This window comes from Cajanus cajan, chromosome 5, assembly GCF_000230855.2.
Source record: "Cajanus cajan strain Asha chromosome 5, NIPB_CcT2T_4, whole genome shotgun sequence".
NCBI classification, from domain to species: domain Eukaryota; kingdom Viridiplantae; phylum Streptophyta; class Magnoliopsida; order Fabales; family Fabaceae; genus Cajanus; species Cajanus cajan.
The window spans coordinates 626,440-698,089 of record NC_138521.1 but is presented as its reverse complement, the minus strand read 5'-3'; the positions used below and the strand labels follow the sequence as shown (position 1 = coordinate 698,089).

Here is a 71,650-nt window from a genome sequence, read left to right as displayed (position 1 = left end):
GTCCAAGAGTAGAGGATGGAAATGAAGAGAGAGAAGATTTTGTTGTAAAATATTAAATGCGAAGAAAGAAAGCAAGAAAGAAAGAAATAAAGCATTTTTGGGGAGAAGGAGCAGACCAAGAATTGGAGGTTGTGGGTTGATCTGCAGAAGCACCGTCGCAAGAGAAAAGGGTTGGGATAAGGTGACGATAACTGAAGAAGTGAAGAAGAAGAGGATGAAAAAAATGCAGAGAGAGAGAGAGTAACGGGCAAAATGTAACGCCAGAGAGAGAGAGAGAGAGAGAGAGAGAGAGAGTTAAAATGGGTCGGTAACGAAAGGCGATGAGGGAATGAGATCAGGGTCAGGTCAGGGAGACATGAGACAGTGCCTTGTTCCAATTCCAAGTCAATATTTTTTTCACAAATCCAAAAAATATTTCATCATTGCGTGCAATGTCACCACATGTTTTTTTTTTTTTTTCACCGTCACATTTACTAACTAAAAATAGTTTTTTATTCGAATTAAAGTGATTAATTATTTATGTTTTTTTATAAATTTTTTTAGCCAAAGTAATTAAAAAATAATTTTAAAAAAATTAAATAACTAATTATGATTTTTTTTTTGTCGATATGTACACCAATGTCTCGCAATCGCAACACACCACTATGAATGATGTCACCAGTAAAACAAGAAAAACAAAGAAGATATTAGCAAGTGTGACATTTTTTTTATTATTAGTACGAGATATTTATTAATTTTATAAATGATTAATACATGTCAAATAATCTAATTTATTATTTTTTTTAGTGAACTCTTCTCTTTTAATTTTTTTTATTGACAAAATTCAAACATAAGATTTTGTTTAAAATGAAAAGTTTAATACTACTCAAACGATTTATTTATAATAAATAAAAAATTATTTTATTGTTTTATAATAAATGTATATTTTAAAAAATAAGTCTCAAAATAAGTATAATATTAATTTTTTAATATAATATTATTTATTTATTTATTTATATCATTTATAATATTTTTTAGAAAGTGATTATTGTGCTGCATCATTCCTAGTAAAGAAAATTAGTCATGAGATTAATTTTGTAAGATTATTAACCTCTTTTATCTATTCATTAGTTTTTCTTAAAGCATCTCTAATGGTGTATCTAATAAGATACACATGTTGGTATCTTATCTTATTTTAAGTGGGTTCTACAATGTCACTTAATACTTAAGCAATTTTTAAGCAATCTGTATACATTTTACTCATGTTTCTTATAAGCAACTCTTGAACAACTTTTATAATGATATGTTATAAACATTATATTATGTGAAATCACTATTAGTAACAAAAAATAATCTATTAAAATTATAAAAGTTTAACTAATGGATATATGGACATACACATGATATGGATATAAAATGCAACTATTGTACCAATATTACTCATATACATGTATATACACTAATCCCCAAGTAAATTATATAACTTAATGTTGATCGAGCACATTTGTACAAGTTACACCAAAGGTAACACCAACACCCAACAAAAAGGGGTCCACCAACTCACCACCATTGATCCTCCAACCAAGCTTTGAACTACTCTTACACAACGTATAATCATCGCAATTCAAATCACATGAAAACAAAAAGGTAAGTCAAAGTTCGAAAATATGTAATTATAGAAAATATTTCTATATCATACAACGATACCAAAAACATATATGAAAGTTAAACACTCTAAAGCTAGCATATATCTCATCCAAACCACATTAACAAAGACATCCAATAATGCATATGAACACATCACAACATGCATTATATGCATACACCCTAAACAATGTGTCGTCACACATTCATTTATGAAGATCTCTTAACAACTGAGTAGTTTAAGTGACTCGATTCTACCAAATCAACCAAATCATCTCTAGATTAGATAAATCCATCAACATGATCATCCCTATAATAGATAGACCCATCAACTAGATTGAATCACCAATCCCAATAACTTAATTTCTCGAATTTTGTCACTTATACCGGAATAGTCCAATTCCACCGTTAGGAGTGGTACAAAGTAGGTATATGTGCACCATGACCTTAGCATGCATTATCAAGTCACATGTGAAGTTAGCTCACTAGCTATTCTCAAGGAACCATGCAACATTTCAAAGTATTTGGTTAAGGGTTGTAACCCTCAATCTCTTACTTTATTCAGTCACTAACTAAAGACCTAGAAGAGACATCAATGCACCTCAAAATCCACTCCAAGAGACACACTCAAGGAGGATTTTCCAATAATGGCCTACTCAGGCACCATCCCAAGATTCCTTATGTGGGATCTTTAGTTTTCAAAAACCATTTCCTTTTCTCAAGTCCTAAGTTAGTCAACATGCCTTAATGTCATATCACATTCTCAACATCCACACCTTATGCATACATCATCCATACATATATATATATATATATATATATATATATATATATATATATATATATATATATACGTGTGTGTGTGTGCAGGATACATATTTTCATCATCATCCAACACCATACAAACATCTACATATGTTATATCCAATCAACATACATCTACAATTTTCATAGTTCATATGACATGCAATAAAACTCATACATCTACTCCTGTTCATAATACAACATTCCAAAAACACACTATCCATCCAAGCATCTTGTGCCTAGGCCAACATACCTCTTGTCCGATGCCATCGAGGTAGGGAACTCTACCTCACTCACATCCGACACCATCCAAACCATGTTTTACATGATTAAGGTGGAGACCCCTTGGGATGTCATGCTTGGCGTGACAAAACCAAAAACCTTCAAGATGCAACATTATGTATGATTGATCACTAAAATTTAGCTCAATACTCAAAACACCAAAAACCCTTTTCTTTCACCATTCAATCTAATTTTAGTCACATACATGCTCACATTTGATGAAAACAACAACACAATTCATCAAATCAACCAAACAATTTGTCATAACTTCCTTTACCTCAAATCTCAAGCACAAAAAATGAATAAATAAGGAAGAGGAAGAAAAGAAGGAATTTAAGCTCTCCAAAGAACCCAACACAACTTTAAATAAAATCGGGTAAATTCAAGTTGTTGAACCTGAATTAAAACACATAAGAAGAGACAAGACGCCTCAGAGAAAAGATTCACCAATCAAGAGAAGATTTAGAGAAAAAGAAAGACTCGAAGAACCAAAGCTCCTTTTTCTAAATTATCTCTAAAATTCTTTATAGCTAAATTTATAGAATTCAATTATTAAAAAAAACTTAATATATGAGTTTTCTCCGAGATCAGCTGAACTTATGGTTAAAGAATCTTACAATTCACCGGGTTCAACCTAGGTACACAATGTTATGACTTATTTTTATATATTTTTTTTATTTATATTTAATTTTAAGCCAAATTAAATTAATTTAATTCAATTTTAAGTAAAATTAAAATTATTAATTCAATCACAGTACAACACGATAAACGATAATATATCTTTTACGATAGTATATTTTAAAAAAATATTTCAATTTTTAAATTAATATTTATTACCTACTATTACTTTAACTTTTTGAGTTTTTAACCTTTTTGCTTTTTATCTTTTACTGTGTTCCCAATTTCTTTCTCTCAAAAGCTTTCTTTAACTTTCGTTTATCTACTACGGCTTTTTGACCAAAGTAGGGTTCTTTTAAAACTTTATTACGTAAATGGGGCTGTTTTTGAAGTATTTATACCTTTGGGGTTGTTTATAACGATGTCGCTATAGCCCATAGCGACACCGGTGACACGTGGCATTTTTTTCACTTCAGGGAAGCCATGAAAGCCATATAGATAAAGTCGCTACAGGCCATAGTGCCACTAAACGGCTTAAATAAAGTCGTTATAGCCCATAGTGCCACCAAACGGCTTAAAAATAAATAAATTCAAATGTAAAAAACAAATTAAGTTAATAATTTAAATAAAAAAAATTAGTGGCGCTATGGCCTATAGCGACACAGTGTCGCTATAGGCCATAACGCTACTTTTATAAATATTTAAATAGATAAAAAAGAAAAAAAATATGTATAAAATAAAGAAATTATAGAAATAATAAATTTATAAATATATATTTATATGAAATTGATAATATAAATTAAAATTTGAAAAAAAGAAATTAAGTTAATAATTTACTGGAATTAAATAAATTTTTGTAAAATAATTTACTAGAATGTTGAGTATATAATAATTTTTAACAGATATATTTTATTTAAAAATTGTGTATAGTGTATAATAAAAAATGAAAAAAAATAATTTTTTTCTAGGGACATAATTTATTTATATAAATGGAAATAATAAAAAATACAAAAAAAATGAATTACAAAATAATTTTTAGAAAAAAAAAACTAGTACAATAAATCTGGAGAAAAAAAAAAACCCAATAACCCAAAAAAATGAAACTTAAAAAAAAAAAAGGCTAGTGTCGCTATGGGTCATAGCGACATTGTGTCGCTATAACCCATAGCGACACTAGCCTTTTTTTATATTTTAAAAATTCGTTTTTTTTTGCTACTTAAAGTCGTTATGTAGTGACCAGTTTTTTTTTTTTTTTTTTAGTTTTTCATTTTTTTTACCTCAGTTTTTTTTTTAAAATTTTTGTTTTTTTTGGTTATTGGGTCATTTTTTTCTCCAGATTTATTCTACCAGTTTTTTTAAAAAATTTATTTTGTAATTTATTTTTTTGTGTTTTTCTACATTTTTTCCCTTCTTATTTTTTGCCCAGTTTTTTTTTTAAATTTACATATAAAACAATTATTAATACACTTAAATAATAAATTTTCTTTAAACTACACAATTAATTATTTTTAATTAAATTTATTAACAAATTACTGAAAATATATTTTTAATTATATTAAACAAAATACTTAAAATATAAATTTAATTAAATTTGTTTATTTCTGTACTTATTTAATTAAAAATATAAAAATTAAGTTTTTAAAATGAAATGTTAATATTTAAAAAATAAATAATTTTCCCCAGTTTTTTAAAAATTAACATATTTATAAAATAATTTTCGTTTTTATTTTTTTACTTATTTTTTCCACAATTTTTTTTAAAATTTAACATATTATAATATACTTTTATTTTAATTATTTAGTTTCTGTACTTTTAATTATAAATATAAAAATGCAAAATTAAAAATAAAATGTCATTATTGCAAAAAAAAAATACAAAATGTGTGGCGCTATGGCCCATAGCGACACCATGTCGCTATGGCCCATAGCGACAACATGTCGCTATGGCCCATAGCGCCTCTCTTAAAAAATACATATAATTTAATTTAAAATTACATTTTTATAAAACTTAATTTTCTTTTTATAAATATATAATAAATACTTCAGTTTATTATTTTTATTTTACATTTCTATTATTTTTGTTTTTTTTTCTTTATAGAGTGTCGCTATGGGCTACGTTATTTTTCTTAGTCCATCAACTGTGGTGGTCCAGCCTATAGCGATACTCATGTGGCTCATTCCAGCCAACCAAGACAAAAAAAAAAAAAATGTCACGTGTCACCGGTGTCGCTATGGGCCATAGCGACACCGTTATAAACAACCCCAAAGACGTAAATAGTTTCAAAACAACATCATTTGCGTAATAAACTTTTAAAACAACCCCACTTTAGTCAAAAAGCCATCTACTACATTTCTTCTTCTGGTGGTTTATGGAAGTTCTGTTCGGAGTTATGGTGATGAGGAGCTTCTCCGCAGTTTGGGTCTGATTGCCGCAGAGGTTCACTGCGATCTGGTTGTTTTTGTATGTGAGCAAGTTCGCGCTGTAGGTTTAATTTACTCTTACATTTTGCTTTATTAACTCTTCTTTGAAATTTGTTGCTGGAACCATTAAATTATTTTTTTTCTAAAATATTTTAATAACGTTCGTAATAAATAATGTTCTTATTTATTATGGTAAGATTATTTTTGAATTAAAAATGTTAAATAAAATTAATTTGATTAAAGTTTATTTATATTTTGATTAAAAAAAATTAAATATTTTTTCTTATATATAAATTCAGATATTTATATAACAATAATTTAAAATAATACTTATTATGAGATAAAATAAATATTATAAAGGAAATACATTTTTTTTATATTACGGATAATTTTAAACACAATGCAAAACATGTGAATAATACAATAATTCGAGTTTCTTGTATTAAAGTAAAATTATCATCAAAATCTTAGCGAAGTTGATTATTATGATAAATAATAAATTGAAGAAGAATATCAGGAAACTTAATTTCTTTTAACATTCTACGTCATTAGTCGAATTTTATTAAAAATAAAAACATTTAGTAAATTTTATCACTAAATGAAAAAAGAGATTCTATAACTTTATTGTAACATTTTAATGAGATAATCTACTTTTATCTTTTTTATATCTTTTTTATATGTGAAAATCAACTTAAGTAATAAATAGTCTTCCTCAAACAATTAAGTTATATTATTGAGTAATGAGATACTTTACTTGTAATTATTATTGTATTTTTTCACATTGAAAAATATCAATTAAATAAAATACTAAGAAATTAATTTTCAAATTATTACATTTCCCTCTTTAAAGGACATTAAATAATAACAGTGTTTCTTCTTATCACCACGTTAACTACTATATCCGAATTTTTTACTCAAATAATACTATTTTAAAAAATATTTACTCAAATAGCAACTGTGTAAATTTATTTCCCAGACTAGCTGATATGGACATAAAAGCCCAAACTCAAGAGGCCCATGATCAGAAGGCCCAAGTCAACGACGAAGAGGACAAAGATCAAGATCCAATTCAAATCTTAGGTGGGTCTATGACTAGAGGGATGCTTAAAAAAACCCAGGAGGCATTGCAGCACAAAGTGGCCCATTTGCTAGAGACCCAACAATCGACTCAACACATGGAGGAGGCTAGACTTATTACATGCATAGCTTGCTTGGGGAGCTAGGAGGCCAACTGGAAGATTTAGTTTTTATTTTATTATTATTATCTTTTTATGTCTTAAGTTTTAAAGTTGTGTTAGTTTTGTTTTGTAAAAGGCAGTATTAAAAATAAAAATAATAAATTACTACATTTCAATATTTGAACCCAAGACCTTAAGCTTATAATGCCTTCATCAAACCACTTGGGCATATTAGCTTCTATTGAGATATTAGTATTTTAATTTTCTTTATTTACTTCCAAATGAGGCAAACTCAAACTAAAGTTGTATTAAACATTTTGGGAATTGAGAAAAGGGACAGACTATTCAAATTATATTTTTTGTGAGTTTTAGCTCTGCTAGGGTTCTTCCTTGCATCAACTGATCTTATCAAGAATTCTCCAATTCTTGTGGCGATCTTTCTTGGCTTATCAAATAATCGTATTTGTGGCGCCTTCCTTCTAATCGATTGATTCACATCATTTGGTATTCAGAGCCAGGTTCTGGGGGACTATTCACGTGCGCTGTTCACGCACACTGTTCATTGTACTGTTCACAGTACTGTTTTCACGCGACTGTTCATTGGTACTATTCAAATTTCGATTTTAATCTTTTTTCCTGTTTCATTCCTTCTTGTTATTGTGTATCCACATATTTCTTTCGGTGATTATCTTTCATTTTGAAACATAAATTATGCTATAAAAAAAATCTGCAGCAAAAAAAAAAATCTGCAGCAAAAGAAAAAAAATCTGCAACAAAATATATATATATATATATATATATATATATATATAAATATATAACAGTTGTTCTTCCTTAAATTCCGTGCACATTACCTGTTTGATAAAATTCCTAAGTGTCAAGTGTCTTCCTTGTTCTTTGCTATTTGTCCTTTGTGGGTACTACAATTCTGTTTTATTCCTTATGATTGCTATCCTTGAAGGTGATTCTTAAATTATAGATTATTTGATTCTTGTAAGAACCTTAAGTCAGAGAATGAGCGGAAAAAGGCAAGGGTGAATATTTACAAAAAAAAAGCCAAGTTGAGAATAAACACGAGTGGTACATCTTTGAGTGCAAACACGTGAGTAGAGTGGTAAGGTCCTATTACTTCATATTCTTTTGTTTTCTATTTTTTTTAGTTGAACTATGGCAGGAGCAGGTGGTGGTGGTCCTCATTTAGAAGGAGCTCAAAGATTGTTACTTGAAGCTATGACTGCACAAATGCAAAGATTGATGACACAAAATAATCAAGAGCTCTATGAGAGGATTGAAGGAATTGAAAATCAACTAAATCAAGATGTCGGAGGTCCTAACAGAAATAGGGGAAGTAGAGGCGGTAATGGAGGTCCTAGACAAAACTGACTTGAAGGAGTGAAGTTGAATGTTCCCCCATTCAAAGGTAGGAGTGATCCAGATGCCTATCTAGAATGGGAGATGAAGATTGAACATGTGTTTTCATGCAATGACTATACTGAAGCACAAAAGGTCAAATTGGCAGCAGCTGAATTCTCAGACTATGCCCTCATTTGGTGGAACAAATATCAAAAGGAAATGCAAAGAGATGAGGAACGGGAAATAGATACATGGGCTGAAATGAGGAGAGTCATGAGGAAGAGATACGTGCCAACCAGTTATAGTAGAACTTTGCGTTTAAAACTTCAAAAATTAACTCAAGGTAGCATGACTGTTGAAGAATACTATAAGGAGATGGAGATAGCATTGATGAGAGCCTGTATAGAGGAAGAAAATGAAGCAACAATGGTTCGTTTTCTGAATGGCCTGAACATTGATATTAGGGATGTTGTGGAATTGCAGGAATATGTGGAGATGGAAGATTTCTTGCACAAGGCTGTACAGGTTGAACAACAGCTCAAGAGGAAAGGTATAGCAAGGAAGAATTCTTCCAGTTCTTATAATCCAAACTGGAGGGATAGATTTAAGAAGGAAGGAGGAAATTTATCTAGTTCAGCAGTGACTCCTCCACAAGGGAAATCACCAACAAAGCCAAATGCATATGCTTTTCCCACTGGAACTAGAAACATCAAATGCTTCAAATGCTTGGGAAGAGGACATATTGCTTCTGAATGCCTAACCAGGAGGATTATGATCATGAAGGAGGATGGGCAAATCACTAGTGAATCTGAACCTGATGAAGAAGAAGTGGAGAAAGAAGAGGAAGCATTACAGGGTGATATACTAATGGTAAGGAGGTTGTTGGGAAGTCAGATACAACCACTTGAGCAAACCCAAAGAGAAAATATTTTCCACACTAGATGTTCCATCAAAGGTAAATTATGCTCTTTAATAGTTGATGGTGGAAGTTGTACTAATGTGGCTAGTTTCAGATTAGTATCTAAATTAAATTTGGGAACCAAACCACATCCTAGGCCATACAAACTTCAATGGCTTAGTGAAGATGGAGAGATGAAAGTAACTCAGCAGGTTGAGGTCTGCTTCTCAATTGGAAGGTATAATGATAAGGTGTTGTGTGATGTGGTTCCAATGGAGGCAACTCATCTCCTCCTAGGGAGGCCATGGCAGTATGACACAAAAGCACTACATGATGGATTCACCAAAAAGATTTCTTTCATGCACAATGACCAGAAAATTATTCTCAAACCATTATCTCCTAGAGATGTGTGTGAGGATCAAATAAAAATGAGAGAAAAAATAATGCAAGAGAAAAGAGAGAAGAGTGAAACACCTATCAAAAGTAGAAAGAAGAAGAGTGAAACACTTGAGGGAAAAAGTGAAACACTTGAGGGAAAGAGTGAAACACTTGAGAGAAAAATGAGTTGTTTAGCAAAAGAAAGTGAGGTGAAAATGATGTTTCTTGCTCACAAACCACTTTACTTGATGTACTGCAAAAATAATATTTTTGTTGCTGACAATTCAAATAAAATTGCTATTCCTCCTAGTGTTGAATTTATTTTGTAGGAATATAAAGATGTGTTTCCGAAGGAGTTACCAAAGGGACTGCCACCTTTGAGGGGAATTGAACACCATATTGATCTCATTCCAGGAGTGTCATTGCCCAACCGACCAGCATATAGAAGTAATCCCCAAGAGACCAAAGAGATCCAAAGGCAAGTCGAAGAATTGATGAGCAAAGGATGGGTACAAGAGAGCATGAGCCCATGTGCAGTTCCAGTCATTTTAGTCCCTAAGAAGGATGGAACATGGAGGATATGCACTGATTGTAGAGCCATCAACAACATCACAGTTAAGTATAGGCATCATATTCCTAGGTTAGATGACTTATTGGATGAATTGCATGGTGCCTGTATTTTTTCAAAAATTGACTTGAAAAGTGGGTACCATCAAATTAGGATTAGGGAAGGGGATGAATGGAAAACTACCTTTAAAACTAAGTATGGTTTGTATGAGTGGCTAGTGATGCCCTTTGGGTTAACTAATGCCCCAAGCACTTTTATGAGATTGATGAACCATGTCTTAAAGGAATTTTTAGGCAAATGTGTTGTGGTGTACTTTGATGATATTTTGATATATAGCACTAACTTTGATTTGCATGTTGAACATTTAAGTGTTGTCATGAATGTGCTTAGAGAGGAAAAATTGTTTGCTAATATTGAAAAATGTACCTTTTGCACTGATCATGTTGTGTTTTTGGGATTTGTTGTGAGTTCTAAAGGGGTACAAGTTGATGAGGAAAAGATTAGAGCTATCCAAGAGTGGCCTACCCCTAAGAATGTGAGTGAAGTGAGAAGTTTTCATGGGTTAGCTAGTTTCTATAGGAGGTTTGTTAAGGATTTTAGTACTTTGGCTGCACCTCTTAATGAAATAGTTAAAAAGCATGTTGGGTTCAAATGGGGTGAAAAACAAGAAAAGACATTTTCTGAACTTAAGCACAAACTAACTAATGCCCCCATTCTTGCATTACCAAATTTTGCAAAATCTTTTGAAATTGAATGTGATGCATCTAATGTGGGTATTGGGGCTGTTTTGATGCAAGAAGGTCATCCAATTGCTTATTTTAGTGAGAAGCTGAATGGGGCTGCCCTAAACTATCCCACTTATGATAAGGAATTGTATGCCTTGGTGAGAGCTTTAAAGACTTGGCAGCATTACCTTTTGCCCAAAGAGTTTGTCATCCATAGTGATCATGAGTCCTTAAAGTACTTAAAAGGACAAGGTAAACTTAATAAGAGGCATGCTAAGTGGGTAGAGTTTCTAGAGCAATTTCCATATGTCATCAAGCATAAGAAAGGAAAAGGGAATGTAGTGGCTGATGCTTTGTCTAGGAGACATGCATTGCTTTCTGTGCTTGAAACTAAACTTTTTGGTCTTGAATCTTTGAAAGACATGTATATGCATGATGTGGACTTTGCTGAAATTTTTGCTACATGTGAAATTTTTTTTGAAAATGGTTACTATAGGCATAATGGATTCTTGTTTAAAGCAAATAGATTGTGTGTGCCTAAGTGTTCCATTAGAGAGCTTCTTGTGAGTGAATCACATGAGGGGGGTTGATGGGTCATTTTGGGGTTCAAAAGACTTTGGAAATTTTGCAAGAACATTTCTATTGGCCCCATATGAAGCATGGTGTACATAAATTTTGTGATCATTGTATTATTTGTAAAAAGGCTAAATCTAAATTTAAGCCTCATGGATTGTATACCCCTTTGCCTGTTCCTAATTTTCCTTGGATTGATATATATATGGACTTTGTTTTGGGGTTGCCTAGAACAAAGAATGGAAAAGATTCTATTTTTGTTGTTGTTGACAGGTTTTCAAAAATGGCACATTTTATACCATGTAAAAAGGTTAATGATGCTTGCCATGTAGCTGACTTATTTTTTAGGGAAGTTGTACGACTCCATGGGATACCTAGGAGCATTGTAAGTGATAGGGACACCAAGTTCCTAAGTCATTTTTGGAGAACGTTGTGGGGTAAGTTGGGTACCAAATTACTTTTCTCTACTACTTGTCACCCACAAACCGATGGACAAACTGAGGTAATGAATAGAACTTTAGGCACTTTGCTTAGGAATGTTTTAAAGAAAAATATTAAATTTTGGGAAGAACATTTGCCTCATGTAGAGTTTGCATATAATAGGGTTGTCCATAGCACAACTAAATGTTCACCATTTGAAATTGTGTATGGATTTAATCCTCTAACACCACTTGACTTGTTACCTATGCCTAACATTTCTGAATTTAAGCATAAAGATGCACAGGCTAAGGCTGAATATGTGAAGAAGTTGCATGAGCAAGTGAAAGCTCAAATTGAAAAGAAAATTGAGAGTTATGCCAAGCAAGCCAACAAGGGCAGAAAGAAAGTTATTTTTGAACCTGGTGATTGGGTTTGGGTACATATGAGAAAAGAGAGGTTCCCTGAACAAAGGAAGTCCAAACTTCAACCTAGAGGAGATGGACCTTTCCAAGTCCTAGAAAAGATCAATGATAATGCTTACAAGATTGATCTACCAGGTGAGTATGGTGTAAGTTCTTCTTTTAATGTTGCTGATTTGACTCATTTTGATGCAGGAGATGAATTCATAACTTTGAGGACAAATGCTGCCCAAGAAGGAGAGAATGATATGGACATAAAAGCCCAAACTCAAGAGGCCCATGATCAGAAGGCCCAAGTCCACGACGAAGAGGACAAAGATCAAGATCCAATTCAAATCTTAGGTGGGCTTATGACTAAAGGGATGCTTAAAAAAACCCAAGAGGCATTGCAGCACAAAGTGGCCCATTTGCTAGAGACCCAACAATCGACTCAACACATGGAGGAGGCTAGACTTATTACATGCATAGCTTGCTTGGGGAGCTCGGAGGCCAACTGGAAGATTTAGTTTTTATTTTATTATTATTATCTTTTTATGTCTTAAGTTTTAAAGCTGTGTTAGTTTTGTTTTGTAAAAGGCAGTATTAAAAATAAAAATAATAAACTACTACATTTCAGGATTTAAACCCAAGACCTTAAGCTTATAATGCCTTCATCAAACCACTTGGGCATATTAGCTTCTGTTGGGATATTAGTATTTTAATTTTCTTTATTTACTTCCAAATGAGGCAAACTCAAACTAAAGTTGTATTAAACATTTTGGGAATTGAGAAAAGGGACAGACTATTCAGATTATATTTTTTGTGAGTTTTAGCTCTACTAGGGTTCTTCCTTGCATCAACTGATCTTATCAAGAATTCTCCAATTCTTGTGGCGATCTTTCTTGGCTTATCAAATAATCGTATTTGTGGCGCCTTCCTTCTAATCGATTGATTCACATCACTAGCACTATTTACTAGTTACATTCCAGAACGGGCCGTTCTAATTTCAGAACGGGCCGTTCCAGATTAAAAAATAACACATGACGAATGGATCCCGTTCCGGATTCAAAAAATGCACATAAAAAGTGGAACCAGAACAGGCCGTTCTGAATCCGGAATGGGTCGTTCTGGCCTACAGATTCAGGTTTTTTTCTCCCATTTTCACTTATCAATTACCGAAACTCAAAGACTACCATCAAGTGATTAAATTTATTGAATATTAACATTATAAATATAACTAAATAAATTTATTAAAATTCATTACAACAATAAAGATCAACGGTGGCGTGACCAGGAGTGTGACAATAGGAACAATTTTTTACACGATTATGTTGTTCTCTAATGTCCATCTCTGTTCTAATCCTGCTGGACTTTGGCCGACTCTTGAAAGTTCTTTTGCGTTCTAGATTTGGCCACAAAGTTAGAAGAAACACAATATCCGAGAGAAGTTTGACCCACTGAGAAATTTACAATAAGGCTAAATGAAATGTGGTATGATTTCAGCAAGTTTCAGAAAGTTCATATCCCTTGCTCGCATGACCCGCTGTGAGATTTACAGTAAGGTGTAACCAGGAGTGTGACAATAGGAACAATTTTTACATGATTATATTGTTCTCTAATGTCCATCTCTGTTCTAATCCTGCTGGATTTTGGCTGACCCTTGAAAGTTCTTTTGCGTTCTAAATTTGGTCACAAAGTTGGAAGAAATGCAATATCCGAGAGAAGTTTGACCCGCTGAGAAATTTACAATAAGGCTAAATGAAATACGGTATGATTGCAGCAAGTTTCAGAAAGTTCATATCCCTTGCTCGCATGACTCACTGGGAGATTTATAGTAAGACTAAATGTAACGTGGTGTGATTGCAGCAAGTTCCAAAAAGTTCACATCCCTTGCTCGCATGTACTTGCTTCATGCTTATATGCACATCACGACTATCAAACTTACATATCTCTCATATATACCTTACAATAAGTTGCAAAAGTATACGAATGATAGTTTGGAGAGCTCCGACATGAAGATTATTGGCCTACTTACACTGGTCCAACTTTGTAGCAAAATCCAGAATTCAAGAGAACTTTTAAGGGTGGCCAAAGTCCAGTATGATTAAAACAGATATGGACATTACAAAACAACATAATCAGTTTCTGCCACCATTTATCTTTATTGTTGTATTGAATTTTAATAAATTTATTTAGTTATATTTATAATGTTAATATTCAATATATTTAATCACTTGATGGTAGTGTCTGAGTTTTGGTAATTGATAAGTGAAAATCAGGAAAAAAAAAACCTGAATCTGTAGGCCAGAACAGCCCGTTCCGGATTCATAACGGTCCGTTCTGGTTCCACTTTTTATGTGCATTTTTTGAATCCGGAACAACTCGTTCTGATCCATTCATCATGTGTTCTTTTTAAATTTGGAACGACCATTCTGGAATTAGAACGGGCCGTTCTAGAACGTGAACAGTAAAAAACGCTAGTTGGGAGAAATAAATTTACACGGTTGCTATTTGGGTAAATATTTTTAAAATAATATTATTTGAGTAAAAAACTCACTATATCCATCCTTATATATAAATTTAATTATCTAATTTAATAATATTAAAAAAAATAATTAATTTAGTTGATAACAATAAATTTATCTAATGTATATATTTTTTTAAAACTACTCTTACATTATTTTTCTTTCTTAATTAATATTCACATATCTTCTAATTAATTAGAGTATACATCATATATTATTTTTCTCTCTTAATTAATACTCATATTTCTTATAACTAATTAGAGTATATATTATTTTAAAAAAAAATTATAATTAATATATTTTATCAAATTAGAAAAATACACTTTAATTAAGAGTATATGAGCCTAAAAATAATTAATATATAAAATATTATAAGTTGATATTTTAATTTTTGCATAGATAAAAAAACGTTGGAGAATTAGAAGTTGCTCCAATTTTGAAAGTTCTTTGATCTCCGAGATAAAAAATAAAATAAAAAACTCATAAAAATGAAAGTAAAATTTGAATTTATAACTTTATGTATTTTCTTGACGTACTTGATAAAATAAATAAAAATTAAGAAAATGTTAAAAATATATTCTTTATGACTAATTATAATTTGTTATAAATCGTATCTTTTTGTCACTGCCAATTAGAGAGTCTTCATCTTAATTTTATAATTTCCAATAAAACATGACTAACGATGGAGTGGACATCTTCAACTATTTTAGTGTAAATTGCTCTTTTCTCCCCTCATTTATTTGTTAAAATTATACACTGCTTTATGTTTAAAATATGCTTGCATAGTTTTATCAGTGAAAATGACACACTCTTTTTCTAAGCGATGAAATGTATTATATGTAGTAAATTAGTAAATATGGATCTTTCATGTAAAGGCAGTGCTATTTTTAAATTAGTAAGATTGTATACAGTCTCTACTCTTTAGATTAGACTACATTGCACACGTGTTCAGTCCCACTCACACGTATTAATAATGTGTTTCCTACTCTTTTTGGCACAACTATTTATTTCCAAAATAAAACTGGCCTGTGTTAGGGACACAAAAATTAGCTAGTTCTTAATTCCATTTAATGCAAATTTGTTGTCTCATAAAAATAATTCGTTAAAAAATATTTTGATCAGTAACCCAAAAATAAAAAAAAGTTTAAAGTATATTTAGATAGAAATTTATAGGAGTTTAATTAGTTGAATAATGTACTTGAATTGTTGTGATATTTAATATTTCAATCACTTAAAATTAACTATTATTTTTAATATGATAGAATTATTTATTGTTTTTTTTTTGTTTTTAATTAATATCTTAAGGCATTTATTTGTACAACTTTAAATTAAATATATAAAGAAAAAAATATACTTCAATTTTTTAAAGCACTTTTTAACATTTGTATCATTAATATCATATAAGATATATTTGATACAATATACTCTTATATTTTTTTTATATAAAACATAATTTATTAAAAAATGTTGATATTTTTTAGAAGACACTTTTATAATTTTTTTATGAAATAATAATTTTATTTTTCATCTTTTATCTCTATTAAAATTTATAAAAATATGTGTTTTTTTATTGTTGAATAATGAGAAAAGAATTTGATAAGTGAATATTTTCTCTACATATCTTAAACTCTTCAATTATCATTTATCAATTTTTATTGAAGTTAATGCATAAGTTTTAAATATGGAGTATTATTTTTACATCTTTCATGAAAATTTAATGATAAGTAAGAAGTATAAAGTTAGTACATCATGAATTTTTGTTTTATAAATTTAAAAAATCAAATAACTTGACTATTTATATTGATCTATGTGATTTATTTTAAAGAACTTTATAATCGAAAGGATCACGGGAGTAGTTAATATCATCAATTTTTAAGAGTTTTTAAAAAATATTTGTTATAAAAATTAATAAACTTATTTCACACACATATATATAATCATGTTATTAGTGTGAAATATCAACTTATTTTTTAGTAATTAATTTTTGTTAAATCATTTTATTGATCATCTTTATTGAAAATCTCTTATCTTAACCATCTTTATTAGAGTATCCTATTCTAACTACAATATAAATATAAATGTAATAATATGCGATTAGATAATATTATAAAAACACTTTAATTGGTGCATGATATATAATTTTTTAAAATTTAATTATTTGAAAATATTAAAATAATATATTTTAATATTAAAATAAGTTAACCATTAACTGTGTAAAAATATAATCAATTAATCATAACAAACTATCATATACCATAAGTTTATAACTTTCTTGATTTTTAGAATATTTTAAAAATTATATTAATAATGATTTTTATTGACACTTGTTGGCGTGAAGGGACATGACATGACAATTAAATTAATGTAATAACTACTTTTTTTAATCTTTATTTCACATTTATTAGTTTATTTAAAGAGTATATGATTTTTGTAGCATCTTATAAATTTTTTTTTAAAAATAAATAGATTGAAAGATTTTTAGTTTATAGTTTTTCTTCGGATAATAAGATGATTTTGGTAACTACCACCAATAAAAAGAGCGTTGTACGATTTTTTATGCGCTGAATTTTCTTTGTTTAATAATAATGAATTTGAAGGAATTGACTTGAATTGAGCAAACGGGACCCATGCCGTGGAGAGTTGAAGTCTCCGCTCCGTCTGCACTTGGGTTCGGTGTTTTCCATTTCATCTTCATCTTCTTCTTAGTCATAGCCATGGAAATAGCTTTCACAGCATAATTTTAACGCGTTATTACTTATTGACCAAAAGGAAAAAGAATCTTATAAACCCTCAAACCTCTACCACATTCCGACAAACAAAAACAAATTCGTAGATTTCAAGGAAACGACCGTCCGTTTTGTTTCTCAACAATTGGTTTGGTCTGCGGCAGAAGAGGACAACGTTGGTCGTTGGTCTGCGCAGTGTGAGCCTTAGATCTTTGTGTTAGGAATGGCGAGAGGGAGCAGATCAGTGACGAGCAGCCAGTGGAGGTACTGCCACCCTTCCTATTACCTCAAGCGTCCCAAGCGTCTTGCTCTGCTCTTCATCGTTTTCGTTTGCGTCTCTTTCGTTGTTTGGGACCGTCAAACTCTGGTCAGAGAGCACCAGGTACTTCTCGATTTGGATCTGATTGTGGGTGTTTGTGTCTTTAATTTCTTATGATATGGATGATTTTGTTGGCTAGCGCTTGGGTGGAGATTTTGTGTAGTTGTGTCTGGAGATCGTGATTGTGTTCATTGCTTGTGATGACTGAGTTGAGTTTTTTTTTTTTAATCCATCATAATTCCGATGACTGCACGAAAGTTCGAATCTAGGACTTGTGTATACTACTCCAACTTCAACCACTTGGCGTACCTAGTGGTTGATTGTGTTGAATTGGATGTATATTATCGAGAAATGTGGTGAACTAGTTTTTTTTTTAGGGGTAGAGGTTGTATTTCTAAGATTGAATGGGTAAGGGTGTGATATAAATCAGAACCCAGATGAGAAAATAAGATTTGTCCCATTTTACATAACGTGGAATGCTAGCAACACTCTAGACTATTGGCCGAAACCTATTGGAAATTATAATTTTTAGTGATCTCATTTCTTATTTAGTGAGTTTCTTTTGATTTTGTAGTTTAAAAAAAAAATCCACGTGTGTTAGAAATAATATGTTAGGGGGTAGGTTACTAGCGCTGCTGTCATATTTAATTCCTGCCAAGCTACAGAATTGGAATTACTGTTAGTTTTTTTATAGCATACTGTAATGCTAGATGGTGATTATTTGGCATAATCCGGATGTGTTGCTGACTTTTAAATTACAACTTTATTTTCATTTTTCAGTATGACTTTATGTAAAAAGGGAGGGTGAATATGTTTTTTGGATTTTCGGTGTATAACTTATCTGCTAAATACAGGTTGAAATTTCTGAGCTGCAGAAAGAAGTATCTGATTTACAGAATTTGGTAAGAAACTATCAAATGCTTAATTTTTTGTATTTCTGCCACACTTGGTCCAGTCTTTTGTTCCCAAGAAATGTTTGATTTTATTTTGCAAACAATAAACACAAGCAATGAGATAGGCTGTTTGTATCTTGCATTTCCAACATGAATCCTGCTTCAAACAAATTGAAATCTGATAACAACTTTGGGAAAACTTTACCACAAAAGCGCTTGCTGTTGTAGTTGGAGTTGGAGAGCCCAAGGCTGTATGAACCCTACACTAGAATCCCATACATCCAATGTGGTACTCTAGTCCCTTTCCTTGTAATTAGATCCTGACAAAATCCTTCAGTGTGAATTCTTATTCTACATTCAATCTTGCATAAAGCTAAACACTCACCTCTGGCTGTTAGCTAGTAAATCGTTTCCTTGTATCTGTTTTACAGCCAAGGGTTCTTATTTGATGAATGGAATATTGTTTTATCGTCATTAAGCTTCTTGAGGGCTAAGTGATTAGACTTGTTTCAGTTGGATGAGTTAAAAAACAAGCAAGGTGGTAATGCCGGGAAGATTGACTTCAGGTCCAAACAAGATGTCATAGATAATCCCATTGATATCGACAGGAGGGAAAAAGTAAAAGAAGCAATGCTTCATGCTTGGGGATCTTATGAGAAGTATGCATGGGGCCAAGATGAACTTCAGGTATGGTGAATCTCTATTATGAACGATCAACCTTTTACTTTTTATTTAGTGATAGTTATAGGTATTCTGTTGTGGGCACATTCTGTATGTCTAAATTTTCTGTTGTAAAGCTACAAGTTCCAGCTTCTTTCCCTATATGTAAATCCTGTGGAGATCTTGCCAGATCAGGATATGGTTCATTTATATTTTTGCTCCAACACTATAACAAGCAACAGTGCTGGGACTGATGTGAAAAAAATAAGGATTTAGCATTTATGCCTTGAAGCCATTGCCCTTAGTTAATGAGTGGATGATGCACTTTTGCTTTCATTACATATCCATCCAAAATAGTGATGTGGTTATAAAGTTGATACAAATGTGTTCTTGTACTAAATGTGTGTTGTTGTGTTCTTAAATAATACATGATAAATATTAGTTTTTCCTAAAAATAATCATTTTACTTGTTCTTTAAATTTACATATTTTTGAAATTAATTGTTATTTTTTTGGTGTTGCCAGCCACAGTCAAAGAAAGGTATCAATAGCTTTGGAGGTCTTGGAGCAACTTTAATAGATTCTCTTGATACACTATATATTATGGGTCTCAATGAACAGTTTCAGAGAGCACGAGAGTAAGTGTAACTTTTGACTCAATAATATGAACACAACATGTGATCTTTTTCTTTTTTTTCTTCAATCATATCTCTATATAATGTTTGGAATCAATAGTTGCAAGGTTGTTTATAAAATTCTATTTGGCAATTCACTTTATATTGTTTTCTACTTTTCTCCTTCAATTTTAATGCTCTACTGGGGGCACACTTCATAATAAGAATTTGCTCTGGCAGATGGGTCGCAAACTCTTTGGATTTTAACAAGGATTATGACGCAAGCGTTTTTGAGACGACCATAAGGTTACTTTATAAGGTTTACTTTGTAGTTGAAGTCCCTTCCCCATTTGCAAAATTATATTTTTGAGTTCATGTGCTAGACAACTAATATTGTTTTTATAAATCTTTTTCTCTTTTCAACACCAAAATCCAGAGTAGTAGGTGGTCTTCTTAGTGCATATGATCTTTCAGGGGACAAAGTTTTCCTCAACAAGGCTAGAGAAATAGCTGACAGATTACTTCCTGCATGGAATACACCTACAGGAATTCCTTACAACATCATCAATTTGTCACATGGAAGGGCACACAACCCTGGTTGGACTGGGGTAAATTATAGCATTCTGTTTATGGCTTTATGAATTTCAGTCTTACTGAACACTAGCAGATTTTGGATATTACTTTGTTGGGTTTAGTTCTTGATCTTAACTAACAGGCATTGTTTTTACATTTTTATTACTCTTAGTCGGAGATATGTCTTTAAAGGGTTTATATAATCCTAGGTCTTACTTTCTAAGCTTCAATATTGTAGTCATAAGTTATTTTTTATGTTCCATAAGCATAATTTACTGCTAGATCAATGAAAATTCTTGTATGTGCTTTTATAATCCCTTTGTGTTTGAGCAGCCTCTCCTCTCAAAATTAGCTTTAGGTAGGTCTTTTTCTAAGAAACATGAGAGTTTATATATATAGAAAAGACACAATTTTAGGACCTTTTTGGCTGAATATTGACTCATGAAATTACTATTTTCTTATTTTATTGTATAAACGTGGTGTTTCATCTTAGGATTTTGTATTAAAGGCATGGAGTTGGCTAGTTGATGTTGCAAATATCATTCACATGCCTAATAAAATTTAAAGGCTTTCTTTGTTAGTTCTGCTGGGTTTTTTATCGATTGATTTTTATTTGTTCATTAGTTTTGGATTCCCAACTCTGACTGTAAGGGTCACAATCATTAAATAGTCTCTAATTCCTTTTTGTCTTTATTTTGTTAAGGGTGAGAGTATCTTGGCAGATTCTGGCACTGAACAACTGGAATTCATTGTTCTATCTCAAAGGACTGGAGACCCAAAGTATCAACAGAAGGTTTTTAACTTTGATTCTATATGCTCTATTTTTTAGGGATTTGGGGGGTGGGTTACATTTATGTTGATCAAAATCAGATATAAATACATATAATTACAGGCAGACATTGTGTTGCTGGTGCCCTTTAAATGTTAAAATATGCTTAATTGATGACAGACTGCTTGTACGACTACTACTAGTCTACTAGGCTTATTTGTTCTTTATTTTAAGCATGTATTGTTAACTGTTAAGGGCATCAATTAATTGCTTGTGCCTTTATTTTGGATATTGCATGTGCAGGCAACTTTTCCAGCAATGCACTGATTAGTTTGCACCATGCTATTTCAGGTGGAAAATGTAATAGCCCAGCTTAATAAAACATTTCCTGATGATGGATTACTTCCCATCTACATTAATCCTCATAGTGGAACTTCAGGCTACTCTCCCATCACATTTGGTGCCATGGGTGACAGGTATTAACCCGATTTAGCAACTATCTTTTACATGATAAAATCATAGCAAACCTCGGCATTTGTTTGTTAATATGATCTGGATATCGTTATTTTCTAATCATTTTACCATGTATTTGTTAATTTGTTCTGGTGATGATCAACACAATGCTGTTGCAGTTTTTATGAGTACTTGCTCAAAGTTTGGATACAAGGGAACAAGACTTCAGCTGTAAAACATTATAGGTGAGAATCATGCACCTAATTGATCACATTTTCTTCCCTTTGGTCTGATTTGTTAAATGAGGAGTTCATAATGCAATCCATGTCATTGTGGTAGATGGTAGTAGCTAAAATCTAATTTACTTCCTTGGATTAATGAGAGAATTTGTATGTTGGTCATTAAAATTTTATGGCTAAAGGCATTTCATTTTTTCATTTCACATAAATATTGTATAAGTGCAAGTGTTCTTTAACTTTTTTTTTAATCCATTTCTTTCTGGAATCTTAAAAACAGAGATATGTGGGAGAAATCAATGAAAGGTCTGTTAAGCTTGATTAAGAGGTCAACACCATCTTCTTTTGCTTATATATGTGAGAAGAATGGAGGATCTCTCTCAGATAAAGTATAATATTGCATTACAATAGTCAATACTGGTATTGTCATATTTAGTATTTAACATATGATGTTCCGGGTGTTGGTATAATTTTTTCATTCAACTGAGTACCTGCAGATGGATGAACTAGCATGCTTTGCTCCAGGGATGATTGCTTTGGGATCATTTGGTTACGGTTCTGATGATTCGCAGAAGTTCCTGTCACTTGCAGAAGAGGTATATTTTAATTGCCAATTTAATGAACCCTTAAGTGCTTGTTCTGTTGACTGACCGAGTTTTGGTCTTGATCTGTCAATTTACATATGGTTTTCACATCAATATAAATTCAATAAAAAAATTCTGATTAGGAATTGTTAAGCTGCTTGGATTCAAATCATGATGATGTCAATTTCATTTATATATTATGCTGTTGGGTAAAATAGCATGCATTTCAAGTGTTGAGAGGGGTGGATGTTGCTATCTATGTTTCCTTTCAGGAAAACTGTTTCCCCTTTCTTTTTGCAAGAAATTTATCATTAGTTTAAAACAGAGAATGTGTTTAGCTATAATTAGGAATTTCGTTGTCATTCAAATAATTATCCAATGTGAGTGGAATTAGTGACTATGTGTGTTGTTTTGATATGTCATATGTGAGACAACCTACCGGGTATTGCACTTCATATTTCTTCTCCAGGGCATGTGGATATTTTATTTTACAATGATTGATATTGTGGGGTGTTCACTGAAGATATGTACCTTTCTTTGCAGCTTGCATGGACATGTTATAACTTCTACCAATCAACTCCAACAAAATTGGCTGGAGAGAACTATTTCTTTCATTCTGGGCAGGTTGGTTATTGGTTTATTTGTTACATCACTTGCATGCAATATGAAAATTATGTGATCCGAAATTTATTTTTGAATTTTAAGGACATGAGTGTGGGCACATCATGGAACATACTGAGGCCAGAGACAGTTGAGTCCCTCTTTTACCTTTGGCGTCTAACTGGCAACAAAACATACCAAGAATGGGGTTGGAATATATTTCAAGCTTTTGAGAAGAACTCCCGCATAGAATCAGGCTATGTTGGACTGAGGGATGTAAGCAGACCTCAATTTCACATTTCATAATGTGTTTTTTTTTTTTTTTTTTTTGCATTATTATTGTTTCTGTATCTAATACATCCTATCAAAAGTTAGAATTATTTGTTCTGGTTCTTTAGAGAAAGCCTTTATTGAATTAAGCACTTTGATAGGTTATAAAGGCATTTTATATGTGCCTTTTCTCAATTGAATGATTTACTTATTTTCATAGGCATTAGGTGTTGAAAATTATGTTTTTAGGTTTTGCAGTTATCGTCTAGTCTGAGAATTTGGAGGTTTTCGAATATCATACTTGTCAGCTGGGGACTGTTGACTTTTACTATTCATAGACAATCTACTTGGTCGTGCCTATTTTTGTTTGATGAACATTTAGCTGTGTATTGTTTGATCAATGGAATTGTTGGCACGGCCGTAGCTTCTTACTCCAATGATTTCTGCCAATTTTTTTCCTTGCTTCCTTTGATGTTTGTCTAATGCTGAACAACCATTTAATATCCTTAGCAACTATTCTGCTTCCTACTCATGTATTTTGTTTTTATCACTTGTTCAAATTTCTCAGGTTAATAGTGGAGCCAAAGACGACATGATGCAAAGCTTCTTTCTTGCGGAGACCCTCAAGTATTTTTATCTTCTCTTTTCACCTTCTTCAGTCATTCCATTAGATGAGTGGGTATTCAACACGGAAGCCCACCCTCTGAGGATTGTGACCAGACAAGAAGAGAGACTTGTTGAGAATAATGAGAAGCAAAAACCTTTTCCTAGATTAGGTGGCAGGAAGGAAGGAAAGTCAGGTTAGTTTCCATTCTTCTCTTCCTTCCATTGCTGATTGATCCCCTTTTACCAAAATTAAAGAAAAAGCAGTTTGTTCCATAATGGAGCTTGTAAGATGTCAACATATCCTCATTGGGAGGGGTAAGGGGTTCGTTCATTCTGTCTCAGATGGTGTCTAATATAGGAAATAGTTCTTCATTGAAGTTCTTAGAATGGGTTTATTCAACGTGACCTGACCTTTTGTTGATGAATGACCCTTTTGCACGGCTAAGAGATTGTTGTCCTTTATTTTTATTTTTTCCGGAACCAAATTTTCAGAGCATTATATAACTGAGGCATATATCTCCGCATTGAATAGAAGATAATCCTTGCCTATTAACATTTTTCTTTATAGTGCTTTTACTTTATTACGTAATTTTATGGAGCGAAACCCGAGAGGTAGTGTTATACACTTATTTTGTTTCTTTAAAGAAATTTGGTATGGTACTATAAGTGGATCTCTGTATTCAGCCATTCTCCAACTTTATTTATTATTTTTTCTAAATAAATAAGAAAGAAAGCCTTCAATTTTTGTTGTCTTTTGTTGGATCAGTTTTTGATGGAACTCATGACTCGTCTATGGATATGCACCTTAGTTGTATCCAATCGAGGAAAAAACATTGGAAGATGATTTAAATGATTAACGGGGATGTTAGAAGCACTTTTTTTAGAAAAATAAAATTAAACAAACCGGCGAATATCACTTTGAAATCATGTTTCTCCCACTAATACTAATATTTGGAATAATTAACTATACAACTATTACATGTGGATCACTGTTGCCAAGAAAATAAAATAAAGGAACAAAAATCTATTACAAGAGTCCATCACAGACATAGAAAATCATTTATTTTCTTTTGGAGCTGTGTCTGTCCAATGAAAACATAGATAGATGGTCAAATTTCCTGAAGAATTAAGGAAACCTTTAGATGAATTAGAACGGGGGCAGATAACACATTTATCTATAAAAGAATTAAAAGTAAATTACACTTTTGAATCATGAATCAAGCTTAAATGTTAATTATTTTAAGAATTATATTCTACTCTCTCCTTAAATATTAATACGTGCCTTATTTTAATGCAAACAATTTTTTTTTTTTGTCTTTCTCTTTATTATTCTATTAAAATATTCATTAACAAGTTTGGGATTTCTAGTATAAAATGATTTTGGGGTTTAATTTTTCTAAAGTAGATGTATAAAGTGAAAATTTAATGACACAAATATCCTTGATGTAAAGTGAGATAAGTTTTTTAGGTGTTTTAATTCAAATCAGAGTTGGATGTATCATTACTTTCTCACTTTACAAATTTTCTTATTTTAGAAAAGTCTAATCTAAGAATTTGAGGTACTTTTTTTTTTGGTCTTGCTATGGATATATTAGCTCATTAGATGGGTCAGAGACAAATCTTGCTTATAATATTGTAATTGTCGCTAATTTAAAGGGTTTTCGCACATCATAAAAATCGAACACATGATTTTTCACTAAATAGATATTAAATATGAAACTTAATTTCTTGAGAAAAACCCTTTAATATATATACACAATAGATATATCTTAACAGAATTTGATAAATACACAATAGATATATCTCAATAAGGTCATTTTTACAATAAATGAGTTAAGATATCTAATCATTATGTACCTTGGCCATGTTTAATAATATTATCAAATAAAATAAACAAAAACTAAAAGATTGATTGAAAGTTGAAAATTAAAAACTAAAAATTGATAAGTTGACTTATTGAATTAAAAATATTTGGTAAATCTAGTTATTAAATTAGTTGATAGGAGTAAAAGGGCATATATATTTACTTTTTGATTTTAAAAAAAAAGGCACATTATTTTTAAGCGATTTATTATTTTCAAAATTTGTATAAGAAACTAAAAAAAGACATTTTTTTACTTTATTTTTTGGACATCGTTCTTTTGTATACAAATTTTTAACAATAAAAAATAAAGTGAAAAATAAGATGACAAATTTAATTAAAAAAACTCCCAAACTAAATGACCCCTTTATTACTTAATTTCTGAAATTTGGTTATCATGTAACTTTTAAACATTGACTAACTTTCATGTTTTAATTTATTTAAAATAATTATAAACTTAAAAATTAGAATAATAAATTCATTTGGTAAAATATATTTATTAAATAAAATTGTGATTACATAAATGAATTTATAATCCAATTTTAATAATTTCATGTTATGAAGAAGTAATATTTGATGAGACCGAAAGAAAGAAAGAGTGACACAGAATAATAAAAGTTTCCAAACATAACAAGGCAAAAGTAGAATTATATTAAGTCAGTAAAGGTAAAATAATAATAATAATAATAATAAAAGAAGTTTACAAAAAAATTCTTTAAAAAAAAACCTATGAGCTAACAAAACAAACTAGCATTGGCAACTGGAGCAAGGGATGAGGAAGTTATGTTTCCCGATTAAAATTACTATGCAGATATTTTGTACTATTAACGAATAATTTTTTTTTATTAAACAAGTTTATGAAGCATTTAAATAAGTTAAAAAGGACTAAAATAATTTTCCAAATCTCATAAAATCAATTATACCAATCATAAAGTTAACTATCTCCTACCAAAAAAAAGCATTCAAGTAAATTGCTAACATCCTAAATTCGTTAATAAAATAAAAAATAAAATAAAAAAAAAAAAGAAAAGGAGGCACAGTAATATAAGAAGCAATTTGTTTAGTTATATGCAAATGTTTCCCCCAAAAAGGAAAAAAAAAGAAAAAAGAAGTTGTGTTTCTTTCCACTGTTTCACAGTTTCAGTGTGAGTGCTGATTGTTGGAGAAACAGAAGAGGATTCGATTGGCGGAATATTCCATGAACGATTTTGGTTCCCTCCCTCTCACCTTCACACTCAACAACAATGAATTCCACAGCTTAAAACCCTAATTTCACTTCGACACTCGTCGCTGCCACTGACGCTGGGTTCCATCAACCACTTTGAATTAATGCGAACATCCTATCATCTTCTTCGCTCTCGCTTTCGCCGCTGTCACACGCACGCGTATCGTTCTCTCTCCGTCGTTGTATTCGCGAAGCCGGAGCACCATCCGCCGCATACGGTTGCCTCCTATTCACCTCGCTCAACGCAGATCCTTCTTCTCGGCTTCAATGCTCATCGCTTCCCCTATCATCGCAGTGCGTAACGCGTATTCGCCTCTTTTTGCTTCTCTTATGCTTGCATTTGTATTCTCTATATTCATTCACCTCTTTCTCTTGTGTTTTCTAGGTTTCTTTACGAGAGCTAAGCCAGCGAAGAATATCGAATTCAACGATCGCCACAGGTCTCTTTTATTTATTTACTTGAATTGAATTGAATGTGTGATGTTAATTCTTTACTCTGTCCGTTATTGTAGTCAGCGAGCTGTTACGACTGCATTGTGGTGTAATTTTCTTGTTTTTTCGCTCAAGTTTGGAGTATGGTTAGCTTCCTCTAGTCATGTTATGTTTGCTGAAGTCGTGCATTCAGTTGCTGATTTTGCCAACCAGGTAACAATTAGACAGTTCACTGATTTTGTAGAGTGTGATTTGTTCGTTAATGTGTGCTGCGTAACTTATTTTGTAGGCGCTACTTGCTTATGGTCTAACGAGCTCAAGGCGTGCACCAGATGCCATTCATCCGTGAGTTAAACTGTGTTAATTACGTTCATTGAGCATCTCATTGAGTTACAATTTGTTAATTATTTTCAAAGGTGCATTGATTAGGAAGTGATCAATGGTTGAGATTTGCTTAATTAGTATAAATAGTAATATCTTTGTAATCATTCAGTATCTTTTAGATCAATACAACGAGATATTTTGATGTTAGTCCTGTCTTGTACTTTGAGCTTTGGCCTCATCAACTTCAGATCACTTGCATTTCCTCTCAATTATCTGACAACATTTGTTGCCTCTGGTCCCAATTATTTGTTAAGTACTCAGCATGGAGCTGATTTCAGATATTGAACGTGTTGCCATTCACATGCTGTATGATTCAAGAACTATTTTGCATGTAATGGATGAAATATGAAAGTTATGGTTGGCTTTAGAATATAATTTCTGTCAATAGTGTTCCAATCACTAATTATGCTAAATTTAACTAGACTCATTATATGATAGTAATTTGTTATGACATCTTTTCTGTGAAATGAGATATGGCTTTTGTCTTTGTATGAATTTGGAATTTAACGGGTGTGTTAAAATGGCAATGTGTCTTCAATTCCTACAGTTATGGCTATTCCAAGGAAAGATTTGTTTGGTCCTTGATATCTGCTGTTGGGATATTTTGTCTTGGTTCTGGTGCTACCGTTGTTAATGGGGTTCAAAATTTGTGGACTGCTCAGGTATTTAACTAAATTGAATCCTTGAATCAAAACATTTGACTTCTTTCATATGTTATTATCAGTTTTCTTATTCTAATTATTCATCTATGATTTTGTCTTATCCAAGTCATTGACTTTTGAGGCTTTCCTTTCAGCCCCCTGAGAATATGCATTATGCAGCTTTGGTGATATGTGGTTCATTTGTCATTGAAGGTACTGCATTTTAATCTGGTGCAGTCTATTTCCTTTTATCTATTTCAGTTTTTTCCTTTTTTCAATGGGTATTGTTTGTTAGGGGCCTCTCTTATTGTTGCCGTACAAGCTGTCAAGAAAGGTGCAGCCACAGAGGGAATGAAATTAAGAGACTATATTTGGCGTGGCCATGATCCTACATCTGTTGCTGTAATGACAGAGGTTGTAACTTGTTGCACTTTCTCATCTCTAGTTCCCAAAACATGTTACAGCTTATTTGGCATGAACAATAATTGCTGATGCATCGTGGGAGTGGTGGGTAGGAGAAGAGGATCATTTAGAAATAAGAGTTTTGGATAGACTTAGAGTCTGTTTAGATATAAGTTTAGAAATGTTTTTGAGAGTATATCTGCTAGAAAATACTCTTTAATCTATATTTTCGGCAGAGAAACTCTAAAAAATACTTCTAACTTGTATCCAAACAAACTCTTAATTACTTATCTAGCATTCTTACATCTTTGGCTGTATTTTTCCTTAGAAACAGTCTAGTAATGCTATGTACAACAAAAATTGTACATCACTTTTATGTATATCTCTTTTCATTATTAATAAATATCTTTTTCCATAATAAATGAAGTGATAGAGAGAGATAGATACAGAAGTAGTGTTGTAAAAGTTGTTGTACAATTTTTGTTGTGCATGTAGCATTACTCATTTATAACTAGGCATGTTCTTGTAGTTGATTAACTAGATGGAACTTCAACTTATAGTTATATGCTCCCCATGGGCAATGGTAAAGAAAATGTAAATTTTGTTGTCATTTTGCATCAGAAAAAGGAACAGGGATGAGTGACTTAAAACTTGTTGTGCTGAGAGGAATTGCTTATTTGTCTCTTTAATGGAGTATGCAGCATGAATTTATTTGTTTATTTAGTTTTTAAACACCTTTATTTAGTGATGAATTAAGAAGTCGTGGTTGTTTGTTCTCATATATGATAGCAAAATATGCAGGATGGTGCTGCCGTCACTGGCCTTATGATTGCTGGGGCATCATTGGTTGCAGTCAATGTTACTGGAAATCCCATTTATGATCCCATAGGTTCAATTGTAGTTGGCAACTTACTTGGAATGGTAAAGAGTGTTCAGAAGGAAGCAGAAATTCTTCAAGAATTTGAAGTTAGCATAGAATCAGAATCTATATAATTTTAATTCCAAGCTGAATTAACCATGCAGGTAGCCATATTTCTTATCCAGAGAAACCGACATGCTTTGATTGGTAGAGCTATGGATGACCATGATATGGAGAAAGTACTTCAATTTTTGAAAAATGACCCGGTACAAGCTTGTGCTGATTTCTATTGAAATCACATCATTACCTTATTATCATTCATTTGACTAAGGTGACTTTTATCTTTAGGTTGTAGATTCCCTCTATGATTGCAAAAGTGAAGTTATTGGGCCTGGATTCTTCAGATTTAAAGCTGAAATAGGTTACCTTTCTCATTATTGTTATTATTTTCTATGTAGCTTATTTGTGGGTACAATTCTGAAATTTGCCTTTCTTTAGAATTTAGAATATGTTGTTCTCTTTTTAAAAAAAGAAAAAGCCCTTTTTTAATTCAAATATATGTTAAAAAAATCATAATAATTAGGTCATTTTTTAGAAGAAAAAAATTATCATGCTTAGTCTTGACAGTTATTGCCATGAATTGTCTGTCTTTATTTCAATAATCTTCCGGATCCTGTTATATATTAAATCCTACGATCATTATGGTTTGCTATATTTTTCATCACCATTTTTTGGCTATATGAAACATGCTACTTTTGTACTCTTAAAAGTTTCTATTGTTACTATCTAATAGAATTAGTACTCAGAACAGTATAATAAATGGTTCATTAAATTTTGATGGGAAAAAAAGCTTTTATAGGATAGCTTTTCTCAAGAAGATACTCTTCCTAATTTGTAATAAAAGCATTAAAACTCTGTTTTCGAGAATTTTTTCTTTACCCCCAAAACATGTCTATCATAGTTTTTTAATTAAAAAAATGTTTTATTACTTTTTAAATAAATAGCACAGAAGCAAACTTGAAGCTGAAGTTCTCTATATAATAAATTCAAATTTCATTGTCTACGCCCATAAACATGTCAAGTTCAGATAATGGTAACATTTAAGCATGATGATGTTAATATGGTGTTTTTTAATGGAACAGATTTTAATGGAGTGATGGTAGTGCAAAATTATCTTAAAAGGACTGGACGTGAAGAGTGGGCCGAACAGGTAGATACACTTTCATAATGTTCAATTAAAATTATGTTATGTTCCACTGTTGGTTTTAGCATTATTCACTTGCTGCTGCTTTTGATTACATGCCTGTAAAACAGGAATACATAGCACCTGTTTAAAGTATGTGCATTAGCAATTATCCTACACGAAATCTATCCTAGGGCATTAGTTCACATTTAAAAGAATAATATTTTCCGGCTCTTTGGGCATGAGTAGTGTAGGTTAACTCCACTTTTCGGGATTCATTCAACAGTACTACAATAATTATACTGCCCTGCTTCCCTGTCATCGTGTGGTTTGGAATCTTTACATATGTAACTTTCATAACAGCTAAGTTGTTTTGATACCACCTCTTCTCTTTTGTTATTTACAGTTTCGTGAAGCTGCAAAGAAGGATGATGCTGCCCTGGTGAGGATTATGTCAAATTATGGTATGCAGTACTAAGCTCGATCCTTATAGTCTTGTTGATTGAGAATTAATTGCATGCTTACAGTTGTAAGATGTGGCAGGTGAGGAAGTAGTTACAGCTTTAGGAAGTGAGGTAGATAGGCTAGAGAAGGAGATCCAGAATCTCGTTCCTGGTATTCGGCATGTTGATATTGAGGCCCACAATCCAACAGAGGCGACCTTGTCAAGTGAAAGTCCTGAATAAATTCGACTTCATCTTCCCAATTCCCATTTATTTATATTATCAAAGCATTCATCAAAATTTGATTTGGCTTTATCCAGTTGGGGTCCGGTTTCTGAAGGAAATACGGAGCTGAGTTACATGCCTCAAATTGAGTCGACAGCTCTTGATTGATGCGCACGAGTCTCCCACTAAAGCGAAACATGTTTGTGTGGGTTTATGGAACGAACGACATCAGAGCAACCTCGAGCGTAAAAGAGTAGAAAGCTACGATGCTAAGTTAATTTTTTATTTGCTGCAGCTCCTGTCATTTGAGAAAATCTATTTATAGATCGTTATTATTGGTTGAAATATAGAACTTCATGTCACTTATAACGAGCCTCAATTGGTGAGACTTAATAACCTTTAGCTTATAACAAAGAATATATCAAGTGTGATAATTTTTGCTTTAGATGGAGTCCATGGCAAGGTGTCTTTATTAATCAATCATGCTATTAATACTTCAAGGTCGTGTGACGCTCTGTTGGAGTTGTTGACACTTGACTTAGCCTGGCATTTTATAGGAGCTTAATTACGCTCACACTCACATTTGATAGGAGATAAGTTTTTTCATTCTAAAAATTATGTTTTCTGAGAATTGTCAAAATAATGTTTAGTTATTCATAAAAATTCTTAAAAATATTTATATATAATTCTTGAGAATTAAAAATGTTCATATTTGATTACAATAGTATATTTTTAGGTATAAATATTTTGTAAAAAAATATCTTTTATTAAAATAAATTTATTAGATATATTTATTTATTCTAATCTTGGTATAAATGACATTAAACTATTTTAGAAAGTTAAAAATTATATACACAATTTAACAAAAGAAATAAACATAAAACAATACTACATGATAATTAAAAAAGATAGAATATATTATTTAATTTGATTCAAATAAAAAAAATAATTAAAAAAGTGTTAAAAATATCATTAAATTGTAGAAATAAAAGACTTTAATAATATTATTAAAATTGACAAGATTAAAAAATAATGTAATACAAGAAAGAGAAATAAAGATATGGGAAGAGAGAAAAAGAGTAAGAAAGGGGGGGGGGAGGAAGAGAAATAGGGGAGAGAGAGGTAGAAAAAGAAATAAAAGGGAGGAGAGAAAAAAAATTAGGAGAGAAAGAGTTTTTTATTTTTAAAAAAACATTATAAACTTGTATATGCATTAAACGAATGTTATGAAAAAGTTGAACTATCAACCCCATGAGAATTTTGTAAGAAAATAGAATAAAATAATTCCCATCAAATTATATTTCTAAAAATCTTTATTTTTTAAATGATTATCAAATATTTAAGATTAGAAAAGTAACATGGTCTCACTGCACACTTTTCACATCTTACAAGTAATGGACAATAGGCTTGAGCATCGATCACGGCTAATTTCGGACCAAAATCTTTAAAATCTCTCGTAATCGATTAAGAAAAATTAAGAGTCATTTTCGACCGATGAAGACCTCAATTTTTGGTGAATTCAATCCATGCGAGTTGCGAATTCCTCAACCTTTCTCTCGTGTCTCGTGCTGCCCTCCACCTTTGCCCTTTGCCAGTCTATTACTACTTAGTTGGGAGAAATTGGTGAGTTTCATATCTTCGCATCACCACGTGCTGCCCTCCACCTTTGCCCTTTGCCAGTCTATTACTACTTAGTTGGGAGAAATTGGTGAGTTTCATATCTTCGCATCACCACCCTCAACGAAGATGACCATGACAGGAAAAGGTTAAAGAGAAGAGGATGTTTGTAGAGTAAAATAAAAAAAAAATAGAAAAAGTAGAACAATATAAATATGATGATGAATATGAAAATGAAAACGAATAAAATAAACAACCGAATTCGTATATATCAGATGAGAAAATTCAAATACCAAGTCCAACCATTCAAACCCATTTGAACCTAAAATTTACATCCAAAATCTATGAGAAACAATCTACTTCAAATCTCAAGCGATAATCTGATCGATTTCGGATCAGCCAAAATTTTTTGCCCAAGCCTAATAGCCAGAGGCTACAACTTGTAGAGGCAGGTATAGTAAAAAAAGAAATACAAGGAAAATTGCTTTAGTTCAGTTCTAAAAGAAAAACCAAAACACTCGTCAATTGATATTTGATATATGTACATTGTGTTAAGTTCAATATCTGAAGAAAAAATATCTGTTTTACTGAAATACATGTTTCAGTAAAATTAACTCGCTTTAAATCAAATGTAACGTAAACTCTTTAAAATTTAACACAAAAGACATCGCTTAAGAGAGGGTTACTATTCATAATTGATTATTCAATACAATTCACATTATACCAAGGAACAAACAATTCCGATCGCTAATATTAAAAGACACAAGATCCGGATGATCTTAAATTAGCCAATGAAAAAGGCAGTTTAACGAAACTACACCGTCGCTAATACTAAAAGAAACAGAAATCTTTCACTCAACGTTTAACTTCCATAAGAGACTAGTAAAGCGCCAAACAATAAAATAAAATTACTAAAAAGGGACTCGAGAACATATCCCAAATCAGGCAAAGTATTTCAAACTGAAAGCTAAGCATAATAAAACCAAGCATAATAATATGGATAACTTAAAATTAAATTATCACACTCAATACTTATATAAAACGAAAAAGAAATTCAACCTTAACAAAATGATTTAACAAAGTCAGGAATGTGATATTTTCAAAATTTCGGATAATAAAATAGTCTGATCTTGATCTAAAAAACCAACAAGGAAAGATTGATCCTCCTAATCAATGATTTGAACAGAGACTCAGCTCAATTCATTCTCCTGATTAGCTCATTGATGTAATTCTCCCGGTTTCCAGCATCACCTCCTTCAACATAATGGTTTCTCTTCTTCTTTAAGCCACCCAAAGGAGCCTTGAGCTTAAATGGCCAAAGGAAGTTGTTAGCCTCCTTAAAGTGAGGACCAACAGTGATGATCTCATGAATAAGATCTTCAGTGGATATGATTCCAAATTTGCCAAGAGCCTGTCATCCAAGCAAGTCAGCAGCATGTAGTGAATGAATTCAAAATGTAATTAAAAAACAGAGTATACAAACATACCTCCTCAATGATGGAGTTGTCAGTTAGAGCAGTTCTTTGCTTGTTTAGCTTTCCATACCCTCTCTTATAAATAAGTTCTCTCACGCTCTTCAGATTAGGGTATCTAAAACAAAAGCAGGAGTCACTTAAGAGGTAAATGAGGAATCATTATGTTTAAACAAGTATGACAAAGAAGTAAACATACCCATAAGTCACATAAGGCTCAACTCTGCGGAGCATATTCACTGTGGCTTTGTTGACTTTGAGAAATACACCATTGAATATCTGATTAACAAATAGTAAGAAACAGCATCACCAAATTGATATTATGTAAACAAAACTATTCATTATATAGTTGATCTTAACATGCTCTAAAATGAACCATTTACTTCCAAATGAATCGTATCACCAAACACAACCAAGTATTAAGACTTTATAAAGATCCAATAAATTTTAAATGGTGGCTTTACTGATCTCCATGGACAATCACTTTAATGCCTCAGATTTCACAACTTTAGCTTATTAACAGGAATCTCGTGCAAAACAAAACACCCAAATGCCAAATGATCAAACAATAAACCTTAGCTTGGCAAACATAATGAAAACAGCAAAATATGAGGATTGCAGTCCCTATATGATTAATTGTTGATGCCTCACGATATGTGCCAATTCTTTTTCTATCTTTCAGGGAGAAAAACAAATAAAACTTCCTGTATCAACTATCCTACCACAAAGCTAAATGCAACTCTTAAGCATAACAGCGCATAGAAACGAAACATCACACATCCATTGAGCATTCTATGAGTATAACTAGTACCTGTCTCAATCGCAACAGCTGCAAGATCTTCCTTGTCTTGGGGTGCATGGCATTAATACTGAAAAACCACAATCACATCAGTTAAACCAACCACAATATTCTAAACCCTCATATGAAGAACATGCAAATAAACATAAAACACTTACCCACGGATGCGAATAATAAACAAGAGCTTAGCCTCTGGATCCACATAAAATCCACCTTTCAACTTGGCCTCACGTTTCAACCTAATCAATTCTTTCTCCTAATAAAAAAAATCACAACAGGTTCAGAACCAAAAGAAAACAGAAAAATTGCAATTACAGCAAAATTAGGGCTACAAAGTTAAGAAAATCAGCGAGGTGCACCTGCTCATCGTACTCCTTCGCGTACTGCTTAGCTCTGTTGTAGATGAGCTTGCGGCTCTCGGCTCTCTTCTTCTTCGCAGCTTCGAGTTCTTGCTTCTTCGCCAACGCCCATTCCTCTTCCCTCTTTCGCTTCTTCAGCACCGACTCCGGAACAATTGTTTTCACTTCTTCACCCATCTCTGTTATTCGTGCAATGAAATAAATCAGAAGAAAAAAAAACTAAAAATGCTCTCAGATCTAAACAATCATACCACACGTGTGGCGGATTCGGCAGAGAAGAAGAACAGTGACGGATCGATGACGGAAAAGGGAGCGATAGACTTACCGAGTGCGACTGCGAATTAGGGTTTTCTAACGTTGTCAAATGAGATAGCTAGGGTTTTGTAGTGGCTGAGTGTTGTCAAGCTTCTGACGATGGACGGTTTAGATTAGGGTTTTACTTTGAAGTATCATTCTGACCGTCGATGAAAATGAAGCTCTTGTTGGGTTAGTGCCCGTGTCCAATTAGATACCCAATAGGCCCAATCATCTAGTTTTTTTTTTCTTTGTCTCGACGGCCTTTTTTCTTATAAGGGGTATAGTTTTCCTTTAGGTATGTGAAATTAATCAATTATTATTATTAATACTAGAGGGATAGAAGCACTTCATGCCTCTGATAGTTATTCACAAATAAAATATTAGAAATTTTTGTATAATTATTTGAAGAAAATTTAATTTTTTTTTTATATATGGAGATATAATAGTCCATTAAAAAATGGAAACCAAAAAACGGTTTACATCTCCTATATTCCCTTTATAATAGTTATAGATATAAAATATAAAATAAAGTTTTATTTCATTCTATTGAAATGTAATTGTTTTATTTTTAATTTATAAAAACATATAATTACAGTAATTAACGTAATTGTAATTCTGCAACGACTAAATATTTGTGTTCGAAATAAAATTAAGATAATTAGACAATTTTAATGTGCTTAATTTAATTAATTAATTTAATTTTTATTTTGTATAGTTAAGGTAATTACGCGTATCTGTCTAAAAACCTTCCTTAAGGAATATAAAGTTGTCTTTGCAATTATTTGGTTTTGAGATTGAATTACACTTATGTCATCCTTAATCAATATCCTTGTTAGGCCATAAAGTTTAAAGCTGTGTAATGCAATCCTAACTCAAGATTGTGATAAATACATCGTTTTCAATTATATATCGTTGAGGTGTTTGGATCCCTTCTTCGAACTGATTCACCCTCAACATCAACACCACGTGCTAAAGATGACTCGTACCGTTGCACTCCTCCATCTTCAACCGCAACCCCACGCCGTATCAGGGGCCGAGAATGCGCGTGGGGCTGAAGGAAGCTTCATGAAGAGAAGAAGGTTAGTTTCATAAACCGCCAAATTCTGCTTCCTTCCCTTTCCCCCCCTCTAGTCAATAGGTATTGGGTTGTGCATAAAACAATTCGAATATTTCCAAGACCAGATTATGTTCAATAGATGCAAAAATTCTCCTTCAACTTCACTCACCTTAGGCCTTCAGGTAAAGAGCTTTGGAAATTTTTTAACTAGAGATCAAACTATTAGTGTTTTAATTAATTTTATAGTGAGATGAGAATTAATTAATTATTTTTACGTGAAGATTAATAATAAATATTTATTTATTTTTATAATATTATACCATAATTTTAAAAATTAGAATATTAAATTATATTTTTAGTCTTTTATCTTATTTTTTATATTTTAAATTATTTATTTTATTTTTATCTTTTAAATTTAGATCAATTTAATCATTTTTTATTTTTTTGGACTAATTTAATATTTAAATTTTGTTTCAAAAATTATTAAATATAATTGAAATTCAAATCAAATATATTATATAAAAAAAATAAAAATAAAATAAAATTTTTTAAAAATTATTTCATATTATTTTTTAGTTATCTATTAGATATATTTTAGATTTAAACACTAATTATATTTCATAATTTTCATATAAATAAATTTAATATTATAAATTTTATGTCTTAAGCAAATTAAAAATTATGTCATAAAATTTAAAAATTATTAAAAAAATAATGTAATTTAAATATAAAAAATAAAAGATTAAAATAAATATTTTATTAGATAAAAAATCAAAATAAATTAAAAATAAGATAAAAATAAAAATATAATTTAATCAAATTAGAATTAATTAACTATCGGAACACATTGTATTGCCTTGCAGCGAGGAAGCCATTGAAGGAGATGCACCGTGGAAAGAAGAAATAGCAGCTAAAGTTATGAAATGGAAGGAGAAAAAAAAAATCAATTTGAAGAGGGACAATGTTAAAAAATTATACATACTATAAAGTCTGTCTGGGAAAAGATTATTTCTCCCGATTTCAATCGTTGAAGAGTGTATTTGAAAAAAATTGTAAGAAAAAATTATTTTAACAATTAATTATTGGTATAATTAAAATAATTTTTTGTTTGCGTAAATTTATTAAATAGTAATATTGATTTGAGCATTTTTAATTAATTTTTTATACGCTGACGGTGTTAAATGTTAGTCGTCAGATTTTATGCGGAAAAATAGTACACTTGCCACTTGGCATGTTACAATAAGACAGAAGTTACGGGTTTTTGTCCAATAAGATATTGTACTGCAATTGTTGCATGCACGTCAATACACAAAATAACAATAGTGTTTTTGGTGCATTTTTGTATGCCCACCACGAGGAAGTTTCCACGAAATTTCCTTGCTTTCTTTTCCAACTTCCAAGTCTCTAAGTCAATCTTCTCGCCCTTTCCTTTCAAAGAATCTATGAAATGATAATTTCTTCCTGCATTCTCTCTGACGCTAATTACTAGCTGGTAGCTGATGTCAATAATGGGATCGAAATCTCCAATGTGGAAATCTGATTGATTTGTAAATCCCCGCTCATGCACAATAGTACATCTTCTTTCTCTTATTGCATTTATATATACTTGAAAATTTTGTTTTACACTGCACAAAAGTTATTATCAATCGAGATGTTCATCACATTTTCGTTTACAGCAGAATCTATATTCATCCATTTCCTACCCCAATACAAGTCTCTTTCTAATACCGGTAGTGATATGCACTCGGGAAGTGAAAACTCCAATATTCCAGATTCATCATCATTTTCTCTTTTCAGGTAATTATCAGTTAGAATTTCTTTTAAGGTTCATTTTTGGTAATCTTGATATATTATCTGCTTTAAATATGACAATTATGATAAGCAAATTAAGTGCCTCGTAATAAGAGCAACTCCAATGGGAGTTGCTTGTTCCATGAAACAATTCAAGTCCCGATTTCTTGTCATTGGAGGACTGTGACGTGGCAACATGAGTTGCTTGAAGAAGAGAGAGTTGTTTCTTTAAGCAACCATTCCTTATCAGATTTTGGTGGGGGAAGAGATCAGGGGAGCGGGAGTGAGGCGGGGGTTGGACGACAGAGGTGCGAGGTTAGACGACGAGGGTTTGACAGCGGAGGCGCGGGGTTTGACGGCGGAGGCGCGGAGTTTGACGGCGGAAGCGCGGGGTTTCCCAAAGTGGCCGCCAGCGCTTCCCACAAATTAAGCACGACACACAAGCGGAGGTTGGAGAGTAAGGGAAGGAAAAAGGAAAAATGAGAGTGAGGGGATTGAAAGTGAGGGGAGGAAAAAGGAAGAGAGTGGCTGGGAAGAAAAAAGAGACCGTTGAGGTTAAAAAAAATTCTAAAAGTTAAATGTCTTAAAATTTCTTATCATTGGAGTAAATTTGTGTTTGAGTTGCTTAATGCTGACATGGCAGTGGCACACTAGAAATTACTTTTTTCATTTTTCAATGCATGAAACAACTCAAATGAGTTGTTTCCATTAGAGATGTCCTAAGCCCTCATTTCATATCGAATAAGTTGTGCTACTAGCTATATACATTCACTAAAAAAGAATAATGATCGTGAATACTTTATAATAATACAATATTTCTTATTAAAAAAATTTAAGTTACAGTAGCACATAATATGTTATTAAATCTCGTTTAAAATTAATGTTAAAATTATGTGTAAATATATGTTATATAGATTTATACTTGTATATATATTATATTTATAATAATATTTTTTTTATCTCATTATACTTAACATTTCTAATAGTTTAATGGCAGAATTCATTATTTTATGACACATTTCTCAATTTCGAGTATCAAAACACGGTGCTCAATGTTGGGAACAAAAAATCTTATTTTCTTTTACAATAATGAAAAACATATTAAAATAATATTATAAAAGAAATAAAAAAAATTTGTACAAATTTATTTAACGTGGTTCAACCTCTCATGTTTACGTTCACAAGTATGTTCATTATCTATATCAAAATGTATTACATATATCCTGAATTCTCCCTTCAAATTTTGTAGGTAAAAGTTGAAAACCTTTTTCTTACAAGTTTTATGGGTGAAACTTGAAAATTCTATTGTCACAATTTTTTTGACGAAACTTGAAACTCTCATTCACAAGTTTTCTGGCGAAGCTTAGAAACCCTCCTTCATATGATCTCCTCTATCATTTAAGGCGACGACCCCCTCTACAGGTTGGATGTTTCTTCTCATTTCAAGAGTCTATTTATTTACCTTACATCATAATCTTAAAAGAGGAAATAAGTCTCTAAAATAAATACAATACATTTCAATTACAAATAATATCATAAAAGAATCAGTATCTTTTAAGATTTAAATAATATCTTAGATATTTGAATTTGAAAATTTGAATTATTTTTCCAATAATTCTTCCCTCAACTTGTTACAATCATCTTTAATCATACTTTTACTCTGCAATATTTCTTATCTTCATTTCTTGAATATTGGAATCGTATGTCAATATTCAATATTCAATATTCAAGTGACATAATAATGATGAGAAACATATTAAAATAATATCATAAAAGAAATAGAAAAAGATCGTACAAATTTATTTAACGAGATTCAATCCCTTATGCCTATGTCTACAAGGATGTTCACTATCTATATCAAAATGTATTATATATATCATAAAAATCATCCCTTCAAGTTTTGTGGGTAAAACTTGAAAACCCCCTCCTCGAAAGTTTTATGGGTGAAACTTGAACCTCTCTCACAAGTTTTTCTAATGAAATTTGAAACCCTCGTTCACAAGTTTTCTGACAAAACTTGAAAATCCTCATTCATATGACTTCTTCTTTCATTTAAGACAATGACCCCCTCTACAGGTCGTCGTGTGTTTTTTTTTCATTTCAAAAGTCTCTATTTATTGACCTTACATCATAATCTTACAAGATTAAATAAATCTCTAAAATAAATATAATATATTTCAATTTTAAATAATATCCTAAAAGAATCAATATCTTTTAAGATCTAAATAATATCTCAGATATTTAAATTTGAAAATTTGAATTGTTTTCTCAACACTTGTTTTTTTTTCCTCTGTTCATTGTCATGTTAATTTAAAAGTTCAATTATTTATTTGGTTCGTATAAACTTCATCTTTTATTCAATTGACATTGATATAGTGTTAAAGTATGTTACATTTTATTAGGGATGACAAAAATATTTGTATTCATAAATAAAATCACCTAAATGAATATATATGAGTAATGGGTATGAATATTTTTTTACTCGTTTATAAATGAGGTAGGGGCAGGTACGGTAGTATCCATACCCACTAATATTCGCTAAATAATATTACTTAAATATTTATATTTTTATCTTATATATTTTTTATATTATTTTTAATATTTCAAAAACATTATCATTAATTACAAGTTTAAAATTAATATCAATTATTTATCTTTAATATTTCAATATACTTAACATCAAATATAAACTTAAAGTTATTGATAATATTTTTTAATTTTTTTAAAATAATTCACAAATATCCTGAATATTCACGAGTCTATGAAATTTGTGATACTTGCGTGGGTATGGGGTGAATATGGGACGAGTTTTTATCTAATGGGTGAGTATAGGTATCCTACTACCCGTCCTCATGGGGTCACATTACCATCCCTACATTTTATATTTTAGTCTATGTACTTGCTCTATTTTTACAATTTGGTCCCTATATTTATGTGATCTTTATATTTTATTCCTTACACCTAAAGCCTATTTGATTTAACCTTATATAAACAAAATTTTATCATTGTGTTTGGTAAGAAATACCAAAGAAATAGGTATGAAGGAGAAAAATAGGTGACAAAAAATGACATATATTGTTTGGTTGAGCATCTATTAAAATAAAAAAAATAAAAAATGTGGCATTTAATAATAATAACAAAAAGAATTGTTAGATAAAATTTTGTTAAACTAAGGGGGTGTATTGGTTTAGGATTTCATAGGATTTTAAAATATTTTTTTTGAGTAAAAAAGTTCGTTGGTATTCGATGAATATTTTATGTCACTTAAAAATAATCCAGTGGTATTCAATCATGATTTTCAAGATTTTTTAAATAATCCATTAAAATCTATTGGTATTCATTTGAGTATTTTTACAACTTAAAAATAATCCATTGGTATTAAAAATATAGGAATTTTAAAGGATTGTTGTATTAGAAGGATTTTGAAGAACTTTTTAGTGGTATCTATAAATACCAAATTCATAAAACAATTCCATCCAAACTCATAAGATTTTGGATGATTGTTTGAAGTGACTTTTCAAATGCTTCAAGAATTTTCAAGTGAGTTTTTCATCTTTTTTTTCTATGCTCATGTCTTCTCCATTTTTTTCTCTTGTTAATAATATTGCATTACTACTCATATATAATAATGTACTATTGTTCCCATTCTATTCTCCTATTTGGTGAAACTTCTATAGGTAATTTTTCTCATTGTCATTAACTTGCTATATTTTTCTTTTCGTTTTCTTTAATTGACTTGTTCTATTTTGCTCTATTTAGTTGAGATTGTTCCTTAGTTATATAACACATAAAACACTTGAAATTTTAACTTTTAAGTAATAATTTTTTTATAACACGCGTCAAGAAAAGGAAAAGGTGAAAGCTAAAATTGATATCATGATCTTTATAATCAACTATAGATCTTCAAGACCTTGTAATCAATTTAGATTTATTAGAACAATATATATATATATATATATATATATATATATATATATATATATAAAAGATGAATTTGAGTTAGGGTTTCTATGAGTAGAATGAGATAATAATGGATCTTAGTTGGGAGAAGAATCCTCTTAGTACAAAAACTGCGATCTCTCTCCCTCTCTTGAATTTGTTATTGTTATTCTTCCCCTTTTATGACTCAACAACTTTTTTTTTTATTATGAATTATATTTTTTTAATTTTTATATTATGAAATTAGGATTTTTTATATTTTAAAAAAGAAAATTAACATAAGACATTACAGTATCTTAGAATTCAATACTAAAAATATTTCTTCACGAGTGAATAATTGAAAGTAATTAAAAATTAAAAAAAATATTTTGCACCTATAACAAATTTTAGATATATTTTTTTCTCCTAATTGATGTTTGTAAATTTTTACTTCAGTACCGATATAAAATTAAAGGACATAATTTAGTTATAAGAGGTAGTGTAGTTGTTCCACTATTTTTTTTAATCATTTATAAAATTATAAATAAAATATTTTAAATCACAAATTATAAAAAATTTGAAATGTTGTTTAGAATAATTTTTAGCATGTGCGATACTACATAACTTTTTTCGTAAAAAATGTAATTCTAATGAATTTCAATTTGGAGTGATGGATCAACCTTCATCTTCAACATTACCAGTTAATAAAAATTATAATTTTGAGCCTATTCTTAAAACCTAGGAGAAAGAGTGAAAAGATACTAATGCTTGGATGACTAGTATAACTATGGATATATCTGTGAATTCTATTTAGAACGACATAATATTACATAGAATTATTATTATTATTATTAATTATCCAAAAATTATTATTATTTTTTTAATTCTTATATTTGACTCTTTTTAAATTTGAATGTATGAAAAATATCTTGGAACTTTTATCTTATGTAAAAAATTTACGAAATTCTGCAAAGTTTACAAAGTCGTGTAGAATCCATTAAAATCCCAACTTAAAAGTCTTGCATAATCCATTAAAATCCCAATTGAAAGTCTTGTAGAATCTTACAAAATCTTAAAAGTCATGAAAATCCTACAAAATCTTTTAAAATCCAAAGGACTTTTTTCAACTAAAAAAGTCCTTTAAAATCTTAATCCAATACACCCCATAAGTAAAGTATAAACATAATTTATTCTTTAACCTTTTGTTAATTTGAGAAGAAATTTGAATAGAAAAGAATGAAATGAAAGAATATATATATATATATATATATATATATATATAATTTTAGAAGTCAATTTTCTCTAATTTTTAATCAAATATATATAAAATTTTCATATTTTATTTCATCTTTATTTTATTTATTTATTTTCATTTTAGTAAAACATAAAATTTTCTTTATATAAATTAGAATAACTACATCAAATGAGAATATTTTTAAGAACTATTATTTAATAAGAGTGTTTTTAAGATTTCTTTTATAAGTAATGTTTTTTTAGAATCCCACAAGTCATTTGTCTTTTGAGATATCATTTTCATCTTTATTTTTAAATTGTATTTCAAATTTTTTACAAGAAATTATTAAGAATTATAACTTATATCATAATATATTTATAATTATTTATAACATAATTTATATATTCAAAAAATACTTAATTATTATAAATTTGAATCATATAAAATAAACAATCATCTTGGACATTACAAATTCTAAAATACTAGTTATTGATATTTTTTTAATAGCTAGTTCTAATATGTTTGGATGGAGAGAGAAGAGTAGAAAAATAACGAATAACAATACACTTTTTAATAAAAATATAAAAATAATTTTTAAACATAAATAATTCAATTTTTGATATCATTTTTTTTTAATTCTAATTTTATTTAACAAAACATCTTAATTTTTTTTCCACCTTTTACCCTGCCAAATAACCGGCATGATAACCATGTAATACTAAATTAGTACGACCATATGATATTTTAATTTTAAAATGCAGAGAGAATATATACATGTGCCGATAGCAATGGTTAACGTTGGTTCGTGCTGAGCAATAACTTCTGTTCGGGATTTTTATTTTTAGAAGAGAAACAGCGAAGAAAAATGATTGAATATTGAAACGGAAGAGCGTAACGTATGCCCTGGGATATTGTCCACTAAAAGTTAACGAAAAATAGCGCCACTCTAGCATCGCCACACAATAGCACAGGGCGCACAAATCATTCATAATTTATTTTTGCTGAATATTTTTATTTTGTAAATTTAATTTTGTTGATAGTATTTTGAATTATTATTGTTATTTATCAAACTGATTTTGTTGGGATTGGATGTGTGTGGCCCTGCCATTTGCATTTCCCACGCAGTGAGCATTTGAAATCGCTGCTGTTGTTGTTGGGAGGCAAAGGCAACGATGAACGGCCACCTCACCGTAAACATCGCTGACAGGAGCCCTGACGACGATGACACCGTCCCTCCCTCCGACAACCACCACGATGACGACGAAGAACTCATCGATCCCGACGATCCTTTCGACATTACGCAGACTAAGAACGCCTCACACGACACGCTTCGCCGTTGGAGAGTAATCATTCTCTTTCCATCCTAATCTCTATTCCTCGCATTTTCGTTTTCGCTTCTGTTTTTTGCATCAATCAATCTGCATCTCGCGCGCATTTCTCATTATCATATATAAAATCTACGTACATTTTCTATATGTATGTAATACAATACAATATATACATGGTTGTTGAGAATTTAGAGATGCGTCCGTCATTTTAATGAATGGCTGAAGGCCTGTTTGCACCTTCGTTTTCCGTTGGACTGAGCATTAGAATTCGGGAAAGCCACTGAACAAAAACACCATAACTAGATGTGAATCATCTGAAACTGGTTAATTTTATGCCTGTTTTGTTTAAAATTTAAAATAAGGAAAAAAGAAATGCAATGAATGTGCAACTTGCTATGATTAACTACCTGCAAATGCATGCTTATACTATGTATAGAAATAGAGGACCATACCTGTTAAAAATTGGAAAGAATGAAAATTCTTAGATGCTTCTTTGGTGTTGGCTGAAGGGGTTAGTTTTCAGATATATTCAGAACTACTGATTAATGTCTTCTTTAAGCTAATTATGAACAACAACAAACTATTCGCTTGTCATATTTAAATGAATGTAGAAATTCTATCTCGGTTCCGGAACAACACTTGATACGCTAATGTGGCTGGGTTACTTCCTATTTTGGTGCATTGTGCAAACGGTTTTCCAAATGCACAGAAAATTCACCAATAGGTGTCAGTTTTGCTATTATTATTTTATTCTCTGGATTGTGGTTTTAGCCAGTGTAATTTTGACGAGGAACACTAGTGTAGCAGTATATCTGCTTTTGCAAGGCATCTAAACTGAAGTTTCACTCATGTACAGCAAGCAGCACTCGTGCTCAATGCGTCCAGGCGTTTTAGATACACTTTGGACTTGAAAAAAGAAGAAGAGAAAGAGCAAAAGAAACACTTGATTAGAGCCCATGCACAAGTCATAAGAGTAATGTTTCAAATGACAAATGCATTACCTGATTAATTGTTTCTCTCTATCTTTTACTTTTCTAATCTGCGATTTATTGTTTTATTAGGCGGCACTGCTTTTCAGATTAGCTGGTGAACGTGAACTAGGTATACTTATTAATTTTTTTTCTGCTCATCTTTAAATGATTCTGCTGACTGTCAGTCATCTTTGCTTACCATGAACTGGGGAAATAACAATATTATGAAGCATTATCCTATCGTCACTCTAACACATAATTAACAAATAACATATTTGTGGCAATGGTAAGTTCGTAGCGTAAATGTGGATGTTAACAGAAATGAGCCAGTGTTCAACTATTGGCTCAAAATGTCAAATAACAAAGAAGAAAACAGCTTGGCATTGATGCTGTTGGTTTTAAGTAAGGTACCACAAAGGTAACTAGTTGCAGACTATTGATAATGGTTAGGAAAATAATTAAATATTTGTTTTTCTGTACCTTGACTAAAATGTTCTGATGTATTTGATAACCTTAGGCGGGTATGCATATTAGAGATTTGAACTGGCGAAAGTCATACTCTCCTGTTGAACTGTTGGCTGTTGCAATGTGAATTGCTTTTGAGTTTCTAGTTCTAATCGGCATTTGTTATATATTATTTATAAATCAATCTGTTTTCTGTAGCACGAATCATGGTTGTAGCCTTCAATTAATTAATCGATTATTGAAATATACAAGCATTGTTTTTTAATAAACACTAAATGAGCATAACTGCATGTGGTCAAAGATTATTACATTTTGAATTGTAGTCATCATTTTTGTTAGTTATTATGCTCTTCCAATGTGGTCAAAGATTATTACATTACGAATTGTAGTGTCATCATTTCGAGTTACTTATTATGGTCTTTCAATTTATATCTTGAATCATCCAGTGATAAGTACAGCAGTGACACCCCCAACACCAGTTGGTGACTATGCTATTGGTCTCGAACAACTTGTTTCAATGTCTAAGGACCAGAATGTTTCTGCTCTACAACAATATGGAGGGGCAAGTCTACAACATTTTGTTTGGTTGCATATAGAAACGTTGAAGTGATTTGATTTGCTAATCCAATCTAGTGATATCTTTTCAGATTAGTGGCTTATCAAATTTAATAAAATCTAATCCGGATAAAGGTATCGGTGGAGATGATGCTGATCTGTTAAAAAGAAAAAATGCATTTGGAACTAATACATATCCTCGGAAAAAAGGGAGAAGTTTTTGGGTATATTCTTAACAAATTGGTCATTCGACTTATATATCTTTCTAAAATTACAATTGATAAATTAAATGTGATACTAGCATTAATTCTTTGTGATTGTTTCAGAGGTTTTTATGGGAAGCTTGGCAAGATCTGACTCTCATAATATTGATAATTGCTGCTGCGGTGTCATTGGCACTAGGAATAAAAACAGAGGTGCAATCAGCATTTACAACTGCTAAATTGTCAAATTAGATTCTGGGGACATGTGTTTCATGCGTACGCTTTGCTGGGTTCTTGCCTTTATTGATAGGTGATAGATTTCTTAAGATGAACCTACCAGGTCTTATTTGTTTTGAACAATTTCTATCATTTAGGGAATTGTTTTACAGGATCAAGAACAGTTAGATGCAGTAAGAATTAAGAAATGAACATACGTGAATTATGAATGCTCATATAATGTATTAACAAGTTATCTCTTCACAATCTACTATTGTCGGATGTCATATAAAAGCTGGATATATCAATTCATCCAGTCAATGACAACGTAAATGTGTTGTTTTTATCATAAAAAAAAAATGTAATGCTAGTTTGTTCTGGAAATCTATGCTCAGAAGTACTGCTAGCCTGCATCATTAATGTTATATCATCAACACTAGAGCAGGGCATACATGATAAAATAAAATGAATTCATCACATTCTATTTACAGTCAATATTCACTCCATGATGTGATGTCTTTTGGTTGTTTTTGACTTAACTACATTTTAGCAGTTTACTTTGTACATTTTATTTTGGGACCCCTGGTCTCTTTATAAATAAGTTTCTACACGGTGCTTGTTTCTCAATCTTCTGATTATTCTTGTCAGTTGAATAAATTTGTTTCATATTTTCTATTGAGTTGACTAAGTTATCATTCTCAAAGGTTTATGCTTTCCTTTACTTTTAATTGGTAGGGTTTGGAGGAAGGATGGTATGATGGGGGAAGCATTGCTTTTGCAGTTTTTCTTGTCATTGTAGTTACGGGTATTGTATATAATCCTTTTTTTTTTTTTTTGACAAAATAATCAATGGATTTACTTCAATCAAAATACCTATACGTGTCTATAGGAGGGACATGTTGAGATTTTGAGTGTGGACAAACTTATATATTGCCTTGGACTATTTATGTTCTTTTGGGAATACCAGTATTAGTCACTCTACTTCAAGCTGTATCAATTTATTTCTAAGACTGACTTTATGCTATTACTTTTCCTTTTTGTCTGGCAGCTGTCAGTGATTATCGGCAATCTCTTCAGTTTCAGAATTTGAATGCTGAAAAACAAAATATACAATTGGAGGTGTGTAACATTTTATTATCAGAAGTTAACCTTGGGTACCTAAACTAAACTATATACTATTGAACTTGTTACAGGTTATTAGAGGTGGGAGAACAATTAAAATGTCAATATTTGATATTGTTGTTGGTGATGTTATACCCCTTAAAATAGGAGACCAGGTGAGTTTGTATGGCATTTTCACTATTTTGAGTTTGTCTGGAAATTGAGTAGCTTGCTTTCTTCACTGATTACTCTATGGGCATACTCAGGTTCCAGCTGATGGAGTCTTAATCACAGGCCATTCACTTGCAATTGATGAATCCAGTATGACTGGTGAAAGCAAGATCGTATGTATTATGTACTTTCTATTGATCAACTTATTGATCATTAATTCTTATGACTTTTAAGAAAATAGTGTTCTGCAGGTTCATAAGGATCACAAAGCACCTTTTTTGATGTCTGGTTGCAAAGTAGCAGATGGAGTTGGTGTTATGCTGGTAGGACATGATATTATATCCTCTTATGCTAGTTTTTTTTTTTTTTAATATATATATATATATATATATATATATATATATATTTTTTTTTTTTTATGAGGAATGGCTGTTGCTGGTTGCCGATATGAAAAATGCTATATGGTATAAATGTATATTTGTGAAACAACTCACAAATAGAGAAAAATTAAAAAAGTTTGTTGTATTTTTTTACTTTTACTTTTCAAACTTGCTTTCTCTCTCTCTCTCTCTCTCTCTCTCTATATATATATATATATAATTTTTTTTTTTTTACATTTTAATAAAATTTCAATCAATTAATCTTTTTAATCATTAATTATAATAATTTACATATGTATTTGTAATGCTATGTATTTGATTCTTTCAACAACTATCTTTGTTGAAGTTTTATCATCATTCTGTTGTCCGTTAATTGGTGTTCTACTCTATGCAAAAGTGTGTAGAATGCTCCTATCTTGATTGTCACATTTTTTAGACTGCCATTTGTAGGTAACTGGTGTTGGTATAAATACTGAATGGGGATTGTTGATGGCAAGTATCTCAGAGGACACCGGAGAAGAGACTCCGTTACAGGTTCCCCCTGCTCCATCCAAAACAAAAAGAAAGGCTGTTGCTTTAGCTGTACCTTAATGGAAACAAAGATGTTAACTGGGATTACTTTTTGGTGATATGTAATAGGTGCGTTTGAATGGAGTAGCAACGTTTATTGGTGTAGTTGGGCTTACCGTAGCCGTTTTAGTGCTTGCTGTCCTCTTGGGCAGGTAGTTATCAATTGCTCTTTCTTTTTGTTTTTTTTTTATTTTTATTTTTTTTTGTTATAACTCATGAAACAGGTTTTGTGCCATTTTGAAATGCTATATTTGGAATATGAAATTGTAGATACTTTTCTGGCCGTACCAAAGATTTAGAAGGAAACGTCCAATTTGTTGCCGGAAAGACTAGTGTTAGCAATGTAGTAGACGGGGTCATCAAAATTTTTACCATTGCAGTGAGTGCAAATTTTAAACTGTTTAAGTGTTTATACATTTGTTTTTTCTTTTGCTATTTTTAATAGTTTTTAACTGAATATAGTGCCTTGCAGGTCACAATTGTGGTCGTTGCAGTGCCTGAAGGTCTACCTTTGGCTGTTACCTTAACGTAAGTTCAAGTGGCTAATTTTTATTTCATTATGCAATATAGATATGGTCAAAACTAGGCCACAGATATTGTTTGCTTCTAATCTGTGTAATTTCCCTCCCATGTTGTTCTCACGATAGCTTGGCATACTCAATGCGGAAAATGATGGCAGACAAGGCTTTGGTAAGTATAATTTTATGCATCAATCTTTTATGTTATTTTTAGTTTCAAAGCATCCTCTCTAACAGTAAAAAATGTTCAGGTACGACGGCTATCAGCCTGTGAAACTATGGGCTCTGCCACAACAATTTGCAGTGATAAGACAGGAACATTGACCTTAAATCAGGCGAGATTCATTATCTAAGGCTTGGACAATCTAGAGTAAATTATGTGTATAATTTATACCTTATAACAAAAATAATAAAGGCAATATCTCATTTTGGTATACACATTTGTTTTACCTATTTTACTCTAACTGTTTTAAATATAACTCCACATTTTCTAATTTTCTATTCAACCTGCTCCTCCCTCTCTCTCTCCCTCATATTTTGTCATATTTCAAAAAATAAAAATATCATTCTAAAAAATAAAAATAGACAGACATGCATGATAATACCTACCATTCTGCTAGTACATTTATGCAAATGAATAAAAACTTCATGAATTATTAAGTTATTCAATTCCCATTCTCTTATCAAGGGTGGTTTTGGGTTCTTAACATATTGAAAATTACCTTTCCTAGTTGGCTCATGTCACACTGTATGCTATTGTTGAATAAAATGTTTGTAGTTTCCAGACTTTTAAACAGTATAACTTCATGAAGATAAATGCCCATGATTTTTTGGTTGATGAAGCAAAATGCATTTGTTTCCATTTTCTGTCAGGCATCTGTATGGATGGGAAAAGAATATATTGTTTATTAAGGATAACAAGGAAAAATATAGAGAAGGAACTCAGAACAACTCAGTTGTTTTATGAATGGTTTTAGACTTTTAGTTGTCTGATAGACTCATGGTGTATGTGTCCATATTTTTGTAACATTCCTAGTCTATCAAATAAGTTTTGCAATTTTTTAAAATCCTACTAGTCCATTCTGCTGAACTCCCAAGCGTCTGTTTTTTCTCATTTTATTTTAAATCTTTGAATTATTAAGATGTAATGTTAATTTATTTTATGGCATTATAGATGACTGTTGTTGAGGCGTATGTTGGGAGGGCAAAACTAAATCCACCAGATGACTCATCAAAGTTGCATCCAAAATCATTGTCTCTGATAAATGAGGGCATTGCACAGAATACAACTGGAAATGTTTTTGTACCAAAGGTTTTCCTTTATACTTAATTTTAACAATTGTAATTTGTAACTATGATTCTCTTTTATGTTGTGATATCCGGTGCTAAATTAACACAAGGATTAGTTCATGGTCTTGATTGGAGTTTTTGTTTGAGAAGAACAGTATCTTGTGTTTCTTCAAGTAGACTGCTGCATGCAGCACTGATATGCTCACAAGTATTGACAAAGGTCATATGTGTCATGTTCATTTATCTTTTCAAAGATCTGAAACCAATCCAGTATTGTGTTAAAGATATAAATTCATTCACGAGCCTCCAGTTAACAGCCTAAGCTGTTTGGAAAGTTAGTTCACGATATAGTATTAGAGCTTCTACAACTATGTGGTTAAGAATTCAACCCTTGCTTCTCAATTCTTCTTCATTGAGTTGAATTTCAGCGTTATGTAAAATCCTCATGTCCAATTGTCCATGTTCAAGCCCAAAGGGATTTGGTGAGACAGGGTGTTAGATATAAGACTAATTTTGAGCCTTCATCTATGGTGTCTGCACAAGGTAAAGTAGACATTGTACCTGATTCAAGTCAAAGGTTTTTTTTTTCTTGTGAGGGGGATTTTAAGATATGAAAGCATTCATGAGGCTTTACCCAACTCCTTAAGCTTTAGGAAAGTTGGTCCTTGACAGTGTATGCATTCTAAATAATTAAGATTTTTGTTGGGTTCTTTCTGAATTTAGTTTACTGAAGGCAGTATTTTTTTAATTCTGAAGTCCTAGAATGATTTAAAACAATTCTATAACTGGATAAACAAAAATAGAAAGAAAAAATTGCTGCCAACTGCGTTTGAAAAATATGCCTACAGAATTGATAAATAAAATGTGCACATGCCATTTAGTGCTTCTTGTAACATTTCTTGGATGACAAATAAATAGTTTCTACGAGAGTTCAATTTGATAAGCATAATCAAGATGCTTACTCCTGAAAGTTAAATTTTTTACATTTACATGCAGGATTTCAAAATTTCAATGCCCAGAATTAGGATTTAAAGACAATTGTTGAATAAATGAGTGTTCAGTTGCAACTTGAAATTATATCACCAGTTGCTGTAACTTATCTTTGTGTCTCTGGCATATTTCCTAATGCTGATAAAGCTGACACTAAGTGACTCAGATGTAGAAGTTATTACATTATTTTAAGAATGGGAATTAAGAATACAATTGATGAATGTGGTTTTAGGCTCTTATTTTTATATTGGTATGGTATGTCATAATAGTCATCTGGTGTGCTTGTGGCTAGTCTCTTCCATAGAGGCTACTTTGAACCTGAAGAAATACTAGCAACACTCTCTCTACTATTGGTTGAAACTTGAAAACCACAAATTTTGGTGAATCCTACTCCAAAATTAGGAGAGAGACTCATTGAATGATTTGTGAGACTTTCAAAATTTGTAATTTCCAATAAATTTCAGCCAATAACAAAGAGTGTTAGAGAGTGTCATTAACATTTCTCTATAAACCAATAGAATTATGATATTGTTAGCTGTTGACAGTAAAAATCAAACTGAATTTATTGGATTTTCAATGACTGTTACATGATTATGCTGGTTTTGTTGTGAATGTTAGTAACATAAAAACTGATTGAAATTTCTTTTTTAATCTATTCTTGTCCTATTGGCACATCTATTGTTTTGATTTTATGAATATCTCGGATTAATGTTTTGATATCTATCAAGAATTAAATTTGTCACTGTATTTGATTTGATAGGATGGCGGAGAGACAGAGGTTTCAGGATCACCTACAGAGAAGGCAATTCTTTCATGGGCAGTCAAGGTACCCTTGCTGATTTATTTTTTTTTTGGTATTATTTGTTTTGTTTTTCTTATTACCCGCTTCTATTAATCTGTTGATTTTGAAGCTGAACTCATTTCAATATGGCAGTTGGGTATGAATTTTGATGTTATAAGATCAAATTCGAAAGTTCTCCATGTCTTCCCCTTCAATTCTGAGAAAAAGCGAGGGGGTGTTGCTTTGAAGCTGGTAATCATTTGATATGCTGTTTGCTTTGCTGTTATGGAATCATATGACATGCATGACTTACGTATTGATTCATCATATTGATTTTCTATCTTTTCTATGCTAATGGCAATTCTCCTTTCAGGAGGATTCTGAAATACATATACATTGGAAGGGAGCTGCAGAGATAGTTTTAGGAGCATGTACTCAATATCTTGATTCAAATGGTCAATTGCAAACCGTCGAAGAAGAGAAGGTTAGGAACAGCAGTTTCAAGTCCTAGAGAATTTGTTGATGGAATGAAATTCATTTAATTGTACATTGGAGATGTAATTTTATTTTTCTTTTGATTTATAACCATCAGAAATTAAGGAAAAATAACCACCAAATCACTTTTTCCTTATCAATTATGTATCGGGTAATATAGCATCTGATCATTCTTGCAAAAATTTATCAACCGAGATCAGTTGACAATTTTTCTGCAATTTCCTGATTAATTGAATAATTTTATTTTTAAAATTCATTTGAAGGTGTTTTTCAAGGAAGCTATTGATGACATGGCTGCTCGCAGCTTGCGTTGTGTTGCCATTGCATACAGATCATACGAATTAGACAAAGTTCCATCCAATGAGCAGGATTTAGACCAGTGGTCCTTACCAGAACACGAGCTTGTATTGCTTGCTATTGTTGGAATAAAGGTAAACTACAAGGGTAGATTTCCGGGTATCTTGTGTTAAGCTTTTGATGTGTGTCACATTACTGCCATTTTATGTACAGTACTAATAAGTCCTGCATTCCGGCTTGTATATTCATAATTATCTTCTTAAACCCCTAATCCTTACGAGCTACAAAATATTATTTATTGCTAAATAAGGATTTAAGTTAGTGGAGATTGCTTGCTCGGTCCTTATCTTTTCAAATTACCCTGTAATCCTTTCTCCTTTATTTAAGTTAAAACTACTCTGTATCTTCAGGATCCTTGTCGCTCTGGTGTCAAAGATGCTGTAAAAATATGCAGTGATGCTGGTGTTAAGGTATTATGAGTTTATGTTTGATGGGTATAGTTTACGTGTCTTGTTTCCTATTAATTGTGGTTTTTGGCTTAACTAAAGCACGGGTGTGACTCCAAAATGTAACATCGGAACCCAACACATTGTATGGTTATGAATTCACAGGTACGCATGGTAACTGGAGACAACCTTCAAACAGCAAAGGCAATAGCTTTGGAATGTGGTATACTGGCTTCAACTGAAGATGCTGTCGAGCCAAACATAATTGAAGGAAAGAAATTCCGTGAACTATCTGAAAAGGAAAGAGAAGATATTGCCAAGAAGATAACTGTATGTTTCTTCCGTTGTGATTGCTTTTGTTATATGCATTAGCTGCAAATATTTGATAAAGGGATATTTTGTCCTCTATTCCTAATCTTATGCGAGGAAATTCTGTTCATGCTAATAACTAGCCATAATCCGAGTTAGATATATAATTTTCTAATAACAGTTTGAATAATATATATAGGTGATGGGGAGGTCTTCTCCAAATGACAAGCTTTTGCTTGTGCAAGCACTACGTAAAGGTGGGGAAGTTGTTGCTGTCACAGGAGATGGCACCAATGATGCTCCTGCACTTCATGAGGTCTGTCACATTCTTTGGATGCATCCTTGACTCTTGAGAAATAAATTACCTACAAATTTTTTATCCCCTGAAATCTTTCTTAAGAATGAACAGCATATTTATTTCACAACGAACACATTTGAACAGTATATTTTGGAGCTTCCATATTTGATTGGCTGGATTTTCATACACTTTTCTCATTAAAATTGTTCTGATAGACATGAAAGTTCTGCATAATTTGTCCTTCAGCTCGTAAGAAGTTGCTCCAACGTGTTCACATAAACATGATTGTAGTTGCATTTGCAATTGTTGAATGCCAAAAGCATGCATATATGAATGTCAAATTTGCTGTTATCAATGATGATAACATTCTGGATATAACAATAATTACCGCTGATGATCTAACTTTTGGAATACAAATACAATAAGTGGCGATTTATGATATTCATTCTTGTCAACCAACATTTTTAATAGCACATTCTAAAAATAAACCAGCTTAATGTGTTTGACTACCGTTTGAAAATACGGGAAGGCGAGGAAGAAATGAGGAGAGAAAGGGGAAAAAGCCAGTCTATTGTGTGCTTTTTTCTTTTTAGGACATATTAGGATCTATTTGGTTTCATAAAATGTTTTCTGGTTTCATTTCTGTATTTTACATTTTCACTTCGGATCTATTAGGATCTGTTTGGTTTAAGAAAATGTTTTCTGCTTTCATTTATTGATTTTACAAATGATTACAAAAATGGTACCTCATTAATATAATGAAAGCAATTCAGGGACGTTAATATAATGTCCAAGGAGTATTAGTATAATGTTTTTCAAATAATAAAGGGGTTAGTACAGCGGTAGAAAAAGTAAGGAGTCAGTGTGCAATTTCACCAAATCTCTCGGGGTATCCATGCAATTTACTCAAAATGTTTTCTAAAACCAAAAAAATGCCTTCATTAGTCAACAAAGTGTTACTCTTCTGCACGAGTGGTAAATTGGATGCATTTCTTTTTAATTTTTTGCCCCTTAAAGTTTATACATTTCTAGCAGCAGGTTGTTGCATTTAACATAGGGATGCTTTGGGTAATTGGTGGTGTCAAAGTTTTCTTCCTGCCCCTTGTGCCTCCATCTGATTGGGTTGTCATGTTCCATTCACTACTATTAAAATAATTTCCTGTGAAGCAAAAAAACTAGTTATAGTTAATCTCGTGCTTTACTATTTTGTATTTTAGGCAGATATTGGTCTTTCTATGGGCATCCAAGGAACTGAAGTTGCAAAAGAAAGCTCAGATATTATAATCCTAGATGATAACTTTGCCTCAGTCGTAAAGGCAAGTATTCTATTCTATTTAGTATATTCTCAAGCTTGGGTATGCTAGTCTTCTTTTTCCCGTGTTTTTTGCCTAGTACATTATTTAATATATTCTAGTAAAAAAGTTATTACTTTTTCGTTTGCTTTTTTTTTTTTTTTTTTTCTCATGCTTTTATTTTAAAATGAGTTAATCACCTATACACTATCAGTGTAATGTGTTTACAGTGACATGACACAATTAAAAAAAATAATTGATTATCAATGTAAAAAAATTTTACATTGGTAATGTATAGGTGATTAACTCTTTTCATATTTACCTCCTTTTGACCATTTCGGCTTAAAACAATTGGCTATGAATTTAACATGGCTGAGAAACAAGCCAAATTCATCAGGTGTGGGGTTGTGGGTATGAATATGATTGGGTTTTGGCTTAAGGAACCAAGACACAGGTGTCCGAAGAATTGCTCAATCTGTAATTTGTCTAAGATGTTTATTTCACTCCTTCTGTAGGTTGTTCGCTGGGGCCGCTCTGTTTATGCAAATATTCAGAAATTTATCCAGTTCCAGCTTACAGTTAATGTTGCTGCTCTAGTAATAAATGTTGTGGCAGCAATAACTTCTGGTGATGTCCCTCTAAATGCAGTACAGGTAAGTATCTCCTCTTTAAGTCACACCTACATTTATACTGTAATGCTCTGCTTGATGACGAGTTAAACAGGGATAAAAGAAATAATAGGGATATAAATCGAACGAAAAGTCAAAAATGTATTGTTTGAATAAATAAAAAATCGAAGAATTTTTCTTTACTTATTTGAATAATTTAGAGATACACTAGGTATAATTTAGAGATACACTACATTTACTTATTTGAATTTTTACTTATTTGAATAGGTATATTTTTTGTTTTTGATGTACATGCTCTTGGTTACAGCTTTTGTGGGTCAACCTTATCATGGATACACTAGGGGCGCTTGCACTGGCTACTGAACCGCCAACAGACCGCCTAATGCACAGATCACCAGTTGGCCGAAGGTTTGGATTGACTGGTTTTCTCACTTAACAATTTTAATATTTTAGTACTCTTAAAACTATAGTGATCTGGCACATAATCGCACATGCACATGTACACTTGGTTCTTATATTTGATATCAATAATTGTATATGTCAATCACTTGCTGCTGGCCTGGTTAATCGGAACAGGTCTTTTGATTTTCTTATGCATACCAGCATAACTTAGTGTTGGTTTTAATGTCACTTTCTGCTGTTGTATTTTATGATATAATTGAAAATCTGTCACAACCAGAGCTCTTACTTTAAATAAAGAAAGAAGCTATATAATGGGCTTTTATTTTCGTTTCATAAAAGTTATAATAAATAATTTTATTGGTGGATCAAAATTTTGAATTTTAGTAGCTTTATTCTTAGACTGACTATGGTCATAACATAAGGATATATATAAAAGAGGATAAAATGAGAAGGTGCACTTTAGATAGAAAATCATTGAATGTAAATTGTGGTAAATTAAATTAAATACATAGTAAAAAAATGAAGTTAGTTACAATCTTAACTGTTAGATTTTTTTAACCAATAATTTCTAGTGTATTTTATTTTTTGAAGTGTACTTCCTTCACTTTAAATGGCACAACAAAATTGGAAAGGGAGGAAATAATTGTATCCCTCAGAGCATGTGGCATTAAAGAAGTTGAGAGAGAACTTTGTTAAGAGCATAAATGTGTCTAATTAAGCTGAATACTTAAGTTTAAGAGTTAATCACCTATACACTGTCAGTGTAAAAAAATTTTACACTGGCAACTAATTATATCTTTTAATTGTGCCATGTCACTGTTAAAAGTAAATGTGTTTACAGTGACATGGCACAATTAAAAGATATAATTGGTTGTCAGTGTAAATTTTTTTTACATTAACAGTGTATAGATGATTAACTCTAAGTTTAAACTTGGTATGTAAATGAGTCAAATTTTAAGTTTGAGCTTGACTTTCTTGAATTGTAAAGTATAAAACTTGAAGTTGACTTGATCAATTTAATTTTATTACTTTTTATCAAATTTATTGATTCAATAATAAATATTTTAATGTTAAAAAAATAGATAAAAGTAAGAAAAAGAATGAAAGAACTTTCGAACGTAAAAACTAATGATAATTTTTTTAACATAAATTGCATGCTTGAGATGGTTTGTTTGAGTTTTGAATTAAAATACACGCTTTGACAATGATCTTATATTTGGATTTCAGGGAACCTCTTATAACAAATATAATGTGGAGAAACTTGATCGTACAGGTAAGTTAGACTAGTTTATTTATGGAGAGACTTATTAAGGTAATCATGTAATTAGAAAAACGAGGCTCTTCAGGTCCTATTTTTTTGATGGGTATTATTTATCCTCGTAGGCTGTCTATCAAATCACAGTTCTTCTCGTTCTTAATTTCTGTGGTGAAAGAATTCTGCCCAAGCAAAGTACTAGAGCCGAAGCCTTTCAAGTGAAGAATACTTTAATATTCAATGCGTTCGTCCTGTGCCAAGTAAGTGGTTTTTAAAAAATGTAATGAGATATTTGGCCGGTCCTTGTTAATAACTTTTTTTTGGCACCTTATTAATTACTTTTTTTAATCTGTTATAATCTTAAATGACAGATAAAGAGAAACGAAGGATATATAATAGAATTCTCCCTCACTGTCTATTTTTTTGAATACTAATAGCATATATACAAGGATTATAGTGAAGAATAAAGAAGGTCATTGGACTTTGGTAGCTATGATTTTAGATAAAATGTGTTGGACTTTCAGTTGGTTTGCTCAAATTAAGTGCCATGTTCAAATATTGAATGTGTGGAACAGTAGACTGATTCATTTAAACCCCCATTTTCCCTTCTTCCCATTTTGAGAGAGAAGTGCAACTGCGCAACTATAAAAATATAGTTGAAAGAATTAATTACTAATCCATCTAATTCTTATCAAATAATTTTACACGTTTCAACATACAGATATTCAATGAATTCAATGCTCGGAAACCCGATGAAATGAATGTTTTCCGTGGAGTGACGAAGAACCGTCTTTTCATGGGCATTGTTGGAGTTACCTTTATACTTCAGGTGAATAGTCATCTCTGTTTTTTTGTGCTCTTATAAAAAGGATGGGAGGTAGTATTTCTTAACACTTGCTTGCTTTCTAACTCTACTTCAACTTTTTAGATAATAATAATCGAGTTCCTTGGAAAGTTCACCTCAACAGTGAAGCTTGATTGGAAGTTATGGCTTACTTCTCTTGTTATTGGCCTTGTCAGGTTAGTTCACTCAACTTCATTAGCATTTGATAATGGCAGTTCTTGGAGTATCAAGGAATAATGCATTTCACCTCTAATATGCTTTATTTTATAGTACTACCATTATCATTGAATTCTTGTTGTAAACATATTTTAGCTGCCTTTTATGATCAAACTGTAAAATTACTGCGTACTAGTAAGTCATATTATTTTCATACCAGAGCTTTCTCATTTTGGGCACAAGCCATATCTCATAGTTATTGGTTTTGCCATCTGACAGCTGGCCCCTTGCTATAGCCGGAAAATTCATTCCAGTTCCCAAAACACCATTGTCTCGTTACTTCTTGAAGCCACTCAGGCGATTAAGGAGGTCTCGTGGTGCTACACAACAATAGGCAGAGGTTTCCTGAAGGGGATAACCAGCAATTCATATTAAGCTAACACGTCACAAGTAACAATATATATTATTACTTGTCCATATTGCTGAATCATCCTTCAAGAATTCGAATGTAATGTATATTATTCAATAAATCCCATATTACTTGATTCCTTTTACTTGATAGTATTTCATTTTTTTTGTTTAAATGTACATTGTATGATTGTAACATTTCTAGATATTGTTAGAATTGTCACTTATCAAACTGACTTTCTAGCATTAACAAGGTTCAATTACCCCCAAATTTTTAAAAAAAATCGATTATTTTAGCCTTATATATTCTGCATGCATCTATTTAGTATGTGTTTGTTTAGATAATTTTTTTTTCAAAAGTATTTTTAGGAAATAAAATAAAATAAACTTAAATTATATATAAGTTAATTTGTAGAAGATTTTTTTTATAGTTTGCTTTTCAAGACATTTATTTTTTATTATTTTTTTTTTTTCTCGTTTGTAAAGAAATTTATCAAAATAAACTCTATGAATAAATATATACAAATGATTTTAGAACACAGTTTTCAACATCCAACAGAAAAAAATGAAGCAAGAAATAAAAACCTTCCAAGACATTTTCACATCAAATATGTCCCACAAGCCATTCCAAACACGCTAAATGTGAAAAGTAATTAATCACGGTGATTGCTTGAATTCAGTTTGCAAGGGTTAATATTCCCGAAATTAGGCATATGTGAATTTTTTACTGTTCTAAATTTTTTTTAAAAAAAAATTACAAAACTAAACTTCAAACAAATTTATTTACATAAGTGAAACCTTCTACTGTACCCTCCGGAATTCGGTTCCCGGGATCTGAATTCTGTGAGGAGTATTCCGTTTTTTTTTCTTTCCTATGATTTGTTTTTTATTATATATATATATATATATATATATATATATATATATATTAATTAAATAATATATAAATTAATATATATATATATATATATATATATATAAATTAAATATTAAAAATGTGTAAAAATATATTATAAAACATATATATATATATATATATCTGTTATATTTTTAATAATTTTAATAATTTATAATTTTATGAAATTTAATAATTTAATAATTTATGTTTATATAATTGATTCTTTTTAATAAAATTGATAAAGTTTAATAAGTTAGTTAATATTAAATATATTTATTTATTAAAAATTTTTAAAAAAATCAAAATTAACTTATTTAAATAGTTTTCATATCAAGCAATTCAATGGTAAAGTTTCACAACTCAAAAATATACGTAACTCATAGAAAAACTTAGTCCTAAATTGAAAATAATCGTAAACCCTAACTAACATACCACTTTAGAGACAATATTTTATGCAAATTTTTTTTTAAATTATTTTTTTTAAATCAACTTATTTTAATAGTTTTCATATCAATCAATTCAACGGTACAAGTTTCACGCCTCATGTGTATGTTACGAGAGCAAAACATTAATTCTATGGATCTCACATCTCTGTAAATGATAATGACATGTTGGTCACGTCTTCAGATGAAATAAATTCTCTGTGAGACCCATACCTCAAGTGCATGTTACGGGAGCAGAGCATTGATTCTATATGCGTCTCCCACCTTTGTTAAGGATTGAGCGGGGTAGAGTAATATATTATTAGAATCTGAATAATTGTCGATAGCAATACATTTTTATTATTAAGTATGAATTCTTACGAATTTTTACAATGACCCCCATTCCTTTTTTTCATATGTCACGTGAACTGATATTACCCTGTATGCAATCTGTAGAAGACCTATCCGAATTTAACTTGTCCAAGGGTTTAGAATTTATTTAGCTCACACAATTTCTAAAGGATATAAAAGAGACCAAACCTATACTATTATATAAAAGAAGTGTCCTTTTCAATAAAGACTTGATTTCCATTTTAATATCAACCATTCATTTTTTATATAATGGTTAAAAGCCATGCGCTCTACCAGCTAAGACGGCTTGTTATTAATTTTAATTTTAGTACCTTAATTACATTCTAAATTTAAGTTGAATAGGCCTTAAACTTTGTAAGTATTATTCATATTCAACTTGATGAAGTTTTTATTTTAATTCTTTGTGAAATAATATAAAATTTTATTCATGTTAACCTTTTATGCTAGTGAAAAAATTATAGTAAAAATGTATTAAAGTAAATGAAAATTTATAATATTTTAAAAATTAAAATGAATGACATCCACTATCTCAAGGATGAAGGTGACGATTTATTCAATGTAAGGATGAAGGAGTATCAATTAATGACTTGAACAAAAAAAATGTATTTTAATAAAGAAATACGCCCAAAAAGTAATAATGCATTTTTAATACTGCTAGACTAACGAGCAAGCCGGTTTTCAAAATACCATATTAACTTTTCTTTTTCGACACAAACCGGATGTACTAACTTTAGTGTGTTTGGATGAGTAATTTTACAAATTCAAGGAATTTTAAATTCTTGGTATTTGAATTACTTTGATTTTAATTTCTATCATTCTAAAATATTTTGTTTGGATGAGTCAATTCAAATTTCTTAAATTTTAAATTGTTAGGTTGAATATGATAATTTGATTCCATCATAGTAAAATTGATTTTAAAAATATATTTATATGTTGAGATTTTTAAATTAAATTTTATAAAAATAAATATTAATCCATTTTTAAATATTTAATAATTTTAAAAATTAATATTAGATAATATTTAATAATTTTAAAAATTAATATAAGATAATATTTAATAATTTTAAAAATATTTTTGAATATCCAATAATTAAAAGAATGAAGAGATAAGATAAAATATATTGGTGAAATAAGAAAAACAAATATGAGGAATTTCAAATTCTCCCATTTTTGAGAGAATTTGAAATTCTACTATTTTAAGGAAATTTACAAATGCTTGGATTTCAAATTCTTTATAAATTTCTCATCCAAACAAAGCATTTCACCTCAAAGAATTTGAAATTCTTCAAATAAATGAATTACCCTATTTAAATTTCTCATCCAAACACATTAGTGAGTTCAAAATCTTGAAATTGAATTTTGAATCACATCCATTGTCATCTTGCTAATGCTAGCTGATGCAATGGTGTTCAGTTTGATAACCCTAGTTTTGTTTCTGTTTTGTTTTTTCTTTCATATTCTACCTAAAAGACGGAGTTTAAAATCTTTCTTTTTTTAAAAAAAAAAAAAAAAACTCTAACCTCAAACAAGTTAAAAAAAAAAACATTTTTTTTTGTTACACCTGTTTATTTGCCTTTTGAAACATAAATACCGTCAAGGAGTTTTTCCCCCTAAAGCAATATATTATATGCACTAAATCAAGAAAATGAATGAACTATCAATTGTTTCACCAGTTATGAAAAATAAATATGGGGCAGCCATAATTTTACAAACTAAATATGAGTTCAGAAAGCCCCATGTACATGCCTCAAATGACGGTAACTTCAATTTTTGGTGAACACTCAAACAAAAGGCCTTAGGCCATAACACTGAAATTCCCAAAACAATGGGGACACAACATTTGCTACCGGATGCTAGAATGTCTTTATCTTCAAACTAACAGTAACAAGAATAGGCAAAGTGGTTTTTCTTGGAGACATAATGGGACAAGAAACTTGAGGCAGTAGCAGAAGAATCGGGAATATTAGCCGGAACAAGTATATTGGTTTTACCAGAACCAATTCTCTTACCAGCTACATTTGCATAAAATAGACCTGAAATTGCTGGTACAAAAACATCACTCTCAGAACTAATGTAAAAGTCAATCACTTTCTCCAACTCAGAATCTTCAGAATCTAGGAACTTTTTCTTCCTATCTGCGGGAATGATGGCTTCCTGCAACAATTTAAAAGCAAATGAGAAATTTTATTCTTACTATAAAAAAAATTTTTTCAAAAAATAATGTAGAGATTCCTCTGATCATTCCAATAAAAAAATGTGTATGAGAAGAGAGAGAGAGAGATGAAATAAGAACAATCAACAAATATCTCACCTTTGTATAAGTTTTAGGGAACAAATCTTTAAGAGAATCAAGGCTTCCATCCCACCTTGATTGTGTCACATAGATTGTAGTATCCTTGTCAAAACCAATCTTCCTCAGAAACATTGCAACCTCTTGAGCGTTGAAGCAGCTCTTCTCTTTACCACTATCACTTCCTTGGCAACCCTTCTTATCCAACATCTCAACCCTCAAATCCACAGCTATAAATTGGCCGTCAGACTTTCGGCTTAAAGTCCTAAGTCTTTGAACCATTGAGTCAACAAGGTCATGCATTTCTTGCTGCAACTCTAAGCTTCCATACATTGCTAAGCATGCAAGAGAATCCGCATCACCTTTTTCCCCAGATTTTCTCATGTTTATTGAAGGAAAGTAAGTAGCAAGCCTTACATTCCCCTTGGATCTGTAAATAGGTTCAACATGTTTAGCTATGTAGTCTTCTGTAACCCGATTAGGGACCTTCACTGCAGCAATTTTATGTGTTGATATATGAGCAGGAAGATCCTTAACCACTCTGATCACTCCTTCCATGCTTTTCGTGAACACATCAACATCATAAATGTCCTCAAAGTTCCTGAGACACAAACTATATTAGGTACATGCAAGTGCATCTGTAAACCCAGTAAATTAGACTGATTTCATCATAATATAGCATTTTCAAATTAATCTTTTCATGATAATCACTTCTATTTCTTAAGCAATGCCAGGAATCTAGAGAAAAAATGAATTAGAATAAACTAGCATCATATATGAAAAAGAAAGGACAAAAAAACATATTTAGCAAAGATAGCTCAACTATAGCATGCTGTTTACACCAGTAGACAATATGTGTTGGTTGCAGGCAAGATAAGATGAGCATCAATCATAGCAGAAAGCAAAACAAGTGAGCAAAACTATTATGACTTCAACTATAGCAGAGATTGAAATAGGAGAAGCAATTAACATTAACATTAACATTTTCCTCGTTGTCTTATACCTTAATTCTTTTATAGAATGAAAGTCAGAACTAACCTCTTGTCACCTGGTTGACTTCCTCTAATTTCAGGGATGACAAGTGTTGCCCCAAGACTACGGGCAACAAGCACTGCATCTGCTATCTGGACAAGGAATTACCAGAAAATTACATAATGTGAGAAATAACAGTTGAAATTTCAGATTAAGAAGGGAACATATCTCACATGTTCAACCTTCACCAATAGTTATGAAAAAAAAATGAGTAACTAACAAGTAACAATCATAGATGCTTGAAACTAACAGCAGCAGGCAAGAAGGGGGATAACAAGAAAATTCAAAATCAAGAGTGGAACCAATTTTAGGTTGTAAGGCAAAAGTTATAGATGATAAGTAGATTAAGAAACACATTGAGAGCACTGATATATTATGAAACTATACACAATATATGGCTTCATTTCTTTGGGTAAGGAGAAGAGCGAATAATGAAGGGGAAAATATTGTAGATGTTTGAAATATAGCTGCAACTATCTTTACATAACTAATACATAAGCAACTCTTCAATGCGTCAAGCACGATGAAAGAATCAGTTACCTGAGATATATGGTACTCTGGGCCATTAGTTAGCGAAAAAGTAACAAATCCCTCACTCTGCTCCATGTTGTCTGCCAGCCATTGCCAAAATATTAATTAATAAGAACAAAAAGATGGAGCACCTGTAAATCTTACAAAGTTCCTTGACAATTTGCAAGTCTTTAAAATCAAATTTTACCTTCAGATGGCTTAACCCAGCATGGTTTTAACTCATCAGCATCTCCCTTCCAAATCCCTATATTCTTTCTAACATGAGTAGTCTCAAAGTTTGCATTATCAAAACTGACATCCTCTGTTCCAGGAAGTTTATCCTGTAAAGCAAAAGGTAAAAGAAAGACAAGTGAAACAAATTCAGTATAATTATGTTTACAAATTAAAAGAGTAATATTCAAAAGAAATATGCATTAGAATTAAGAATTCTCCCCTTGTTTTTCCTACTATTCCCCTTTTTTGGATTCAAAAAATAAACTTAATGAGGAGGGAGGCAGGCCTTGAAGGTATAAAAAAGATGGAATCTGAATTGGGAATGCTAAGAAAATTAGGTAGAGAGACAGATTGGATAGGACAAAACTGAAGGCATATAGATGTGAGTTTGCAATTTCCCTGTCTAACAGCCTGAGCTTGATAAATCTAATTGGATACATTTGGCTACAATTATTTTTTTCCTCTTCAAATTTATGAATTGGGAATTAAGGATCTATCATCTCTACAAGCTTTACACAAGATGGGTTCCACTTGATCCTTGAATTTCATTTTACTCTTATAGCAACCAGATCCCTGGCTATTTGTTTGACAGTAATTTAGAATAACAAATGAAACTCACTCTTGTGAGTGTGTGTATGTGAGAGAGACATAAAATGCTATACAAAATGTAAAAGGAGGAGATAGTATATCTTACTTGAACCGCATCAAAATGGTCCCTTTTGATCATATGTATAAGCATGACGAACATTGTGAGGGTAAGCACACCAGCCACCACTTGCCTTAAATCCACTCCCATGATCTTTGTGTTGTGTGAGTATGACTCTCTATCCAAATGGGGAACACAAGATTAGAATTGAGGAGAAGTTGTAAACTTAAAGTAGAAGTGAAACATGAAGACCCGGAACAACGGAAGCAGCTTTAGAAGCACATGGAGGTGGGGGACACACACACTCGCTCACTCTATGATATATTGATACTAAGACAAAAACCCAAGTTGATGTTGTTAAATGCAATGCAATTTCAATGGTGAGTGAGTGAGAGAGAGAGAGAGTGTGTGTTTACTTACTTCGTCACCGACACTGCCCCTGACAATGATGTGCTTCCTAAAATCTTACGTCAGCTTTCTTATACTTTTGTATCAAATAATGTCATTAAAACACACTTGCTGAATATTTAATATGACTTTTGGTAACGAATGCTTGATCAAAGGATCTTTAATTTCGGGACAACTATGACATCATTAACATTTTTTATTTTAAATTTTTGTATGTATTTATAAAAAAAATAAATTGGTATTAAAGTATTACAAATTTTGACGACATTATTGGTGCAAATTAATTTTTATTTGTCTACTTTAAGATATTATGCGAACAATATTTATGAAAAAAAATATATAGTACGACAAATCACACACTATTTAACTAGTTATCTTTTTAATTTTAATTGTTAACTTTTAATATTTATTTATATTTAACAGATGTGACATTCACTAATATAATATTTAGAAATTAAAAATATTAAAAAAATTATACAAATAAGATTTATTGATAAAATAAATACCAATTTCTCATTAAAATAAATATAAATGATGTTGTTTTGTATATTTTTTTTAACTTTTATCTCTATATGTTCGTCACTTATTTATGTATCAAATTTAATTTTTAATTTAAGTTCAACTCATAAATAAAATTTAATGAATTAATTATCAAATTGAGTTTTAAACTATTTTCGAGTTGGTTCAGTTTGTTGTCACTTTTAATTAATAAATTACATTAAAATTTAATATCAATGAATATCAAATTAATGACAGGATCAAGATTTCATATTTTTAAAAATAAGAGGCTAAATATCTTTATTTTAAAATAGATGAACCAAAATTGTAAATTGATCAAAATTTTCTGTTTTTTTTTACAATGTTCAATTAATTTATTAAGATAAATGATTAATATTTCACGATTTTAAAAATCAAGGGAAGTAATTTTTTTTAACTTATTTCTATATAAAAAATAGTATGTTTTTATTAATTCTTAATAATTATATTTAGTTGGTAAAAAACTCAAATCTTTTTTGTATTCAAATCTTAGTAATTTAAATGTTTTTATGAAGTTTAGGAAAAACTATTAGATTGAAGTTTAATTGTAATTTTGGTTCTCCTAATTTACCCTGTGTGTGATTTTGAACGTACAAATTTATTTCATTCGTTGATTTACTTTTTTTTTAGGGTTGATTTACTTCTATTTAAACCCTGAAATTCTTCTTTTTATTCACAATTTTCATTAACTCAGTTAATTAAATAGTTTTAAACTTTCTTCTACTCAAAATTTACCGATCAAAACATTAAATATTATTTATTATGAATTTAAAATTTCTTATATTAAATATGTTATTTTATATAATCTAAAATAATTCCAATTTTATCTGAGTTTTATTAAAATTATGTTGGGAGGAAAATACTTATCTTATATTATATGTGCTCATAGTTTTTTTTATGAAAATTAGTTACTTTTCAACAATGAATACTTTGTAATAATATTATGATTAAAAAATAATATCTTATAAAATCTTAACATTAATTCATTCTATAAATCAATCATAAGTTCAATATTTTTTTTTAAAAAAAATGAGAATTTAAATTTAAATATGTATTTATATAATTAACTTTAAAAAGTTAGCAACAAATTAAATATAAATCAAATTAAAAAAACAATGAAATCTTTATTTTGATTTGTATCTTATTATACATGCAATATTTTTCACATATGTATACTTAAGATCTCTACACAGAAAAATATATGCATTTAAGATCTATACCATGATGCTAGTTTAACAGGTTAAAATTGATAGTATATGTTAAAAACTGAATCAGAATTGAATCCATGCCAACGCATAGACGATGCAGTTGGATTGGAGTTTGGTGTTTTTCATAACATGTCGAGCAAAGAGCCGTTAATAACAACAAATGAGGGTAATTGTATATTGTTATTCAGCTTTAGCTCGAGATCCGAAGCCAATAGCCACACATTGTAAAATATCACAAGTTTGAAAAGTACAAATCTATCCAATAAAAATATGTTACCCAATCAAACTTAATCTTTTCAAAAGTGGATTATTGGGATTTTTTTCTTGTTAATTAATAGAAAAATTATCATTATTTATCTATTTTCTCTTCTCTTTACTTTTATGCATTTCTCCCTTCACTTATTATATTCGTCAATTTTTCTTTTTTATATTTCTTTTTTTTCGTATTTCTATTTTATTCATCACAATCCATTTTATTTTGGAGTCAATCTTAATTAAGACTTAATTAATACGTGAAATATTTAAGTTAATAAATATTTCTTTCGATTCTGAATGAAAATCTCATATTAATTAGTCTAAGACATAATCAAATCTCAATTAAATATATTAATTAGTCTCCGACATAAGCAAATCTCAATTAAATATACTTTAGGTAATGCTATCATCTTTAATATATTCATTTATTTTATTGATATTGTATTTTGAATGACCATTGTTATTCTTAATATCAAGTAAAAAATGAAAGGTATTTTTTTAACCATGATATTAGTATCATTAAGAAATTAGGTTATTTTTAAATAAAATTAATGTAATTAAGTGATATTAAATAATTTTCTTAATTAGTGTGAGATTTTTTTTTTGTTGTTGTTGGGTCCAATTAAGTTTTGAAATGGATTTGATCTTAATGCTTCCCATCATAGGCTTGGGCTTGTTAATCATCCTTTTCATGGGCCTGAGTTTTGATGTCCACATTAGTTTGAGATTGGTGAGAGAGAGGAAGAGGAAGAGAGGAGGCTTATGATACCTTATAACCCGCATAAAATAAATACTAGAATAAATAAAATTGAATAGAAAAGTTTTTCCTAAATAAAATTTAACGTGTTTAACATAAAAGGTATCACATTTTTAACAAAACAAAACTAACTAAAACCCAAATGAAATCTAATACAAGAAAACTAACAATTTTCTCGAACATGACAAAAAAAATCCCTAATTAAGTTTCAATGTCACATTCTATCAGAGCATAACCCTTCTACAAGGATTAAGTATCATTACCAACATCCTCAACATCATGATAAAGATCACCTACAACAACATACAAGAAGAAGAACACAAAACAAGGAGAGTGAGAAACGTCTCACTCTGACTCACGATGTAAGATGTAGTCGGACAATCAAATACAAACAAGATATACATATATACATAACATAGGTAGATTGGTAACAATAACACACTTTACTCATTCATGACATAATAATTAATTCACACATAACATTAAGATGTTTATGGAATGGACATGGAGTACATATTAACATGCATGTGGCACAGTAAAACCATCATACATCACACTTGTACATTGCCGCTAGCAATATACATAGAGTAGCCTGGAAGTACATGCTGAGTCACACCCTCTATGCACTCTTACTAGGAGGACATACTATTAGGGTTTGGTTGAGATAACTGAGTTATGTAAGATACATCTCATGCACACAAAGAGTAAGACTAAGACTTCCAAATCAAGTTATCTCCAATGACTGGTCCCTAAACTTTTACACAAGGGGGCCTTCCTTGATGGTGTATTTCATAGCATACCCTTAAAAACACTTTTATGCATATGATTCATGAAAAAAAAATCTATGCATAACATTTCACATAATCCCATACCATAACAAATCACATGTCTTATGATATCATATCATGGCTAAACCTTGCTTAGACTTCTCATCATATGACCTTCACAGGATCCATACACATCAACTGTATCAATGTCAAAGCACATCAATCAATTCATACATAGCTCATAATATATCATATCAATGGCATATTCACACACTACAACTAGTTATCAACATTAAGTAATACAATGATTACATAATATCACCCGATACACCTTAAGAAAGAATAATTATGAGATCGTTTAATCATATGTTAACACATTGACAGTCATTAAGAGATTAATGTTACTAAGAGTTTAAATCAATAGCTTAATTAATCTAGCAAATTTATCATTATCGCACATTAAGTTTTTATGCATTGTTATTACCAAAATACTTAAAGTTTTTAATAATTAACTCATATCATAACTTATTGCCAATTGTTTCTTCTCATGATTTCTCTTTCCTAAGCACTAATATAGATACCTCAAAGCATTCATAAGATTAAACAGCTAAGGGTAAACCATTCCATAATAACACTATGAATCATAGTCCCAAACCACACTACTAAAGCATTCCAATTTT

General features: G+C 30.9%; 6 protein-coding genes across 19 annotated transcripts in view; 3 read left to right on the top strand and 3 right to left on the bottom strand.

Annotated features, from left to right (window-relative positions):
- The window catches only part of ZML2 (ZIM-LIKE 2), a 5,679-nt gene extending 5,305 nt beyond the window's left edge, over positions 1-374 (bottom strand). Inside the window, exon 1 of the mRNA XM_020382179.3 lies at positions 117-374. The gene's annotated coding sequence lies outside the window, so the exon portion shown is untranslated. The remainder of the gene's footprint in view (positions 1-116) is intronic.
- Positions 375-17,354: 16,980 nt separating this feature from the next.
- Positions 17,355-24,618, top strand: LOC109816992 (mannosyl-oligosaccharide 1,2-alpha-mannosidase MNS1). Its single transcript, XM_020382180.3, has 14 exons — positions 17,355-17,871; positions 18,663-18,710; positions 19,215-19,388; positions 19,886-19,998; positions 20,215-20,280; positions 20,411-20,582; positions 21,251-21,340; positions 21,668-21,792; positions 21,949-22,014; positions 22,286-22,394; positions 22,503-22,601; positions 23,133-23,213; positions 23,295-23,465; positions 24,028-24,618. The coding sequence occupies exons 1-14, from the start codon at positions 17,713-17,715 to the stop codon at positions 24,262-24,264; spliced, it is 1,710 nt and encodes a 569-aa protein (XP_020237769.1). The 5' UTR covers positions 17,355-17,712; the 3' UTR covers positions 24,265-24,618.
- A 2,348-nt stretch (positions 24,619-26,966) lies between these two features.
- LOC109816986 (Cation efflux family protein) lies at positions 26,967-32,165 on the top strand. 2 transcript variants are annotated; one of them, XM_029275146.2, is made up of 14 exons: positions 26,967-27,445; positions 27,537-27,591; positions 27,664-27,796; positions 27,873-27,928; positions 28,515-28,629; positions 28,764-28,821; positions 28,904-29,022; positions 29,812-29,931; positions 30,034-30,135; positions 30,218-30,290; positions 31,012-31,079; positions 31,459-31,516; positions 31,596-31,727; positions 31,816-32,165. In XM_029275146.2, exons 1-14 carry the CDS (start codon positions 27,256-27,258, stop codon positions 31,848-31,850), a joined length of 1,314 nt encoding a protein of 437 aa, XP_029130979.1. In that variant the 5' UTR covers positions 26,967-27,255; the 3' UTR covers positions 31,851-32,165. The 2 variants fall into 2 exon arrangements, with proteins under 2 accessions (XP_029130979.1, XP_020237758.1); XM_020382169.3 differs by having other exon boundaries at positions 26,969-27,445; positions 31,596-31,721.
- Positions 32,166-34,369: 2,204 nt separating this feature from the next.
- Positions 34,370-36,439, bottom strand: LOC109816996 (large ribosomal subunit protein uL30w). Of its 2 annotated transcripts, none has more exons than XM_020382188.3 (7): positions 36,293-36,439; positions 35,968-36,146; positions 35,767-35,864; positions 35,621-35,678; positions 35,009-35,088; positions 34,825-34,927; positions 34,370-34,748 (listed from the first exon to the last, which is right to left on the bottom strand). In XM_020382188.3, the coding sequence occupies exons 2-7, from the start codon at positions 36,142-36,144 to the stop codon at positions 34,533-34,535; spliced, it is 732 nt and encodes a 243-aa protein (XP_020237777.1). In that variant the 5' UTR covers positions 36,145-36,146; positions 36,293-36,439; the 3' UTR covers positions 34,370-34,532. The 2 variants fall into 2 exon arrangements, with proteins under 2 accessions (XP_020237777.1, XP_020237779.1); XM_020382190.3 differs by having other exon boundaries at positions 36,219-36,341.
- A 2,275-nt stretch (positions 36,440-38,714) lies between these two features.
- Positions 38,715-60,780, top strand: ACA9 (autoinhibited Ca(2+)-ATPase 9). Of its 12 annotated transcripts, none has more exons than XM_083074678.1 (36): positions 38,715-38,868; positions 39,001-39,118; positions 40,462-40,534; positions 45,390-45,607; positions 46,449-46,565; positions 46,654-46,693; positions 47,475-47,590; positions 47,676-47,807; positions 47,910-47,999; positions 48,738-48,807; positions 49,051-49,121; positions 49,196-49,279; positions 49,370-49,447; positions 49,526-49,597; positions 50,105-50,188; positions 50,294-50,376; positions 50,495-50,603; positions 50,697-50,752; positions 50,872-50,914; positions 50,994-51,077; positions 51,917-52,054; positions 53,783-53,848; positions 53,957-54,055; positions 54,177-54,287; positions 54,562-54,729; positions 55,006-55,065; positions 55,207-55,371; positions 55,550-55,666; positions 56,866-56,964; positions 57,456-57,593; positions 57,877-57,977; positions 59,199-59,244; positions 59,355-59,486; positions 59,948-60,055; positions 60,155-60,246; positions 60,506-60,780. In XM_083074678.1, exons 4-36 carry the CDS (start codon positions 45,437-45,439, stop codon positions 60,618-60,620), a joined length of 3,255 nt encoding a protein of 1,084 aa, XP_082930804.1. In that variant the 5' UTR covers positions 38,715-38,868; positions 39,001-39,118; positions 40,462-40,534; positions 45,390-45,436; the 3' UTR covers positions 60,621-60,780. The 12 variants fall into 12 exon arrangements, with proteins under 12 accessions (XP_082930804.1, XP_082930805.1, XP_020237766.1 ...); XM_083074679.1 differs by having other exon boundaries at positions 40,362-40,534; XM_083074680.1 differs by having other exon boundaries at positions 38,720-38,868; positions 38,998-39,118.
- Positions 60,781-63,963: 3,183 nt separating this feature from the next.
- LOC109817006 (protein MANNAN SYNTHESIS-RELATED 1) lies at positions 63,964-67,409 on the bottom strand. The gene is made up of 6 exons (XM_020382200.3): positions 67,087-67,409; positions 66,367-66,499; positions 66,189-66,259; positions 65,655-65,740; positions 64,638-65,217; positions 63,964-64,480 (listed from the first exon to the last, which is right to left on the bottom strand). Exons 1-6 carry the CDS (start codon positions 67,186-67,188, stop codon positions 64,202-64,204), a joined length of 1,251 nt encoding a protein of 416 aa, XP_020237789.1. The 5' UTR covers positions 67,189-67,409; the 3' UTR covers positions 63,964-64,201.
- Between the last annotated feature and the right edge of the window lie 4,241 nt (positions 67,410-71,650).

Excerpts from the sequence above, each read along its gene's own strand:
- LOC109817006 (XM_020382200.3), bottom strand. The coding sequence starts at position 67,188 with ATGGGAGTGGATTTAAGGCAAGTGGTGGCTGGTGTGCTTACCCTCACA. Across the intron at positions 66,260-66,366 it reads CTGGGTTAAGCCATCTGAAG|ACAACATGGAGCAGAGTGAG; the intron begins GTAAAATTTGAT and ends AATGGCTGGCAG. Across the intron at positions 65,741-66,188 it reads CAGAGTACCATATATCTCAG|ATAGCAGATGCAGTGCTTGT; the intron begins GTAACTGATTCT and ends TTCCTTGTCCAG.
- ACA9 (XM_020382177.3), top strand. The coding sequence starts at position 45,437 with ATGAACGGCCACCTCACCGTAAACATCGCTGACAGGAGCCCTGACGAC. Across the intron at positions 49,598-50,104 it reads ATGGAGTTGGTGTTATGCTG|GTAACTGGTGTTGGTATAAA; the intron begins GTAGGACATGAT and ends TGCCATTTGTAG. Across the intron at positions 52,055-53,782 it reads GAAATGTTTTTGTACCAAAG|GATGGCGGAGAGACAGAGGT; the intron begins GTTTTCCTTTAT and ends TTGATTTGATAG.
- LOC109816992 (XM_020382180.3), top strand. The coding sequence starts at position 17,713 with ATGGCGAGAGGGAGCAGATCAGTGACGAGCAGCCAGTGGAGGTACTGC. Across the intron at positions 23,214-23,294 it reads ATTTCTTTCATTCTGGGCAG|GACATGAGTGTGGGCACATC; the intron begins GTTGGTTATTGG and ends TTGAATTTTAAG. Across the intron at positions 23,466-24,027 it reads GCTATGTTGGACTGAGGGAT|GTTAATAGTGGAGCCAAAGA; the intron begins GTAAGCAGACCT and ends CAAATTTCTCAG.
- LOC109816996 (XM_020382188.3), bottom strand. The coding sequence starts at position 36,144 with ATGGGTGAAGAAGTGAAAACAATTGTTCCGGAGTCGGTGCTGAAGAAG. Across the intron at positions 35,679-35,766 it reads TTTATTATTCGCATCCGTGG|TATTAATGCCATGCACCCCA; the intron begins GTAAGTGTTTTA and ends GTGGTTTTTCAG. Across the intron at positions 34,749-34,824 it reads ACAACTCCATCATTGAGGAG|GCTCTTGGCAAATTTGGAAT; the intron begins GTATGTTTGTAT and ends CTTGGATGACAG.
- LOC109816986 (XM_029275146.2), top strand. The coding sequence starts at position 27,256 with ATGCGAACATCCTATCATCTTCTTCGCTCTCGCTTTCGCCGCTGTCAC. Across the intron at positions 29,932-30,033 it reads TTGGCAACTTACTTGGAATG|GTAGCCATATTTCTTATCCA; the intron begins GTAAAGAGTGTT and ends TTAACCATGCAG. Across the intron at positions 31,728-31,815 it reads GGCGACCTTGTCAAGTGAAA|TTGGGGTCCGGTTTCTGAAG; the intron begins GTCCTGAATAAA and ends GGCTTTATCCAG.